The 72,089-nt window shown below is 41.6% G+C and overlaps 1 protein-coding gene across 1 annotated transcript; it reads right to left on the reverse strand.

Moving 5' to 3' along the window:
• Positions 1-27,987: 27,987 nt before the first annotated feature.
• Positions 27,988-49,012, reverse strand: LOC149283370 (fumarate hydratase, mitochondrial-like). The gene is made up of 10 exons (XM_089497606.1): positions 48,905-49,012; positions 45,908-46,042; positions 44,590-44,700; positions 42,911-43,087; positions 41,990-42,172; positions 35,564-35,729; positions 33,179-33,382; positions 30,385-30,512; positions 29,582-29,735; positions 27,988-28,130 (listed from the first exon to the last, which is right to left on the reverse strand). The coding sequence occupies exons 1-10, from the start codon at positions 49,010-49,012 to the stop codon at positions 27,988-27,990; spliced, it is 1,509 nt and encodes a 502-aa protein (XP_089353732.1).
• Positions 49,013-72,089: the final 23,077 nt, after the last annotated feature.

Below are 72,089 nucleotides of genomic sequence, written 5' to 3' on the forward strand. Positions count from 1 at the left end.
TTCCAGCAAGAGAACTTAAGTCACTGTTGCTTGCAGTTACAGAAGGCATTAGAGAAGAACAGCTAATCAGACATTAATGGTCTACATCTTTCAGAGGAGCTTTGGCATATTCAAACCCTACTACCTTAAGATGTCACAACTCCCGTCACACACTGAATTTCATAGTGAGAAATGGCCTGGCTGATACACTTCCAAACATGTGGATAGCATTACGGATTCTTTTAATAATTCCTGTTTCTGTGGCATCAGGAGAACGCAGCTTTTCCAAGTTAAAGCTCATTAAAACATATCTGAGATCATCGATGACTGAAGACAGGCTAACATCTTTATCAGTATTATCCATTGAAAGAGATGTATTGAAGACATTGGATATGAACAACATGATTGATGGGTTTGCAAAAGCACGTAAAGTTGTATTTTGAGTTTCTAATTAATATTTCTTGCCAGAAGGTGTACATTTCTATTACCAGTCTTCCCAGTTATTATTGCACTTGCACATAAACTATTAAAAATTATTTGTTACAAAGATCTTTTTTCCTCTCTTCTTGTGTCAATGTTTATGTGGGGGGCGCCATGGCAGTTGCCCACACAGGGCGCCTGAACACCTAAGGCCGGCTCTGGCTGTGGGTAAGACACGTGGGGTGGTGATACTCCTCAGTAGAAATGTTAATTTTCAGCTGCAGTCCCAGACCTGTGACCCTCAGGGCCATTTCATAATTTTAAAAGGTCACCTGCTCAATCTTTACGCCCTGAATACGGGTCATTTGGTCTTTTTAGATCTAGTTTTTGCTAAATTACATAAAAGGAGGGAGGCCAGAGTGATTGTGTGTGGGGGGGTGATTTTAACCTCATCTCAACTCCTAGTATGATTCATCAGAGAAACTCTTGTCAAAGTACCTGAAAACGATGTCTAGTCAGGGGAACAAGCTGCAACAATTATTTCACCAACACATGTCGTTTTTCAACACATGGAGGATTATGCACCCTTTGGATAAAGATTACTCATTTTACTCTCATGTTACATAGTTACATAGTTCATAAGGTTGAAAAAAGACCTAAGTCCATCAAGTTCAACCCTTCTACCTAACCTTCCCATTCCTGATCCAAAAGAAGGCAAAAAAAAACCCTAATTAAGCTATTCTTCCATCAGGGGGAAAAAATCCTTCTTGACTCCAAGAGGCAATTGGATTTCTCCTTGGATCAAGAAGCTCTCAAATATTAATGTTATTCTATTTATATCCCTGTATGTCATGCCTTTCTAAGAAAATATCGAGGCCCCTTTTTAAAGTATCTAATGTATTGGATAACACCACCTCCCTTGGAAGTGAATTCCATACCTTTATTGTCCTCACGATAAAGAATCCCTTCCTTTGTCATCTATGAAACCTGCGCTCTTCCAGTCTCAGAGGGTGACCTCCTGTTCTTTGTATATATCTGTTAATGAACAGCAGGTCACTGAAGAGCTCTTTATATTGGCCCTGCATATATTTATATAATGTTTTCATATCCCCTCTTAGACGCCGGTTTTTCTAGCGTATATAATTTTTAACTTTTTTAGTCTCTCTTCATAACTAGTATCCCCCAATCCCCTTATTAATTTCATAGCCCTCCTTTGCACTTTTTCTAATTCCATAATGTCCTTTTTAAGGACCGGTGCCCAGAATTGTACCGCATATTCAAGGTGAGGTCTTACCTATGACCTGTAAAGAGGCAAGATAATATCCTCCTCCCTTGAATCAATACCTCTTTTTATGCATGCCAAAACCTTATTGGCCCTCTCAGCTTCTTGCTGGCATTGTGCACTGTTAAATCTGTTGTCAACCGTTATTCCTAAATCCTTCTCATTGGTAGTTTCTCCCAAGGATATTCCATTTAAAGAATAGGTTGCATTTTTATAATTTTTACCATAATGCATAACTTTGCATTTCTCTATATTGAACCTCATCTGCCACTTGCACGCCCAGTCCCCAACTCTGTCTAAATCTTCCTGCAAAGAACATCAAGATTAGTCTGAATTTCCCGGCCTAATTTTGTGTCATCAGCAAAAACATGGCTCTCAATGCAGCTTGGGAGATCATTTATAAATAAATTAAAAAGAAGAGGACCAAGGACAGACCCCTGAGGTACTCCACTTAATACCTGCGTACAGGCTGAGAAACATCCATTCACAACAACCCTTTGCATTCTATCTTTTAGCCAATTTCTGATCCACATACAGACATTTGACCCTAAGCCTATTTCAGTTAATTTATAGAGTAGCCTTTTAATGCGGAACCGTATCAAATGCCTTGGCAAACTCCAGATAAATTACATCTACAGCCACCCCCAGGTCTATATTTTTACTTACTTCTTCATAGAATGCTAATAGGTTGGTTTGACAAGACCGGTCTTTCACAAATCCATGTTAACTTCTACTAATTGGATTATGGATCAAGATATGATGTGGATTCCAGTTATTCCAGAATCGATATGATTCTTGTGGACAAAGCTATATTGCAGGGAGTACATAAGGCGGAGGGCATATTTCCTGGTCGGACCATGCTCCGGTATGGGTCTCTATTGACGGTCCGCCTCTCGGTTCACCGACTAGGTGGCGACTCAATGAATGTTTGCTTCAACAGCCTTCCACCTGCACGGAGATAACTGAGGCTCTTACTGAGGCACTACTTTCAAACTAATGATACCCCGGATGTTTCTCATAAAGCGGTTATCAGGGGGGATTTCATCAAAATCGCTTCTAGACAAAAGAAACAGAGACTGAGCTCATTGACAGATCTAACCAACCGACTTATTTCCTTGGAGCTTTCTGACAAGGCCTCCTAGTCTCCTGACACCCATAAGCAACTTTGTGAAGTCCGGACGGAATTGCATAACCTTCTACTCCAATGCATCCACATATTAATTCATACTCTCACTCATTCACACAATGCATCCACACATTAACTAATTAATTCTCTCACTCATTCAATCTATTTAATATTCAATCTATTTAATATTCTTACTACCCTCCCCCCTTTTCTTACTATCTACCCTTCCCCCTTTTCACTCAGATACTTTAAAAGGAAACGAGAAAACAGCAAAAAGAGACATAATAGTGTAGTATGCAAACTCATTGTATATTTGGAAGAAAAAGATTGCACTCACACAGCTGGTGGCACATCAATCAAATGTGCTGGTCGCGTCTTATACTCCGGGGGTAACTCTTATCCTTCCATGCCGATAATCCACCGATATGCACTGCACGCTGTTCTGTCAGAAAACTCCACAATATATTTAATAAATGAAGGTGAGTAACCATATGTTTTAAAAAATATATTTAATTAAGGGGTAATACCCAACTGAATATAAAAATATAATATGCAAAGATAAAACTATAGTGAAAGTCCGTGTTAAAAGACGGTATTGAGTATCCTCTAGCGTTTCGCCTGGAAAATGGCTTCATCAGGAGGTATCGATGATTGATCCACTCGCTCAAATTGTCTTCTTTTATACTTTCTCAGGTTGCCAAAGGAGATACCGGGTTCACTTCCGCGTGTCCCCCGATGACGTCGTCCGGACGAGTAAGTATCTTCTCTGTGTAAGTCCGTTTCTACCTCGGAACTTCAGACTTAGGACTCTTGTTCTTTTCTTTTCAGCTGTTTCTTTTGGAGGAACATCGGACTGTTTCTTTATCGGTCAGAAGAAAGAAGAAACAAAAAGCTTTCTTAGAATACATAACAATTCGGAAAGGTATCTTCAAGACAATGCATATTTCTATATATACATTATGGTATTGACTACCGATCCATTGATATATTGTATATTGTGTATGAGTTCTATGTTTGTTGTCTATAAGTTAATTTATACGGGAAAAACAACGATATAAATAAATAAAAATTGTCTAATTCTGTGTTGAATCCTCCTTTTTGATCTGTTTAAAAATCCATTCAGTTTCTTTTTTAGAGATATTCTTTACATAATTGCCTGCCCCTCCAATTTGGTGGTGCTACATCTATCCCCACAATATTGAGGGTTTCCATGGAAAATTTTGTGCATGAATTAGTGTCTTGGTACACTATGCTTAACGCTTTTGTTTCTAATATTTCCTAGATGTTCCAGTCCTCTCTCTTTTAGGGGTCTAATTGTTCGTCTGATATATTGCAGTCCACACGGGCACTGTAGGAGGTACACCACATACCTGGTATTACAATTAATTTATTTATTTCATATGTTGTTCCTGTTTGTGTACAGGTGAAATTTGTGGGGTTTTTTCGGTAAGTTGACACACATCTTACACCTTCCACATATATGAAATCCTTTTGGTTTTTCACTAAGGAGGGAATAAGCCCCCACCAGTTTCTTAATTTTGGCAGTACACTAGGTGAGAAATGATGTTTCAGTGTATTGGGGTTTTTTTTTTGTATATGATCTGTGGATTCATCGGTAAAGAGGAACCTAAAATTGCATCACTTTTCAGTATATGCCAGATTAAGATATATACACAAGAGACCTAACACAACAGAACAAGTGCACATTTCCATTATGCTGCCATCTACTTGCAAAACAGACTGCATAATACCCCAATACATAACATATAGTCTATATAGCTGTTGGCATCTGTGTTTTGTGTAATTTCTCGAGCAGATCTTGTGGAACTCTTTGTTGAAGACAACATCTAAAAATTCGATATGGTGTTCTTGTATGTTGGATGTGAATTTTAAATTATATGAATTGTTGTAAATATGGTTAAAAAAACTGATCTAAATCTGCTGTATTTCCTCTCCAAATTACCAATACATCGTCGATGTATCTTCTCCATAGGACCAGGTTCGCTATATGTGGATTGTTATGCCAAATATGCTCTTCTTCCCACTTAGCCACAAATAGATTAGCATACTAGCCTGGTCCCCTTGGCTGTACCGCATTTCTGTAAGTAGAAACTGCCCTCAACCAAAAAATAATTATAGTTTAAAATGAACTCAATACAACTTAAAGTAAAATAATTTTGTGTGTCCACTATATCCTTATCTTGAGTAAGTGTGTGGTCTATGGCTTCAATTCCCTGTTTGTGTCTAATCACTGTATGCTCTATGATACATCCACAGTTACCCATCTCCATCCTTTTTCCCATGTGATAGTATCTAAGATATTTTGTATGTGTGTTGAATCCTTAATATAAGCTGGCGTTTTGGGAACATATTTTTGTAGGAAACAATCAACATATTCGGAGGTGTTGCACGTCACCTCTGAATATGTGCCCTGTTACCTGCACAACCTGAGGGCTGATTTGGATTATTTGGTTTACCAAGAATCCTGGAGCAGGCCAACCGAGAACTCTTTGACTGCGCTGAGCAGCTTGCCCCAGAGGAGGTGGATCCTGTGAGTATTGTGCCCCCGGCAGAAGCACAGACAGCCGGGCAGAGACCAGCTGCGCCCTGCACGGCTATCTGTGCTTCTGGTGGGGTTACAATACTCACAGGATTCTTTCCCTCACCCTAAAAACTTTGCTCTATTCCCCTCAATATGTCCCAGAAACTGACAGAGACCCCCCTGCATGTCCTGGCCAGATCCCCTAACTGAACCGCTGGCATTGGGCCAGAGCACTCCTGGCCTCTGCCTTCCCCTTCTTGTGTCCACCAAACTGGAGCTGAACAGCCCCCACTAGCCAGTCTGGCTACGCCAGCCATCATACCACTGTCCCTTGATTTATTGTGTGAGATTGTTGAACCGGGAGGGGTGGATGGGTCTCCAGACTCAGGCCCTAAGGGGGCTGGATGGTTGGCCCAGATTCCCATACACCAATGAATATTTAACTGGTATGAATCTTCTGTTATTGATTGGAATTTCAGGGTATATTTAACTGGTATGAATCTTCTGTTATACCCTGCATATTGTTTGTTTATTATCGGCACAGATGTGTATGGTTATCTGTTTTCTGCTCTATTCCTTCCTGTGTAGATATTATCTCCCCACCCCTTTAGATCTAATTTGTAAGTGTTAAAACTCCAGCTGATACACTGCCTGTCTCCAGTGCAGTACTAATTGATTACATTCAGTTCCATCTGGGCCACTCAGCTATAAACATCCACAGCCTCGCTCTGTGGGCCCTATTTTTCCAGTGGCCCTGTTTCTAAGTGGCAAGCAGGAGTTAACACCTGGAGGGAGGAACTGCAAACAGATAACAGGTAACACTTACTAATCACACTGATACAACATGTTCATACTGTCGATCTTGCTCATTTTCTTCACCTATCTGCTAAAACTAATCACCATATCCTATTGCACCGAGCCCCGTAATGATCCCCACACAATCCTTATCTCTCCCATGATCTGCTATGTTGCCTTAGAAACCTTTCTCCTTTCACTCCTCCCTCTACCAAATCCACCTGCTCCTTTAAATCCTACTCCCACATTCTCTAACTTACTCCTACTACTGCTTGCTGACGGTGACATTAATCCGAACCCCAGTCCCCTAACAATCCCCACCCTTTCTTGCTCACCTTCCCACAGAAAACACCACAGATCCCGTACTACCAAGTATCTTACTATAATTAAACCACAGCACTGATCCCCATTCTTTTCCTGTGGCCTCTGGAATGCTCGCTCGGTCTCTAACAAACTCACAGCCGAGCATGACCTATTTGTTGCAAACTCTTTCAACCTCCTAGCCATTACTGAAACCTGGCTTTCCTCTTCTGACACCGCTTCCATTGCTGTTCTCACATATGGTGGCCTCCACTTTAGCCACACTCCTAGGCCAGGTGAGATACATGGGGGCGGTGTTGGAATCCTGCTTTCCCCCTCCTGCTCCTATCAATACCTGCCTCCCCTCTCTGTCATTCTCCTCCTTTGAAGTTCACTCCATATGCCTGTTTTCCCCTCTCTCTCTCTTTCTGAGTGGCAGTCATATACTGCCCTCCCGGACCTACCTCACAGTTCCTGGATAACTCTGCTGCCTGGCTGTCCCACTTTCTCTCTCCAAACATCGCAACCATATTCCTCAGTGATTTCAATATCCCCATTGATAACCCACCCTCCCCTGCTGCCTCTAAACTTCTTTCTCTCACATCCTCCTTTTGTCTCCTACAACCTTCTCTATCACCTACTCACTGTGATGGACACTGTATTGACATGGTATTTTCTGTCGCCCTTCCCAATTTCTGATCACCATCTCCTTACCTACAACCTTACATTAATACCAAAACCTACTTCCCCTCCTCCCCGCCTCCGCACCTGTAGAAATCTGCGCAATGTTGATCCTCTCCAATTTTCAAATTCAACTTGGCATTTCCCAGACTTCTACTATAACCTGCCCTGATCTTGCCACCGCACACTATAACAACACTCTATTAACTGCACTTGACACACTTGCTCCCCCTCAACTTCGCAAAGCTCCACGTTGTCAGCTTCGGCCCTGGCACTCAAGGCAGACGCACTATTGACAAAAATGCTGAGCGTGTGTAACGATCTGACGAGAGACGGATCCCATATTCAGAAAGGTGAGCTTCCAGGGCGAATAGCCGTGGGCCATATATAGTGGAACCACAGGTCACAGTCTGAGGTCGATGCAGGCAGCAAAACAGACAAAGTCCAAAAAGTAATCCGAAGTCAATCCAGGCAGCCTTCATAGAGAGTAGTCAGGAACAAAGCAGGAGTCAGGAAACCAGGCGATCACACACTAAGTCAGTGATAAAGTATGTACCACACAAGGGCTCAGATTAGAATGAGGGGGTTTAAATTTGGTGCCAATCAGGTAAAAGGCGTGAGGACCCACCCCCTAGAGTGACGTCACAGTTGCCGTGTATGGGATTCCCAGCCCCCATGACAGCATGCACATGCGCGCACGTCCAGCGCACTGAACGTACAGAGGACAGAAGAAGAGCCCAGGACCCCTGCAGCAGACACCCAGCAGGAGAGACCGATGCCACGATGGCCGAGGATGGAGAGCAGCGCGGGAAGACCCAACGGCAGGCACCATCGAGGGAGCAGGACGCGTGACGGACACACGGCAGCAGCGGACCCTCCAGGACAGACCCGCCGGCGAAAGGTGACAGCTTCGGAGTGTGATTTCCTCCAGACACGCTGACTACAACCACTACAAGTTCATCCTCCACACTTACACATCTGCCCTTCAGCTAGCTAAACAAACATACTTTTCTTCCCTCATTTCATCTCTTTCCTCCACCCCAAACAATTTTTCTCCACCTTCCACTCTCTCCTCACCCACACCACCTCCCTCATCTGCCTTTAGTGCCCAAGATCTTGCAGACTATTTAAAAAAAAAAACACAATCCATCCGCAACAACATTCCAGTGCACAGTCTCCACGTTCCTCCTCCTTCCGCAATCAACCCCTCTGCCTCTCTCCGCTTCTTCCCCCCCAACCACAGTGAACGAAGTTCATGCTTTACTGTCTTCCTCACAGCTCACTACATGCCCTCTCGACCCCATACCATCATACCTAATTCCCTCACTCTCCTCTAGCCTTACTCCTGCCCTCACTCACATCTTCAACTCCTCACTCTCTACTGGTATATTCCCATCCCCATTCAAACATGCACAGGTCACTCCCATCCTCAAGAAATCCTGCCTTGATCCAAATTCCCCGCTAACTACCGCCCCATATCACTACTTCCATTAACATCTAAACTCTTAGAAAAACGAATCTACAACCGTCTACCCCGCTTTCTGTCCTCAAACTCCCTGCTCGATCCCCTGCAATCTGGTTTCTGCCCACAGCACTCAACTGAAATTGCTCTAACCAAGGTCACAAACAACCTTCTATATGCTATAAACAATGGCCACTACTCTATCCTAATCTTACTTGACCTCTCTGCTGCTTTCGACAGTCGACCACCCCCTCCTCCTTCAGACTCCTTCAGCTTTTTTGGTCTCCGTGACACTGCTCTCTCCTGGATTAACTCGTATCTTTCCAACAGATCCTTCTCGGTGTCTTTTGCTGGCGACTCCTCCTCTTCAATGCCTCTGTCTGTTGGAGTACCTCAGGATTCTGGCCTGGGTCCTCTACTATTCTCCATCTACACTTCCTCACTTGGAAAACTTATCGACAGCTTTGGCTTCAAATACCACCTCTATGCAGACAACACACAAATCTATCTCTCTACCCCCCAATCTCTCTGCATCTGTCCTCTCTCAGATCAGCAGCTGCTTGGCATCTCTTCACCACCTCAAGATAAATATGTCTAAGACTAAGCTCCTTCTAATCCCTCCCTCTAACTCTATTCCTCTTTCTGACCACTATCTCTCCTTCACCACAAGTCCTCTGCCTCAGAGTGACCCTATACTATACTCTTTTATCCCTCACATCAAATCACTCTCTAAATCCTGCCACAACCAACTACGCAACATTTCCGAAATTCGTCCATTCCTGACTGCCAGCACCGCAAAACAACTAATCTACTCCCTTGTAATCTCCCATCTAGACTACTGCAACAACCTACTTACCGGCATCCCTCTCTCCCGACTATCCCCCTCCAGTCTGTCCTTACTGCCTCTGCTAATCTATCTCACCCGACGCTCTGCATCTGCCGCACCTCTCTGCGAGTCCCTACACTGGCTCCACATCCATAGCAGGATTAAATTCAAAATACTAACTCTATCCTACAAAGCTCTCACTAACACCACTCCCCTCTACCTATCCTCCCTCATCAGCAAATATACTCCAGCCCGCCCTCTAAGATCCAACAATGACCTGCTCCTTGCATCTTCACTTATCACCTCCTCCCATGCCCGCCTACAGGACTTCTCTCGCGCAGCACCAAGCCTCTGGAACTTTCTTCCCCGTGCTACCTGACTCTCACCAACTCTACCCTCCTTCAAAGGCTCCCTAAAAACTTTTCTCTTCAGGGAAGCCTATCACTGACATAAACATCAAAACTTCTCTCTCACCCACTTACAACACTTATTTTGACCTACATTAACATCATTCACTACCACGCAGTCCTCACCACCTCTTATCCACCTAGATTATAAATTCCTGCGGGAACAGGGCCCTTCATTCCTCTTGTATCTGTATATCAATTGCTGTATTGTACTTGTCCTTATCTGTAACATTTTCATCTTTGTACAGCGCTGTGGAATCTGTTGGCGCTTTATAAATAAATAAAGTATAATAATAATAGGGATACACCGAAATGAAAATTCGGGATTCACTTGGCTGAAACCAAAAATGACCCCCCAACCTTTTAAAATAAAAAAAACACTTATTAAATGCAACACACCAAAATTAGACACAAAAAATTAATAACATTAATATATATATATATATAGATGATTAACAGCAATCACACTCCTATGCGCAGGCAGATTCCAGCATGTACTGGCTAACTTGACATAATAGGAGTGTGATTGCGGTTAATCATATATATATTAACCCCTTAACGACCTTTGCCGGTTCAGGACCGTCATGGAAAAACGGTCGCTTAATGACCTTTAACGGTCCTGAACCGTCAAAAAATAAAATAAGCTTAGAAAGTGATCAACGATCACTTTCTTTGCTTAAACTGCGTTACTGTAATGCCTCGATGTCGAGGCGTTCAGCAAGGCCGAGATCGGCATCGGGGGACATGTCTGGCCCCTCCCCGGGGCGTCAACAGCCGCCATACATTTTAAACTTAAATGGTGTCGCTGGAATGCCTCGATCAGGAGGCATCCAGCGACACCAAACACTTACCTCTGGATGGGCTGTGACCGCTCCGGAGAGCGGTCACAGCCGCAGCTGCCGGTGATCTTCGCCATCAGCAAGATGGCGGCGGCCCAGGAAAAAAAACAATAAAGAAGAAAGAGTTCGCTAGACGGTCTCCTGACCCTCTAGAGAACTCTGGCTCCACTTGCAGGTTGAATACAGGTACTGCACTCAACCATGCAAGTCAATGGAGCCCAGCTTTCAAATCACAATGTGATTAGTAAAATATTTAAAAAATAATAAAAAAAAATAAAAAAATGGGAAAAAAAAAGTGCTAACATTTAAAAATAATTATGCAGTGATGTCACTAGATGAACCATCCAGTACCAGCAAAATGTGTAAAAAAATATAAAAAAAAGTATTAAAAAAATAAAATAAAAAAATAAAGTTTATTATTTTGAGCAAGTGCTAAGATTTCTCAAAAATATCAACAAAGAGTTAAAATAAAAGCACTTCAAATACCCAAGGGGTGTCTAATATAAAAAAAAATGGCTGATGGGGTAAATTGGAGTGGCCGAGCTCAAAGATAGGGCATAGGTACAGACTGACCAAAATGGAGAAAAAAAGCGCACTTCCCAAATGTGGCATTTTAAATCTCAAACAACACGACAAACCCATGCATGTCGGGTATCACTGCACTCAGGAGATGTTCCTGAACATACATTGGGGTGTTGTTTGACAGTGACATATACCAGAACCTGTATATCTATAACTAAAGTACAATTTGTGTGAAAAAAAGAAAAAAAAATTACTATTACAAAGTTTGACAAAGTGTAGTTGTATAATTGGTGCATGGAAAGGGTTAAAGTAACAGCATTTGGAATACCCTGGGGTGTCTAGTTTTCAAAAATATATGGTTTGACAGGGTTAAATTGAGTTAACCGGCTTCAAAGATGTTCCAAAGAGGAGATGGAGGCAAACTGACCAGATTTGTTATAAAAGATTTGGAAATCATAAAACGCTGCTTGTACTTATTGCCCTATAACTTACAAAAAACAGCAAAAAAACATAAAAACATTGGGTATTTCTAAACTCAGGACAAGTAGTAGAATCTATTTAGCTAGTTTTTTTACTTGCTTTTTTAGGTGAGTAAAAGATTTTTCAAATAAAAGTCATAAAATTTGTTTTTTTTCAATTTTTCGATCAAAATAATGGTATCAGAAGAAAGCCCATCTTGTCCTGAAAAAAACAATATAAAACTTATGTGGGTACACTAAATGGGTGAGGAGAAAATTACAGCTGAACACAAGCACCACAAAAGTATTAAAACAGCCTCGGTCCCACAGGGTACAAAAAGAAAAAACGAGCCCGGTCCTTAAGGGGTTAATATTGTTACTGTTTTTTCTGTCCAATTTTGGTGTGTTACTTTTAATAAAAGTGTGGTTAACACACCAAATTTGGACGGACAAGTAAGCGGTCCAGCCCCTGTGGACGATTATTTTCGGCCGTTTTTTTTTTTCCGGCATTTTGAAGATAATACCCTTTTTACCCGATATATTTTGGCCACCGAAATATCGGTGCATCCCTAATAACAATAATTATAGATGTTTACTGGCAAAGTTCAGACTGGTCTGTACATGTGCTTTCTTGACCAGGGGGACCTTGAGGGCACTGCAGGATTTTAGTACTTCAAGGCATAGTGTGTTACCAATTGTTTTCTTGGTGACAATGGTCCCAGCTGCCTTGAGATCATTGACAAGATCCTGTCGTGTAGTTCTGGGCTGATTCCTCACCATTCTCATGATCATTGAAACTATATGAGGTGAGATGTTGCATGGAGCCCCAGACTGAGGGAGGTTGAGAGTAATTTTGTGTTTCTGTCATTTGCAAATACTCGCACCAACTGTTGTCACCTTCTCACCAAGCTGCTTGGTAATGGTCTTGTAGCCCATTCCAGCCTCGTGTAGGTCTACAATCTTGTCCCTGACATCCTTGGACAGCTCTTTGGTCTTGGCCATGGCGGAGAGTTTGGAATCTGATTGCTTCTGTGGACAGGTGTATTTTATACAGGTAACAAACTGAGATTAGGAGCACTCCCTTTAACCCCTTCAATCCCAGGGTTTTTGGTACCTCCCAGAGCAATTTTGCCATTTTTAAGCTATGTCCGTTCAGCGATTATTCTCTTTTCCTGTGAATAGTGTACCCATGTAAACTATATATTGTTTTTTCAAGGAGACATATAGCTTTCTTTTGATACCATAGTTGGATTATTAGCTGAAAATTTAGAATGAGAAATTTAGTAAAAACTAGCGAAAATTAGAAAAAAAACACCTATTTTTTAAAAATGTTCCCTCTGAATCCTCACAAATTTAGGTAAAGTGATGGAAAATCCTCTCCAAGTTTATCAATTCAGGTGTGCCGATTTCAGGACATCAAATACTTATTTCACTGAGTAAAATGCCAATCAATTTATAACTTATTTGAAATGCGTTATACTGGATTTTTTGTTTGTTAGTCTGTCTCTCACTGTTCAAATAAACCTATTATTAAAATTATAGACTGATCATGTCTTTGTAAGCGGGCAAAGGTACAAAAGAAGGGCGTGAAATAATGTTTTCCTTCACTGTATAAATTGGGAAGTTTGTTTAGTACCGCTGTATTTTATAACCAGGGTTATTAGACATACCCATCATGATGCTATACTTTTAATTCAACTTTACAAAAGAAGAGTTCTTAGCAGTTATTTTCAATGAACTAATTAGGAATTTCTGTAGTGTTACCTCCACATTAAGTGGGCAGAGGTTGTGAGCATCTGTTTGCATATTAATATGAAAGCAGAAAAAAAGGCCGTTCTTTTAAAATGTGCAATAATAATTGAAGCCTAAGAACACGTTGGAGAGGCTTAAGATTTCAGAAATTGCTGATTACCATATTTCCCCATGTATAAGATATTTTTTCTAATATGTTGGGGTCTAAAAACTGGGTGCGTCTTATACAGTGGCTGCAGATTGTAGATTGCAGTTACTACTTCCCAGTAACTCCCTGCAGTCACAATGGCAATATCAATACGTGGTCTCACGCCTCAATTTTTCTTGGAAATTAAAAAATAAACCTGCTCCATCTAAAACTAGATTTACAGGAATAAACCTCCTTTAGCTGAACGTGTTAGACCCTCATGTGTCAGACAGACCCCAAGCGCCAGGGCCCAGTGCCCATAGCTTTAGTAGCCGCCGAGGGAAAAGAGGGGGGAATTCCCTATCCCCATTACCCATACCACAACATGTAGAACCCCAATGGTTGCCAGCATGTGGGGCAGAAATGTGAGAACTTCCTGGTGAATCCCATATGGGTCCTGCTGTTGAAGTGTCCTAGCCATGTACCATGGAGTGGTGCAAAAAGTTAAACAGCTTTATGCGCGTGGGCTGCAAGGGAATTGATGTATTCCTGCCACAGAGTTATAAATCTCCCTGCCTGCGACATCTCTTGTATTTCTGTGCTCTCGACGACAAAATCCTGAGCAGATAAAATAATTTGGAGTGGAAGAGGGACAGTGGCGAGGGGGTGTCGTCAAGCCAACGGTGGAGAATGGGAGAGTGGATAGCTGTGCATCTGTCACCAGAAGCCTTGTATATGTGTACATTGCCACAGACAGTAAAGAAGGACTGCTGCTGGCCTTTGGCATTTTGGGCATTTACCCGTAGCTTCCCAACCCATTTGAAGACTTCGAGCAGGTGAAGTGTAAGCCCTATGCAGTATCTCACAAAACATCTCTCTGTACATAGTGGCCAGGATAGACGCCCCCATCCGAATGTAGGCCCCAAGTAAGGCGGAAATTGTCAAATGAGGAAAGTGTCCCATCCAACATTTAATGTGTTGTCATTTGAGAATTACCGAAATGGAGTATCCCACCTCCTGAGCAGTGTCAATCAAGTCATCCAAGGAGTTTGAACAGTCACTATCACCAAATTCACTGATTTGTGTAGATATAAAGTGTCTAATTTTGAGGTAAACACTTTTATTAAAAAGTAACACACCAAAATTGGACAAAAAAACTTAAATATCAATATACACACACATATATACATATATATATATATATATATAATGTATTATTGCAAAACAGTAAGTCAAGTAAAAAATAAACTCTATGCTTAAACATGTTACATAGTTTTTTTTAATGTAAACAATAGGCAAATATCACAGAATGGCAAAGGGCCTCTATTCTGTTTTTGTAAACTTATTCCACTTTAAGTAAAAATTAGGGATTAATCTAGCCTTGGTGCAGCATTAATCTAAATTTTATTAAAGACAGGAGGCTTCATATTTTGCATTATCCTTCTTTACTGAATAACCTCCAGCAGCAAAGGAGTTAACAACCATAATAAAAAGAACCAATCAACACAGACAGGACCCTATATCAGTCCCAACATCCATCAACTCCTCCTCTTTCTTTGAGGTGACGCCGAACAGGAAAGGCAAGCCACCGAAGACTGGAACAGAACCGTCAGAACAGACAGGAAAACCGCAGGTAAACAGGACCCTGGATCCGGAAACACACAGAGTCGTAGAACGGCCTGAAAAACAGAAGCAAAGTGACAATACCAGGCACACAAAATGGATATCCCTGAAACATGACCTCATACCACAACTGAAACAGGGACAACCCAAGACAACCAAATCGGGAGAGAATAGAAGGGAGGGAGGGAAAATACTTGCCTCCTGTCTTTAATAAAATTTAGATTAATGCTGCACCAAGGCTAGATTAATCCCTAATTTTACAGCAAGACGGGAGGCTTCATATTTTGCAATTTTAACGCCGCAACAGAGTGCAGGAAGCATGCGGCTGAGGGCGGAAATAAAAGGTGCGAAAAGTAGACTCCCGGAACCAATCTGCAGCTGAAAGGACGTCTGACAGGGAACTCCCGAGAGACAAAGCCGCCGAGGCAGCAGTGCCTCGAACCGAGTGAGCCCCAAACGAAGGCTCAACTCCAGCCAGGCTAAGGATCCACCTAATTCACCTGGCCAAAGTCGGAGCAGAGACAGGACGAAACGGCCGGACATAGGAAATAAAGAGAGGACCCGAGGTAGAACTACGAAAGTGGCGAGGCGCGCAAAGGTAAGCCTTAACACACTGAGCTACGCAAAGTCTAGGTCTATCAGGGAAGTAAGGGTACGAAACAGAGACCGAATTAGACTTGGTCCGGTGCGAAATAGAGACGGAAACCCCGACCGGCGAAAAGGAGAAAGAATCTACATCAAACGCACGAACGTCCGAAACCCGAGAAAAGGAAACCAGACATAACAGCAGAGCGGTCTTAGGCGAAAGCTGACGGAAAGACAGGCGAATATTATCCGGCCAAGAAAGTCCAGTACCCGCGAGACGTCCCAAAAGGCGGAATAATGCGCAGAAGGGGGACGAGAAATTCGGATCCCCCGGAGAAGGCGACACACCGATGGATCCTTACCGGCGCCTAGACTGGCAACGGGAACGTGGGCGGCAGAGATAGCCGACCGGAACAAATTAATGGACCGGTAAGACTTACCCTGGGAATAAAGGTGCGCAAAAAAGTTAAGCACAGCCACTAAAGGAGCCGTAACGGGATCGAAATCGTGTTCCAAACACCAGCGACACCACACACCCCAGGCCTGGAGATAGGACTTCCGAGTTCCAGGGGCCCAGGAGCCCCAAAGCAACTCCCTAGACGCTGCCGATAGGCCCGATAGGCCAGGATCCCCTGAAACCAGCCAAGCCACTAGCGCCAGATGGTCCTGAAGAATCAGGGGATGAGGGTTCCCCTCCGGGTCTAGGAGTAGGTCCGGAGAGGAGGGAAGGAGAAGTGGGTCCTCGCAGGACAACTCCAGCAGCAGCGGGAACCACGGCTGAGTCCTCCAAAGTGGCGTGACCACGAGAACCGTAACCTCTGCCTGGAGAGGTAGTGGAGCGTGCGCAGAATCATGGAGAATGGAGGGAAGGCATAGGCGCCCTGAGGGGGCCAGGTCTGGAGGAAGGCATCCGCCGCCAGGGAGAGTGGGTCCGGAAGCCAGCTGAAGAAGCCTTCCGTCTGGCGGTTCATCCTGGAGGCAAAGAGGTCCAGGTGAAAAGGACCCCGTGAGTGATCCAGAGCCAGAAACACCCCCCGAAGAAGACGCCAGTCGCTGGCATCCCTCCAGTGGCGAGAAAACCAATCCGCCACTAAACTGTCTTTGCCGGGCAGTCCATACTTGCCCGAATGGACAGGTGATTGTCCAGACAATGCTGGTAGAGGTCTTTGGTGAGCTCCATCAGGAGTCGCGACCTCGTGCCTCCAAGCCGGTTGATGTACCGAACCGCGGACACATTGTCCATGCGGAGGACAAGGGAACAATGAGTGATGGCCTTGGTAAAGCTGCGGACGGCAAAAGAACCCGCTATGAGTTCTAAACAATTTATGTGGAGACCGAACGCCGCGAGCGCGAAGGAACTCCATAACCGGCTTCAGAAGCTACGTGGAGTACCACGGGGCTGAGCTGAGGCCGAATGGAAGACAGGTGAACTGCCATAGAATACCCTTCCAACGAAACTGGAGATACCTCCTGTGTTCCGAGTGGACAGGAACCATCAGGTAAGCGTCTTTCAAATCCAGCCGCGTGAACCAATCGTTCTCGCGGAGGAGATCCCGTAAAAGATGGATACCCTCCATCTTGAAGTGACGGTAGACAACTAGGGAGTTCAGGGAGCGGAGATTGATAACCGGGCGGAACTCCCCGGATTTCTTTGTCACCAGAAAGATATTGCTGATGAAACAAGGAGGGCCGAGGGCCCGCTCTATAGCTCCCTTTACGCGCAGGGAGGCCAGCTCCGCATAGATAAGGTCTCTGGAGCTGCACGGCAAGCGCGGGGAAAAGGGAGGGGCGACCTGACAGGGAGGAGAAACAAACTCTAAGCGAAACCCCGCTACTGTCTCTAGAACCTAAGGGTCAGATGTGAGAGCCGACCATGCGTGGGAAAAGTGCGCTAGCCTGCCCGCTACCGGAATGAGGGGAAAGGGCGTACAAACTCTTACCTGCCGAAGTCTTCCCTCGGTAGGTGGAGGAACCTCTGCCTCTGTAGGAGCCTCGGGAAAATGGGGTGCGGTCTTGAGACCGGTAGGTCGTGGAGGCGTGGGGAAACTGGGGTCTCGAGCCAAAGGCAACTCTCTCTGGAGGAAAAACGTTCTCCTTGACGGAATACCCGCTTCATGGATGAACAAGCCTTATTCAGCGAAGTGAAGACACTCACATGTTGACTGAAATTTTTCATAAACTTTTCCCCGAAGAGAAGGCCATTGGCTTCGGGGCCTAGTTCCTTCAGAGCCAGTTCAGCAAGCATGCGTCCAATTTGAAAAGAGCGGCTTTCCGCCGTTCTGCGGAGATGGCACAGTTGGCGTTCCCGATGAGACAGAGCGCTCTCTGGATCCATTCACGGACCAAGTGGGCATCTAGTGGAGTGCCTGATGTCAAGGCCTCGTCGGCCATCTGGAAAACTTGGGCCAGTGGAGTCCAGCAACTTATCCTGCGCCGCCCGTAAGCCTTCCTCGATGCCCTTTCTGGGGTCGCGTCCGGTGCCAGAAAGGAATGTGATAAACGACTGGTCGAACTCTGGGGTGTTCGACACTTTCACAGGCAAGGTGGGTCTTGGGCACTCTGATCGTAAACGCTGGCGCACCTCCTTATCCAGGGGACGTCTAAGCCAGAAATGCATGAATTCCGCAATTTGGGCGGAAGGAGTCCACTCAGCCGAACGTGGATGACGTAGAGCTCGTGGGTCGAAGAGCGGGAAACCTAGTGCGTCGGATACCTCGAAGGGCTGGTCCGGTCCCGAGGTGGAAGCCTTAGGATGATCAGGAGACGAATCCCGCCCGAGGTCAAGAAGAGGAGGGGAATCAAAACTGGAGGAACCAGCCTGGTATTCATCCAGAACTTCATATTCATATTCCATAGGAGGAGAATCGTCAGGATCGGGCCCCATAGATAATGGAGCAACACAAGTTTTCTTGAGAGGGGCTTTGCCCTTGCCAGATGTTGAGGGGACCTCGCCCCTGGGACGCTTGCGAGTGACCTCTTGGTCCGGAGGAGCTGGAGAGTCCTCACCCCTTGGTAAAGATGACACAGCATGTGTCTGACGGGCTGATTGTGCCTCTGCCAAGGCAGTTGGTAGAGCCGCAGTCAGGGCTGAGCGAAGCCAGGCTTGAAGGGCAGCCGGTAGTGGTGTCTCACAACCATCCGCCATGTTTCCAGGACTGTGTTTCTGGAAAACACAAAGTGAGGAAGGTGAGATAGAGCGGCAGTGATGCAGCAAATAGTGGGGTTCGCCCACAAGGCAGTCACACCATATAATAGCTTAGGGGTTCACCCCAAGGCATGGGCAGAGGCACTATAAGGTGGAGAGGGAATCCCTCAGGAACCACCAACCATGGGGCCCGGGTAGGGCCAATCAATGTAGAGGGGGCTACCCTCAATATATATCCAGAGGGGGCTACCCTCAAATAAAGCAGGGATACACCCTGTGACAGGACTGCAAAAAGTGTAAAGGCTGTGGGGTTTTTTTGTTATATACTTAGTTATAATTTATTTACAATTTATTTCTTATTTGTGGGATAAACTGCAGGGTAATCCGACCTACGGACCCTGCAAACGGTGACAGAACACCGTGCAGGGCCCCAGCAGCAACAAGATGGAGGCCGGGAGCAAATGGAGGCCGGAGCCGACGGCCGCTACACGTGAGCGGTGAACGGCACCGCTTCGTGAGCAGGAGACGCGCCCGTGGGGAAATCCAACGGATCTCTCCGCGGGCCGTCACCTAGCCGAGAACTATTCGCGGGCGGTGCACTGCACCGCGAGAGAAACGAAGCACACGCGGCAGGTTTTCCGAAAGGAAATAGAAAGACCGCGGCAGGAAGGAAAAGCGCGCGAACAGGCAAAGCTCTCTGCAGACGCTGCAGAGAGCTACGCAGGAGAGAAACGACGCCGCGGGGCAGATAAACTGAATTGCCGTAAGGTAAGAGGAGGTAAAAACGAATATATTAAATAAAGAAATAGCAATGATAAGTAAATTAAAGAAAAAAGAAATAAAGAAATACGGGAAAGGCCTAGCCAAATAAAACAGCACTAGATCACACAATATATAACAGATGGTAAACGAAAAGGGTAAATAAATGGGTGAAAAGATAAAAACCCAAAGGAAAACTAGGCCAACCCAAGCAATGTAAAATAGACAACAATTAAATATCTGATAAGATAAAGGACTGTAATTGGAAATTGCTCACCTGGAGGTCAAGCAGCAAAGAAAGAGGAGGACTTGATGGATGTTGGGACTGATATAGGGTCCTGTCTGTGTTGATTGGTTCTTTTTATTATGGTTGTTAACTCCTTTGCTGCTGGAGATTATTCAGTAAAGAAGGATAATGCAAAATATGAAGCCTCCTGTCTTGCTGTAAAATTACAGTGTAAAACAGCAATAATAGAACTAAAATTAACAAGTGTAAACAGATGTAGCCTCAAGAACATGGCTACACAATTTTAATGTAAATTACACATAGCAAATTGGGGCTGCTTTCTATTTAAGTAAAAGTGGTGGGTTTCTCTTCAAGACCAAAAGTTGCTCTCAGGAAGAGAGAAAGTTCCTCTTCTCATCAAGAAGATGAGATGCTGCACTGAACAGTCTGTCACTCTATGTGCTGGTGATTGGGGCAGATAAATACCTGCGTGCAAGCCCTAAAAGCAATGGAAAGTGTTTTGTGCGTGCACCAGTAGTCAAGGGGATTCTCACTTCTGGCGATAGGTAGTTCAGCTAGATAAATCTCCTACTGTTGCGGCACTGCTGTGGATCTCATCAAGCACGTCAAAAAGTGAGGGAGTGTGCGCCTGTACGAGACAGTTTCTCTAGCAAACTTTCCTCTGTGCTGCATGTCTCATGCCTCCTTCACCTCAAACTGTGCCTGTATAATTTGCCGTGCACGCTGCTTCTTCTCTGCATCAAAATAATGTTCTTTAAATTGCAGATCTAGTAATGTTGCAATGAAGTACAGATGGTTAGACTCAGTGTCTTGAAAACATGTGTTAACAGCCTCCAATAGAGGGTATATTTTGGCTGTTTTTACACCATGGTCTGTTTGCTCCTCTCTTTCTAGCAGACGCTTCAGTGCTGCAATCAAAGGACCAAGTTCAGCAACAGACACATAATTTGAGCTTATTTCTTTAGTTAACTGTTCTAATGGAGCAAAAATAGAAACTATTTTCCATCGTCATCCACTGATGTGCATTAAACGTTGCTGCCAGTTCGTGATCAGTCATGTATGCAGCTAAGACTCTTTTTGTTCTATTAAACCAGTACATGCTGGACTCTGGGCATGATAGGAGTGTTCTGTTCATGAACATAAAACTTTATTGTAAGTTCTGGATGGCTTTTGGGATAGGATCACATTCCTATCATGCCCAGGCTGCCAGTAAATGCTGGAATCTGGGATCTGTTACAATCAAACAGCTGTTAGCAATCACGCTGTTTCCAGCATTTATAGTCAGCAATCACACTCCTATCATGGCAAGACACTATGTATATGAAAATATATACTGTATTGGCCCAATTATAGGCCTTATAGTTTTGCGCTATTTTAAAGAAAAGTTTATTTTTAAAAGAAAAAATACACAGTGTAATGGTAAAACAGTATTTTACCTAATGAACAGGAATACATGTATTTTAACATTTTGGTACCTATTATGCAGTTAGTCCTGCTTTTGACAAAATATGTTATATACAAACAGAAATTTGGAAAACCAATAGCAATTTTAAGCCCTTTAATTCATATCTATAATTCACTTATACGCCACTCTGCTCCCCAGATATGCTGCTCTGCTCCCTAGGTATTCAACTCTACTCCCAGATATGCTTTATGCCGCCCCAGACTTACCAATACATCCCCAGATCCCCTGATGTCTAGCACAATGCGCTCAGACAACCTCTGCTGCTGCTCGCTACTTCCTCTTTGAGTGAGTGGGGATATCGTTACACTGCTTTGCCCAATTGGAAAAAAAGATTTAATCACTTGTGTCACTCCAATGAGGATTTTTGAGGATATGCTTGAAGTAGGAGACAGAACTTACCTTACACGCACTTGAGGAAGCTGATACAGAGAAACGTGTCTGCGTGGTATGTGCCGTCGACGTCGGAGACTTGTATCAGGCATTAGCAGGACACTGCTATAAGGACAGATCATATAGTTGCAGTGAATATAAGCAGACAATCCAATGTAAGATAAGATATTTGGTTTTATTATTAAAGAATAGAACATTGGTTCAGGTGTCTGATTCTCCACTGTAACAATGGGGAGCTGGGAGTTTCAGTGGTACTGGTGTGGAAGATATGGCTCTAGGGACTAATCTAACAGCAGGGAATGATCAGAAGTGGCAATGCACAGAGGTATTCCCAGATTCAGATCTTGACCCTGGTGTATGTCACAAATGCTTAAACCTAGAGCAATCATCATAGGAGTTACTCGCCCTGATAACCTACCCAAGGGTTTAGTCCCCATATTGGAGATCATAGTCTTTAATGATAGCAATAGCATGGAGGTTCAGGTAGAGGCCAATACGGTATATCTTTGTTATTGAAGATTAGCAAAGTCAGTGTTGTGGGACAAGATCTTTGTAGATGGGGTGCCACAGGTAATACACAGAACAGGTCAGGTACAGAGGACAGATGTTTAACCAACGCCAGCAACAATATACCTATTGGGTAGTCACATGAAGCTAGGTTCTGCACACAGATAAGGTCAACAGGATACAAAATCACTAGACAGAGAGTAGTCTAAACAGGGTCTTAAACAGTAATAGGAATTAAGATTTGCCAGGAAATAGAGCAGAAACACATCACTTCCAAACAGAGGGTCACACCAGAGTGCCTGAATTCAGCAACTTAGGGCAAATAATTCATGGAACAAGCCTGCGAGTCAAGGGCCCGCCTACTGCTGTGTGTGACAGATGCTTTCCCTGTTATGCGGATGGCCTGAAGTGACTGCAGACATTCTCCTGAATGTGACAGAATTCAGGGTCTGTATTGGGTTTAAGAATGGCAGATATTGTCGCTCAGCAATTCTTACAAAAAACATCCTTGTTTCTCTCTATGCAAAAGGTCTATACAATATAGGTGAAATTAGGGCTTAAATGTCTTCTAAATTGTATCTGATAAAAAGTATGCATTAAAATCTTTAACGATTTAATTTAATTTTGCAAGAAATCCTTTAATCTCTATAAAGGTGCTCTCGTTTTCTAATAAATTATAAAGAGATTTATAATAATCAGCAAAAGCTTTCCCAATAGATAGACACAGATACCTAACTATCTTGATCATCTGATTTTTCTGTCTAAATTCAAGTTTATTTGTGAGACTTTCCTGTCCTATTATCACTTGTGTACCACTGTTTTAATGCTAAAATTGCATTATTTATTTTCTCTTTATGTTTTCATTTCGAATAGTATTCCCTTATTTTGTTCAGTTATTAAGGTTGAAATTGTTTATTTTCATCATTTTCCAAGTTTGCAAGTTGTTATATAGGTCTGACAAAACTTAGCCCTTATTTAGTTTATTTTTGGCACCCAATTTAATTAAAATGCCCCTCATAAAATGTTTATGGTTTCACCATAGAACCATATTTGATATTGTCATTTATTGTATGACATTCTTCAACTTGTTTATATTATTTGCAGGCTATATAAGAATTTTTAAAATTCTTCAAAATTGAAATTTTTAGAATAGGATTTATAAACTTTAGAAAGTTATGTAAAATTACTGTCTTTAGAATGCTGAACTCCATATATCATACAGATTAAATTTGGAAAAGATCTTGTCATGTACCACAAAGAGCGGCAGGGATAAATGAAAATGGAACAAAAACACCCGCCCGGTGCCCTAGACTGCATGTCCCACCTATCACTATACATGGAGCCAGACATTAACAATAATGCATCATAACCCCTATATCACTATATACTAAGCCAAACATTGATGTGGTGTAGGCCTACCACTTCAGTGTCTGGCTTAGTATATAATAGGGATGCACCGAAATTAAAATTCTGGACCGAAACAGAAAATTCAGCATTCACTTGGCCGAAACTGAAAATGACCCACCCACCTTCAAAAACAAAAAAAAACACTTTTAATGAAAGTAACAAAAAATTAGACAAAAAAACCCAATATTATATATATATATATATATATATAATTGTTAACAGCAATCACACTCCTATCATGCCCAGGTACTAGCATGTACTGGTTGCCTGGGCATGATAGGAATGTGATTGCCGTTATATATATATATATATATATATATATATATATATATATTATATATAATGTTGAATTTTTCTGTCCAAGTTTGGGGTGTAACTGACTTTTAATAAAAGTGTGGTTAACACACCAAAATGGGACAAAAAACAACAATATTATATACCGTATTTGCTCGATTATAAGACGACCCTGATTATAAGACGACCCCCCAAAATCTAAATATTAATTTAGGAAAAAACAAAAAGCCTGAATATAAGACTACCCTATAGGAAAAAAGTTTTACTAGTAAATATTAATTAATGCAAAAAAAATTTCATATTTAATAAAAGCTATGATTGAGAAAAAATTTGTATTTCCTTTTATTTGCCAACCTGCCCCCCCAGTTATGCACATCTGCCCCCAGGGTTGCCACCCTGCCCCCAGAAATGCCTTTTAACCCCCTATATGCCAGAGTGGCATATAGGGGGTTAAAAGGCATATCATGGGGCAGAGTGGCATATAGGGGTTAAAAGGCATTTCTGGAGATATATATATAACTGCTAACAGCAATCACAATCCTATCAAGCCAAGGCAGCCAGTACATGCTGGAACCTGGGGATGATAGGAGTGTGAGTACAGCCTCCCTATGCCATGCTACCACCACCACCCCCCTTACACATCCATGCTATCACACACTCATTCACAAACATTTAAATACGCATTCATTCCATTTATCACACATACTTGCCCTCCCCCACCCCCTTACCTGAACTGCAGATCTCTCACTCGAAGACTTCTGCAGGGGCCCGGCTGTGCGAGCAACTTCTCTGGCCCCGCCCCCAGAGGAAGGAGGGGGGAGGCAGAGTTATGTGACACTCTTCTAGCTCCCTGTTCTCCTGCCGCTGGTAGAAGAGAAGCTGCTCTAGACCAAAGCACCGGTAAGCAGCCTGGCCCCAGCCAGCATTTGCTCTGAAAAAAACCTTGTCTTATAATCGAGCAAATACGGTATATATAATTGCTAACAGCAATCACACTCCTATCATGCCCAGGCAGCCAGTACATGCTGGAACCTGGGCATGATAGGAATGTGATTACAGCCTCCCTATGCCATGCTACCCCCCCCCTTACACATCAATGCTATCACACACACACACACTCATTCACAAACATTCAGCATAAACTACAGCATAGCACCCATCACTCTCACACACTTACTAATCCACTCTCACTGAAGGTTTTCCTACCTTTTCTCTGTCACTGTCACTTTTCCTTCTCCTCTTCGTTCTTCTCTTGGCTTTTTTTTCTTCTGTGTCCTGTCCTTCCAGTGCAGTAAGTGCGGAAGGCTTTGGGCTTCAGTGTTGTGCACCGAGATATGACATCAAATCCAGATGCACAGCATAAGTTGCCACACATCACAAGGGAGCAGGATCTGGATTAACAGACCTCCTGCTCCCTTGATTGTCTTTAAGATGGTTAGAGGGAGCCATGCAGGTAAAGTATGTTCTTTATCTCTTCCTTTTTTTTAAATGTAGGGGGGAGGACACCAGACCAAATTACGGGGCTTGGAACTTGGAATAAGCACCCTGAGGTATCTCTGGGATTCGTACCTCATGGGAACACCTTGATGGAATTCCTGAAAATTTTAACCACAAACTCCCCTGCTAACAGAATTTTACCCCTTGAATTTCCAATACCATATATACAGATTGAGAAATCTCAGAACCACCTCCCTGAAGGACAGAGAACTAAAACACCCCTTTTCACTTCAGACAGGGGCATCAGAACCATGACTTTTTTTTCTTGCAAGAACCCTGATCCAGTTTTTAGTTTTGCTGCAGTCAACTAAAGTTATTTAAACAGCTGGCTGTGACATCCTTGGAACGGCGGTGCCTGGATTTAAAATAACAGTTTGTATGCAGATCCTGCACCTTGCAGACTCGTCACTGAAGTTAGCAGTTATACATGTGGTATTGTTTCCTGGTGCACTATGGCCACAGGATGTACTCACCTGATAACTGCCATTACCTCAGCAGTCATTCCCCAGTATCCCCATTGCCATACCTGGGAACTCTCCGTGTTTGCCCGGAGATTGCCGAGCTCCCCGCCCATTTTCCATTTAAATGGGGGTGTTTCCTACTGACATCAGCAGGACCTACCGCCGATGTCAGTGGGAACTCCCCGCCATGTTGCGCAAGAGAAGGCCCAGAAAATTTCCAGGTATGCCCATTGCCATTGTGTGGTATAGCTGCACAAAGCCCTCCATTGTGCTAATCTAACAGAATCTTAGCACCCCCCCCCACACAATCTTGGGAGTAAAACATAGAAAGTGACAGCAGATAAGCCATTCAGCCCATCTAGCCTGCCCAACCTCTGAATGCTTTCCTTAGTCCCTCACCTGATCCTACTGTACTTGGGGCATTTTGACACCTATTTAACCATGTTAGTGCCAGTCTGTCCTAAACATTGCAGTAAAATTTCATTTTTAACAAACCCATTCTATCCGAACCCAGTATTTCAGTATTTTTTTTTCCTGGATACATAAAATTACTGAAACAACTTGTGATTTGTATTTAATAACACCATCCAAGTACAGGAATACCCCATATACATGGGTAGGGTATGTCTCTGGGTTCAAAATTGAAACATGCGCATTTCAGTTTTCAAACATGGAATTTTGACAGATCAGTTTGTTGGGTCCAGGTCTCATCTGATTTTAACCCCCTAAAACTATAGATTTCCTAAAACTAGACAGCTCAGGGAATCTGGTTAGGGGCATATTGGCCTGTCCCATGCAGCTGATTCCACACCGGCACCTTGCAAATTTAGTCTGATAAAAAAAGAAAACATCTTTTACATCCACTTTGCGGTTTCACCATGTTTATTTTTCTGAGTGGATGTGTGAAAGAACAAAATAGGTCTTTGTGTTCAGTAACATCCCCCCCCCCCCGAAGACAGCGATACCAGACGTTGTGGAGTCGAAACTGGAACGTGCACATTTTAATTTTTAAAATATTTTTTTATCAATTACTTGTAAGTGACAAGTGTAGGCCCCTGACATTGATCAGGGAGTTCGATCAATAATCAGCAACTTTAAATATCACTGACAAGTGGTCAGTTAATAATGATGTATTACGGCTTCCAGGCTGACCAGCAGCAGCAGTGCTCCGTACAAAACCGGTATTAACCCCTCAAATGCCGCGTAAATTGAACGCGACATTGAAGGAGTTAACTCTGCACTGACGCTCTTATGGAGCGATCAGGCAGCGGGAGAATGTTGTGTCAGGTCCCTGTGGCAGCTGAAAACGAGATTGCCGGTTTGCCAGCGACTGCATTTGGAGCCGACAAAATCGCTCCGTGGGAGTCATAGAAGGCTCGAGGTGGCTGTGCTGGTCTGCTCACAATTGTGATGACGTGGGGGCATTTTTGGGGGATAATGTACCTGGTACGTCCCGGTCTGCAGCTACCATGTATCAGGTACGTCCCGGTCTTGAAGGGGTTAAAGAGGATATACGATTTTACACATATGTAAATCTTTACAAAAAGGTACTAAGTTCATCTATGGCGAAAAGTATCCGATTAAAGTGAGTTTTCAAAAATGGTGTGCCATTTTCTTTTAAAACAATTGTCTTATCAACTTGACAAAACACCTTTTCTCTATCATGCTGCTTGTGGTAAATAGAATCACACATCCAGACATTATTATTTAGAAAGGGATGTAATTAGCATTGGCACAAAAAACAAAACAGTTCAGAGTGGTGTTGGCTTAGAGCTGGGAAGGCCATGCAAAATATGACAACTTGCAACTATGGCCACTTCCAGGTCAGTAGATAAAGTTTACTGGAGCATAAAAAGAAATCCAGGTTTTGTGAATGTCAACATGACTGTATACAGCACTATAGGTCATGCTCAAGGAGAAAATATTTTTCCCATGGGACTGATGTACACATTTACAGCTCTGAAGAACAGCTAAAAATTGAGGCAGAGATCATTTTAACAGTTTTTGTAGACAACAGACCATCATTAATACCAATTATTTGGTATCTTCTGTCAAGCATTGAAAGTAATTTTTACATATTTTTTCACGTTTATTTGGGTCCGAGCATATCTTCTGGATTAACCCATTTATCAAACTGCTCCGATGTAACTAGCCCGAGTTTGATAGCCGTTTCTTTCAGCGTAGCATCTTCTTTATGTGCCGTTTTTGCAATTTTAGCTGCTTTATCATAACCTATAAAGAAAAGACACATCGCTTTTAAAGTATGTGGTTTTTTTTTTTATTAAACTGCAGATATTATGGCTTAAGTTTTTTCTAAGGAGCTTTACATAAGGAATCACAATGTGATGGAACTGAAATCAGCAATGCCACCATTTATCTAACTGTACAGGAACAGACACTGTATTATCCCAGTGAGCCCTATAAACAATGCATAATCCAAGTACTTTCATTTGCATTATTGAATTTGGGGGGGGGGGTGGTTACCTTAACCCCTTTGTGACAATGCTTGATTTTAATTTTTGTACCCTTCGTGACAATATTTTTTTTTAAAGCACATGACGCCAGAGCAGCTCCCCATCCTGGGGTGGGTGTTTGGTGTGGTTGAACGCCTCGCTATCAAGGCATTTCAGCGACAATTGTTCCCCAGCCCAAAAGCGATCGCCTCAGTGTATGGTGGATGTTGATGGATATTATATACATACACCTTAAATAAAATGAGACAAGGGGATTTATTCACTAAGTTAGGACTTCGCAGGATAGTTTGCATAGTTGTGCCGATACAACAGAATTCACTATGGCAGATGGGCCTGGCCCACTAATTTTCTACTGCAAGGGCTGGGACATACCTACATAATGTATAAATTAATCCCAGAGGTTACTTCTTGAGAAACCTCACTATACATTACCAAACCAGCTCCTTAAATTCATGTTTTACTGTTTGTTATCCTTTTAAAAACAAAACCAAACAAATACTGGATTTTATTGTTGTAATATTAGCTTTATATAAAATAGGGAAGATGTAAGTTTGACTAAAATGTACTGATTTATTTAAGCACACACAGCAAGTATATGAAAGAATGCACCAGATTTTTTAAATTTAGACCAAAATAGATTTGTAGGATGAATTCCATTAACAGGATTGGTCATGGGACACATTGTTTTAGTGGATACATCTACCTAAGTGCTGCATTGCATGATTATTTCTGTTGCTGTGGTTTGGAGAAGTTTTAGCACTTGATGGATAAGAACAACTCTTTCTGGATTGATTTTTTTATCAGATGTTATTTCATTATGGATAATATGGTAAGGTACATATAGGAAAAAAAAAATCCTCAAAACTCCATACTAAGCAAAAAGTTACTAATTGGTAATCACGTAGTACCTATGAATGTTTTGGCTGGCATCTTGCAGTCATCATAACATACACCAAGTTTTAAAGGATCTTTTTGTATGTCCTGATCGCGGCCAAATGCTAGGCAAAACACACAAAGCACTATGTGATTACCAATAAATACATTTATTTTTTGCTTAATGTAGCATGTTTTGAGTATTTTTACTTGATGATCAGATAGGAGAGTAGTAAGTTTAAATACTACCCTTTCCTAGCTTTTATGCCGTGTGAGAGAATGTTTGTTAACTTTTGTTTTGGTATAATAAAAAAATTATGTACGGGATGCTCTTACCTATGTGAGGATTAAGTGCAGTTACAAGCATTAACGACTCATGCATTAATTTGTTGATCCTCTCTGTATTCGCCTGTATTCCCACCACACAGTTATCGGTAAATGAAACAGATGCATCTCCAAGCAACCTTACAGAATGTAAAACATTCCTTATCTGAAAAACATAACGTTAAAGGTTCACCATAGAGAATATATGGATAAAATGTAGTTCATAAAATGGCATAGGCTTATGCCCTGACAAGCCAGGGGAAATACATTTCTGATCACCTGACATGCCTATATATTTTGGGAAATTGAGTCAAACACTAATCACAAGACAGTTATTTGTTTTATAACCACAAATTCCTGGCCATCTGTAATTTTCTTACTGTATCATCTACTTCTTGCTGTATGAACAAGGTAGCAGATTGACCTTGCTACCTGAAACAGAATTCCATACAGTTATCTACTACTTACTATTTTTGTTAGCTACTGACCTCACACTACTTTTTATCTATTGTCTACTCTTAAACATTTATACATATTCAACTAATAGCTCTAAATAACTAAAAAGTCTCCATTTTACAGGCTACATGTTCAAAAGTGACAACAATCCAAGGACTGTCCACTATATAGAATGAGTACTTGAACCTAAGACCTTCTGCACTTTGTATTAGTTGGAATTATTGTATTATACTAATTGCCAATTTACCTGTAGTTAAATAAAAACAATCATTGTTATTTCCAAGTTACCATCATATTCCACATATCACAACCTCGATCTGCTATTTGTTCTAAATTAAAAAAAATTGACGTTAACTTACAATCAAAGGTTTGAAAACATTTAATTCAAAGTGTCCATTGCTGCATCCAATGGTTACAGCAACATGATTTCCCATTACTTGAGCTGCCACCATTGTAATGGCTTCACACTGGGTAGGGTTCACTTTTCCTATAGTTAGAGAGGGGGTGAGGGAAAAAAATAGTTAATGTAAAATTGCTTTACTACATTCTGCTATATAGCTGCAACGAGGCGAGTCACATGAGCCCACTGCTAAAATGCGGCTGCTCATACATACTATGTAAGAAAGAAGCCTCCAGGAAGGTTAAGGGGGAGGGAATTAGCCAGTATGCATGTATGTTACAGTCAGGCCGGACTGGGACAAAAAATAGGCCCGGTAATTTAAGGCAGAGCAGCCCATTTTTATTTAAAACATCAGGTTTTTGGTTTTTTTTTTAACTTTAACATCCTCCATGTTAAATAAAGTTAACAAAAACTTTATTTAACATGGAGGATGTTAAAGTAAAAAAAAAAAAAAAACCCGATGTTTTAATTTAAGCCCTGTGTGGCCGCACACCCGTAAGGCCGGCCCTGGTGGGGGCTTCCAGGCCCCTTAGAGTAGCGGACCCGGTCGCAGTTGCGGTGGGCTTAAGGGGCAGGTGCCCCTTATGCCCTGCGTTAATGAGGCCGCATAGGCCCAGTCAGTCCGGTCCTGACTGGGCCTACTTTAAGGTAGGAGCCTGGAGCTGCAGCTCCATCAGCCCCTAAGTCAATCCGGCCCTGCCGCGGCCCGGCCCACCGAGGGAGGTTATGTAAAATGTGTGCCAGTGTATGGGGTGGCGGGGGTTTCACTTGGCTTTGCCTGCTCTCCTGCATACAACGTTTGTAGACGAGATGGGGAAAAGGGAAACTTGTTCTACTAGACTAAAAACAGGTCATATCTGTATTGTATTTCTGACAACAGCAACATACGGTATCATTTCCTTAGTCACTATTAACGGCACACTATATCTGCTTCTTTTGTCTTGCAAGCATTTTAGAGGGGCTTGAGGTTTTGGGTCAGTTGAACTAGAGTATATATTTTTGTTTCCTAGCTTTGGCACAGATGTTATGGAATTTCTTCACAATCCACTCCTCTATGAAGAGAGTGGTTCAACATACCAACACATCATTTATGGCGTGTCCAAGGGCTTATTTTGCAAGGAGCACTTAGAGATGCCACCAGACTGTTCTCCAATCTTTTGGACATGTGAGTCTAGTGCACATGTCAAACACATTTTCCCATGTTTGCTTTATGTAATGTATTTAGACTTCTTACCAATTCTCTGAAATTATTAAAATTACAAATAGTACATTGAAAATTGGTTCTGTATGATTTTATTTGGAAACACTGGAACTCAAAAGTGATAATGTAAGGCACTAGTGTCCAACTTCACTGGAATAGCTGGATTTTTCTCAACAAGCAGGGGAGCTGGACCTTCACATATTAAACACATCTACACATAAATTAAAATATCCTCTCTTCTATCATACCTCCACAACTCACACACACTTGTGTCACCTGGTGTTTTTTGTCACCGCTGTTTGTGCACTGCAAGCTAATGAGGTGGGGGTGGGAAGGAGACAGAATCTCTTCATGCATTTATTTAAGAGGGACCACTCATCTGTCAAATACATTAAAATACCAGGATGTTTGTAAGAATATAAGTATGTTGCTTGCATAATTATTCATATCCTGTGCTCTTCCCTAGTATACAAACTGAAATAGTCACAATAAGTACGCAAAAACCTTAACACTGGTTCCACCTATGAAAATAACTGACAAAACTTTAGGATATAATCGCACTGTTGAAAGATCATTGCTAATTTTTAGTAGGTCAAAATGTCACCACCTTGTGAATTTATATAAAATTACCGTATTTGCTCGATTATAAGACGAGGTTTTTTCCAGAAAAAAACTTCTGAAAAACCGACCTCGTCTTATAATCGAGGTCGTCTTGTAATCAGGCCTCAGATCATCCCCCACGATACCTCACAATTCCATCGGCAGCCGCCGCCGCATCAGCTGCAGCCACCGCCGCCGCTTCTGTATTCGCGGCAGCTACCGCCGCCGCCGCCGCTTCTGTATTCACGGCAGCCGCCGCCGCTTCTGTATTCGCGGCAGCCGTCGCCGTTTCTGTATTCGCGGGAGCCGCCGACTCCGTATCCGCGGCAGCCGCCGCCTCCGCCTCCGTAATCCGCGGCAGCAGCCGCCGCCTCCGTAATCCGCGGCTTCAGCATCCTCCGATGCGGCCGGATCGGAAGCTGTGACCATAACAGATGCGCGGGTCACGTGGGTCGCGCTGTTCTCACCTGACCCAGCTTCGTTTTTTACGTTTTGTGCCTATGATTCTATGCAAATCAGTCCTACCTGACAGTCTGTGCTCCTGTTCACAATTTGTGAAGAGGAGCATAGACTGTCAGGTAGGAATGATTTGCATAGCTGGTTCAATTAGGGGCACAACCTAGTGAACTACATTTCCCATGATTCCCAGACCCCTTTAAGCGTGACTGAGGAGCATGGGACATGTTGATGGGACAAGTTGATGGGACATGTTGATGGGACATATAGATCTGCTATTCCCACTGACAGGTGAGAAAGAAAAAAGAAAAAAACACAAAAACAGTGGTTTTGATTTTTTTCCCATTAGGGTCGTCTTATATTCAGGCCTTTTCTTTTTTTCCCCAATAAGATCCAAAATTTGAGGGGTCGTCTTATAATCGGGGTCGTCTTATAATCGAGCAAATACGGTATATAAAAGTCTGAAGTGATAACCGTAAAGGTCATGTTGTATTACCTGGCATAATGCTGCTTCCAGGTTCATTTTCTGGCAAGATGAGTTCTCCAAGACCAGACCGTGGTCCAGAAGCGAGAAAACGAATGTCATTTGCAATCTTCATTAAGCTACATGCAACAGTATTTAATGCACCACTCAATTCAACCAATGCATCGTGGGCAGCAAGAGATTCAAATTTGTTTGGTGCAGTGATAAATGGCAACCCTGTAACAAAAATATTAGGACATTAGTCCATTAAACATGACCACGAATTTTGGAGTCTGGAGTATGGTAAAATGCTTTAGAGCACTAAAAAATGTCGTCATGTTTTTAGAATGCTCTTTAGATCAAGAAAACCCCTAGTTTTAGGCCTCACAGTTCTTTAAAAAACTTTGAAGGCTGCTTGAATCATCACAACCATTTTCTCTCTCTAGTCTATGCATGGCTCAAAGGTCACTTTCCACAACATTATACAGTCATAGCTAATAATGTATTGTGACAGGCATGTTAACATTTTGTCAAGATTTGGTATGGCTTGTGCCAGTGTTTCCTGTTGTTGGTCTGTTAAAGTTCTTTCGCATGTAGAAGGAGAAACCCACCACAGTCAAAATCTCAGTGTTCGATCAGAGAATAGTATTAGAATACAAGTGCATCGACTTTACTGGGAGAATACATCACAGCACTTCTCTTCAATGTTAAACCATGCATGGGATACAAGAAACTCCACTTTTCTGTGTGTATTAGGATTGATACTTGTCTCCAACACAACAAAGGGCTGTTTTAACATTTCTCTGGGGCTTCTTCTTTCCCATTTACTGAACCCACACAAGTTATATCTTTTTTTTTCCCCAGAAGTGCTTTCCTTGTATGCCATTATTTTGATTGTATAATAATTTACCATAAAATAAATAAATGCATAAAATATGGTGCAAAAATGAGAAAAAAAAATTGATTCTACCATTTGTCCTTAGAGTTTACAAACACCCAATCTTTTTATATTTTTTGCATGTTATAGGGCAATAATTACAAGTACCGTTTTGCTATTTCAAAACCATTTTTCCCAAATCTGTTTATTCTGCCCCCATGTGCTATTTGGGACATCTTTGAAGCCATCCAATGCAATTTACCCCATCAAACTATTTATTTTTGAAAACTAGACACCCCAGGGTATTTCAGTTCAGGTAAGGGGGTGGGGGAGGGTTTTTGAGCAAGTATGTGTGATTGTGGAATGAATGAGTATTTAAATGTTTGTGAATGAGTGTGTGTATGATAGCATGGATGTGTAAGGTGGGTGGTGGTGGTAGCATGGCATAGGGAGGCTGTACTCCTATCATCCCCAGGTTCCAGCATGTACTGGCTGCCTTGGCTTGATAGGAGTGTGATTGCTGAATGTATATATATATATACATACACATCTCCAGAAATGCCTTTTAACCCCCTATATGCCACTCTGCCCCATGATATGCATTTTAACCCCCTATATGCCACTCTGGCATATAGAGGGTTAAAAGGCACATCATGGGGCAGAGTGGCAAATAGGGGGTATAAGGCATTTCTGGGGGCAGAGTGGCAACCCTGGGGGCAGATGTGCATAACTGGGGGGGGGCAGGTTGGCAAATAAAAGGAAATAAAAAAAATATATATTTTTCCTCAATCATAGCTTTTATTAGATATGAAAAAATTGTTTACATGCATTAATATTTACTAGTAAAACTTGTTTCTATAGGGTAGTCTTCTATTCAGGCTTTGTTTTTTTCCTAAATTAATATTTAGATTTTGGGGGGGGGGGGGGTCGTCTTATAATCGAGCAAATACGGTACCTTTGGTCATGAAAACTAAAGTTCTCTAAATGGAATATAAAACATGGCTAAATACAAGAAAAAAACTAAAAGCGTAATTTTATTAAAACTGAATAAGGAATGCAAGTAATAAATATTTCCACATCTAATTAGGAATATATATAGGAAGTCACAATGCAACCTGAACCACTATAGAAGTAAAACTCTAGTCGATGTGAGTAAGCAAGCCAGTGAGCTCAGCTTGTAGAGAAATACTCAAGAGAACCAAAAATAAGGTTGGCTTGCTGTGCTCCACTCTTGACAAGCTGGGATAAGCCAGGCATTAGCCTTGAGTCAAGCTCAATCAGCTAGAGTGTCCACTTAACTAATTATTTTAACACTATTTTTCCCCAGGAGCAGCTTGCTTTTGTCTACAGAGATACAGTTAAACTGCTGAAGGAATAAAACAGTAATTTTAATCAACATTTTAAGGCCTGTGTTGAAGAATATTACAATTTTTATTAAAACAAAAACAAAAAAAAAAAACTTGGGCTAGGCAAAATTCTCAAAAAGAACATGAATGCACATTTTACATGTCTTTAACAATAATAATAAAAAGAAAACTTACCTGTAAGATCAGCAATTTTCGCAGCAATTTTCTCAGCAAATCCAATCCTAGTATTTAATCCAGTTCCCACTGCTGTTCCACCTGCTGCTAGTTCATAGATTCTTGGCAATGCGGCTTGGATTCTCTGTATACCATATTTAACCTGCTGTACATAGGCACTAAACTCCTATTCAAACGGAAAAAATGGGATATTTAAAACAGCTATATTATAATGCTTAAATATCGATAGTCCTTCTTGGTTTATTAAATATGGCTAATAATATCCCAAGAAATTGTGAAGGAGCACAGACACAATTGAAAATTAGTTTGGGTGACCAATATTTGCAATTCAAGTATTGTTTTTTGTTCTAAACCCCAACAACTGCATTAACAATTACAAACCCACTTTTCTACTGGTGTTTAACGATAGAAACTGTTGCAAAAAAAAGAAAAAAAACTTTAAAAATTAGCAAATTTATGCTGCCTACAATATTGTGTTGTGGTAGTTGCAGCATTTGGCAGTTAGACATAATAGTATCTTGAATAGTATCCATAAAACTAGGTTTCCACCAACAGGAAGTTCTAGTAGTTGACAAGAAACACAAAATACAACCACATGTGTTTGGCTGATATACACTATATGAACAAAAGAATGTGGACACCTGACTATCACACTTGCATGACTTTGTTGGACATCCCATCCAAAACCAAGGGCATTAATATGGAGTTGCCCACTCTTTGCAGCTATATCTCTGCTTTTCCACAAGATTCTGGAGTGTGTCTGTGGGAATTTGTGCCCATTCAGCCCAAAGATCATTTATGAGGTCAGGTACTGATCTTGAGCAAAAAGGCCTGCCTCACCATCAGCGTTCCAATTCATCCCAAAGGTGTTCAAGGTCAAAGCTCTGTGCTGGCTTACTCCTAGGCGCTTCCACTTGACATAGCATAGCAGACCAGGGCAGAAATTTCATAAAATGACTTGTGGCATCCTTTGAGTGCCACATTTAAAGTCACAGATCTGTTCAGTATGTCCCATTCTACTACCAATATTCATCTATGTGTGGAATCTTAGGATGTGGAGAGTGTGGGTAGGAAGAGGTTAACTGTTTTATGCAATTTGGTGATAAGAGTCTGATACACTGGGAGGTAGTATTGTTCTGTTGAGGAACATGATATATGGTAGAGGGCATAGGTCATATTACACAGCTGGTGAGAAACTGGACCATAAGTGTAGACTCAGGGTCAACTTCAGGGCACAGGATGTCTGCTTTAAATAACTGAAACCACACCCATATCATACATATTAATGATATGTAGGTTAGGCTTTTGCCTTTTATGGTAAACCCAGAGATATTACAAGTTTGCCAGCCTTTAGTAGCAGTTTACTTATTTCTTTTGTTATCAATGTATATATAGTGTGTGAAAATGTAAAGCTGGGAGATTTGCCTGCTTTTGTGCAGATCTCCCTGCAGCTGCTTGTATCCGGAATAAACTTTTATGCATTCAAAGAAGTCTGGTGGTCAGCACAACGTTTGATTTCCACAACATATGTAAATGGCATGCCTATATGCCTTTATCGGTTAGCAATGAGTGTGGCTGAAGTATCTACACTCAATTAGGAGCAGTGTCCATATAGTATACTTAAATCATTTTTATAAGAAAAATTATGAAATGTGAATAAAATAAACTGCTTTTAAACTGAATATGCTGTAAGACTAACAATCTGATTAAGCAATAGGCTAAAAAAAACAAAACAAAAAAAAATAGATAAATATGGTATGGGGCCCAGGACAAGGTCCACTTAGATGTGACAAAAGGGTAGCAGCAGAACATAAAAAGGTTGTGGGCAAGAATTAACCCCTTCGTGACAACAGCTAATTGTATTTTTTGTACCTTTCGTGATGATGACTGTTTTAACATTTCTGCGGTGCTTGTGTTTAGCTGTAATTTTCTTCTTTTCCGTTTACTGAACCCACACAAGTTATATATTGTTTTTTTCAGGACAAGGGCTTTAGATGTCATTATTTAGATTGTGTCATATCATTTACAATAAAAACAAAGTATAAAATATGGTGAAAAATTTAGAAAAGACCGACTTTTACTGAAAAAAAAAAAAAAAACAAAAAAAAAAAAACCCCAAAAAAACTGTTAAATAGATTCTACTATTTGTCCCGAGTTTAGAGATACCCAATGTTATGTTGCCTTTTTTTCTACATGTTATGGGGCAGTAAGTACAAGTACCATTTTGCTATTTCAAAACCATTTTTCCAAAACTGTTAATTCTTCCCCCATGTGCCAATTTGGGTATCTTTGAAGCCAGCCAATGCAATTTACCCCATCAAACCATATGTTTTTAAAGACTAGACACCCCAGGGTATTTCAGATGCTAGTATTGTAACTTTCGCCATGCACCAATTCTAACACCAGTCTTTGTCAAACTTTGTGAAATTTATTCCCCCCCCACACACATTTTATATGTCATACAACACCCCAATATGTGTACAGCGATACCACCCATGCATGGGTTTGCCTGGCTGTTTGGTGGCAAAAGGGCACATTTGGGGCATGCATATTTTTCCAATGTTGAACTTGAACATTTGGTCATCCACTGCCCATGCCCTTTATGGTACATCTCTGAGCTTGGCCAATTCAGTGTGCCCCTATAAAACCATATATTTTTGAAAACTAGACACCTTAGGGAAGGGGCATCCACCGTGCGGCACACGGGCCAAATGCGGCCCACCGGACTTCGAGGTGCAGCCCGTGTGAGCTGGACTGGACCCCCCACAAGGGAGGGGGTTGGCTGGGGCATCATATACATCACTACACATGGGTGCGGGGGCATAAATGCACAAAGGGGGCAATACACAAGGTTGTGGGGGAGGCATTAATCAATAGTAAAGGGGGTCTGGCTGGGGCATCAATACACAAGGGGGCAAAAATAGAAAAGAGGCAGTTAATGACAAAGCAGTGTAGAAAATACATTTTTTATGCTTTAGTGTGGCAGAGCCTGACCTTGTGTGTGTGTTTTTGTGTGTCGGTGTGGCAGAGCCTGTCCTGGTGTGTGTGTCTGGGTGTCGGTGTGGCAGAATACCGTATTGGCTCGGATATAAGCCGCTCCCTAAAAGTTTGGTGCTTTTTTAAAGAAAAAGCACCAAAAAAAACATGCTGCCACTGTCCCCCCCCCCCCCCCCCCCCCGAGATATGCTGCCACTGTCCCCCCCCCGAGATATGCTGCCACTGTCCTCCTCCTCCTCCTCCCCCCCCCCCCGAGATATGCTGCCACTCTGCCCCCCGCCCGACTTACCAGAGCAGACTCCCGGGTGTCTTGCGGGGCCAGCGGGGGACATCTACGCAATACGCATATACAACTTCCGGTGCCGGCACTCAGCGGATGTGCCGGCACCGGAAGTTGTATACGCGTATTGCGTAGATGTCCCCCGCCGGCCCCGCAAGACACCCGGGAGTCTGCTCTGGTAAGTCTTGGGGGCAGAGGTAAAACGCATCATGCGGACGGTCACCGGCTGCGGCGATGCGGGTAAACAACCTCCGCAGCCGGTGACCGTCCGCACGATGCGCTTAGACAACCTCCCGTGCCGGCACCCCCCCCATGGAAAGTGCTGGCAGGGGAGGCTGTCTGAGCGTATCGGAGAGTAGGATGCAGGTCCCCTGCACCGCTGCGGGGGATCTGTATCCTAACCCCGCTGCCTGCCCGGCGCTAGACCCCGAATATAGGCCGCACCCCCACTTTAAAGACTTAAAGTGGGGGGGGGGGAAGTGCGGCCTATATTCGAGCCAATACGGTATATTAAGAATAAAATAAGGAGAAAAAAAGCACTTCTATTTGAAAAATCTTTTACTCATCTACAAACTAGAAAAAACCTGCTAAAGAGATTCTAATATTTGTCTAGAAATATCCAATGTTATGTTTTTTTGTACATTTTAAAGGAAAAAAGTACAAGTAACACACTGCTATCTCAAAACCATTTTTTATTCTAAATCTGGCCATACTGCCCACTTATTCTATTTGGGACATCTCTCAAGCTGGCCAATTTAATTTACCCCCATCACAGCATATATTTTTGAAAACTAGACACTGCAGTGTATTTCAAATGTTGGTATTTATTTCTATATATTATAACATACATACATACATACCACCAAAAAATTTCCAGTAGTATTTTGTGGTGCCCCCCCCCCATTCTAATTAGGTATGAATTCACAGCTCCTGGTGTATGTCACTGCCAAACAACTCAATATGTGCTCAGAAACATCTGCTTTAGGGCTAAAACAACTAATCGATAAAATTGATAATAATCGATAATGAAAATCGTCAACGATTTTCATTATCGAATCGATTTTTATTGATTATAAAAAGAGGTTTCTTTCAGAAATGCTCTGAAAAACTCCTCTCCTTATATAATCCGACCTCAAACAGAGATCGGATTATAATACTAGAATCCAGATCCCCGCAATGCTGCAGGGGACCTGGATTCCTCTCACTGTCAGCCAGTGGGTGTCCGTGCCCTCCACTTCCATACACCCCTCTGACTCCTCCCCCCTACCATAAACCGCTCTGCCTCTCTCCCGACTCCCTGGTGTTTTGTGAACCTCCGTTGCTGACAGGCACTTTCACTGCAGCTTCATAGAAGCCTCAACGTAAGTGAAGGGCAGTGACCGAGGCTGTCTGTGCGATGCAGACCCCCACCGGCTGACAGGGAGGATGATCCTCTGCAGGAGACCTCGATTCTCTGTCAGCCGGTGGGGTTTTCACGATGTGCACAGACAGCCTCCGTTACTCACCTTCACTTACACTGAGGCTTCTATGAAGCTGCAGTGAAAGTGCCTGTCAGCAACGGAGGTTCACAAAACACCAAGGAGTCGGGAGAGAGGCAGAGCGGTGTATGGGAGGGGGAGGAGCCAAAGTGGAGTATGGGAGGGGGAGGAGCCAGAGTGGAGTATGGGAGGGGGAGGAGGCAGAGTGGAGTATGGGAGGGGGAGGAGGCAGAGTGGTGTATGGGTGAGTTATAGTGGTGTATGGGGGGGGTATAATGAATTTCAGGGTAGCAGAGTGGTGTATGGGGGTGTAATTAATTTCAGGGAGGCAGAATGGCATATCTGGGGGAGTTAGAGTGGTGTATAGGGAGTATAATGAAGTTCAGAGTGGCATATCTGGGGGAGGCAGAGTGGTGAATCAGGGCGGTGCAGGGCATTTATGGGGAGCGGAGTGGCATATCAGGGTGCACAGTGGCATATAGGGAGGTATAAGGCATAAATGGGGGCGAGTGGCATATTGGAAGTTATAAGGCATATAGGGGGTATAAGGCATATCGATATTAGGCATATCAGGGAGGGCATAAGACATATCTGGGGTTAAAAGGTATATCAGGGGGCTCAGTTGCATATCACTGGCATATAAGGAGTATAAGGCATATCGGGGGCACAGTGGAATCTCTGTCATATAAGAGGTATAAGGCATATATGGGGGCAGAGTGGCAAGCTGGGGGTCAGATGTGCATAACTGGGGGCAGTTTTGTAAATAAAAAAATATAAACAAGGCTTTTTTCTCAGTTTTTATTAAATATGAAAGTTAACATATGAATTAATATATACTAATAACTTTGTATTAAAACCTAGTTTGAGAAACACTGATTGGGTTCTTGTAGCTTTTATTATTATGTCAGTAAAATAAGAAGGTGAATAGAGAAATGCCATTGCAATAAAGAGATGAAAGTGTAAATTATATGTTTTTTATTACATTATTTTAAAATTCAAACAAATTGCATTTTTTATCCGATTAATCGAAAAAATAATCGGCCAACTAATAGATTATTAAAATAATCGTTAGTGGCAGCCCTAATCTGCGTAGTAGAGTGATACCACCCATGCATGGGTTTGTTTGTTTTGTTAAATGCCAGTATTTTAACTCTTTCCATGCAACGATATAGCGCTAATTTTAGGACTTGCTCATAAAACAACCTTTGGTAAAAATAAATACAATTTAAAATCAAATCATTGTGATTAGTAAACTGAACTCCATTGACTTGCATAGTTGAATACAGTACATGTAGGAGGGTCTGAGAAATATCTTGAGAAAGCTTTTAAACAGGTGGCTTCAGATTTTGGTGTTGCTGAATGTCTCAACATTAACGCATTACAGCAACAAGAATTGTAGATTGCTTTCTATACCCGTTTAGACGTGCTAAGCACATCAACTGTGGTCAACTGGATGTCTGGCACAGGTTAAATTGTTGCAAAGAAACGTTGGTGTAATGTAATACACATAAGGATCAGATTCATCTGATTTATTGCGTACCAATACATATTTTATGGACCACTGCATTACAGGGTAATACTATCAAGACGTCAAACACCAATGGTTCCCTTTTAACACTTTTCCAGCAAATAAGTCATTTTTAAGCAAGGGAGGTAAATACACAAACATACCTGTCCGAGACTAAGTGGCACAGCATCCTGTGTGTGTGTACGGCCAATTTTAATAATGCGGTCAAACTCCTTGGATTTGGAGAGCAAGGCATCATAAAGTTTCTGTAAACCTGGCAAAAGCACTTCATGTACCTCTTTTGCAGCAGCAATGTGCATTGCTGTAGGGAAAGTATCATTTGAGCTCTGTGGTAGAAGAAAATAACCAGTTTTAAATTTCATATGAACACAGATACACGTGTGGCTAGTTTATCTGGCATTATTAGGTTTTAAAATTCAGCTGTTATTTTACAGAAGACAAGGTCTCACGCCATACAGGGTAAACTTTCAAATACACTACAAATATGTGGTGCACAAAAAGCAAAAGTGCACAGTCCTCTCTTTTGCCTCCTATTGTTTACTAAGTTTATATGTGTATGGTATCGACCAGTCCTGACCAGGTGGTGCTCAGTTTATTAAAACTGTAATAAGATGCAGATTAATCCCCTTATGCTATTTGAGCAAAAATATGCACTTTTGATAGTAACTGAGGGATTTACCGTATTGGCCCGATTATGGGCTGCACCCCCCCTTCACTTTCAGTCTTTACCGTGGGGGTGCAGCCTATAATCTGTGTTTAGCGCAGGTATGCGCAATTCGTGTTGCCCGGGACATGCAGTCACTCTGCCTCCCAGATAAGCCTTATACCCCCCACTATGCCACTCTGCCCCCCCAGATAAGCCTTATACCCCCACTATGCCACTCTGTCCCCCCCAATATGCCACTCTGCCCCCCAGACTTGTCCCCATGATCCAGACTCCCTGGTGTCTAGTGGGGGCAGCGGGTGGACGTGAAGTAACCACCATATCACATAAATGCACCATGTAGCAGCATATTATAAGTCACGCTTAAAACAAACAAAAAAAACTGTCAAACTGACTTTACCTGGCTTTTATTAACATGATCATTAGGGTGAACTGGATCTTTGCTTCCCAGTTTTCCACCCATCATCTCAATAGCTCTATTGCTAATTACTTCATTTACATTCATGTTTGTCTGCGTTCCAGAACCGGTTTGCCACACAACCAGTGGAAAGTGATCATCCAGTTTGCCAGAGGATACCTATGAAAGCACAATAGAAACCATCATATTTAGTTGCTTGTCTTAGGTTTAAGGGATAATGAAACCCAACATTACAAGAGCTTCACACAAAAAAGATCATGCACAGACACAAACGACATCACACTTAGGAGGGACCGATTGGTGGTGCGAGAAAGAAAACTTTTGGATTCAGATCTGCGCATATAAATGTGCTTCTTGTTATATTGAAAATACTAATGCAATTCAGAAGAAAGGGGCAATACCTGCAGTTTTCAAAGGATATTTTTACTTCTGTGAACAGACAACGAAAGGACTAACCTACTACTCTTTACCATGAACAATCGTAAAGGTTCATAAAAGCAATTTCAAGGGATATCTTAATCAAGGCAGAGCCTGCATAAGGCAACCTACGACCCATGTAGCAACTCCATCTTAAAGAGAGGGTATCCTTTATTGCTGTTGCAGCTCTGGAATTCAATACTTCTTGCTTCTATGGATGGATGCTACATATAGTGTGGATGAATAGATTTGATTCCATCTTGCATTAGGAGTACTTTAAAAATTACCAGATTCACTGGTCTAGTTGTCATATGGGATTCCTCCCATTTGGACAACTGGCTTTATTTTGAAGAGTCAATTTGTTGGCCCTAGTATGATTAAGTGTAATTAGAAATATCTTGGATAGAATTACTTTGGCAGTGTCAGGTTTTTTTCAGGGGGGGTTAATCTTTATAATTAAGAATGTGGAAAGTCAGTCTACCACATCATGATCCTGCTATAAATACATCAGAGAAACATTTTCAAAGGGTATTTGTGCAGCCTGAAACTAATCTTTAATAAGATACTTTACATTTGCTGTGATGGATTGCATTAGGGACAAATTACAATATCAACACTATTCTTAAATAGCTTCTTATTGTCTATAAACATGCAGGATTGAAATAACAACTGAATGAAAGGGAATGTGTCATATACATGTGTATAAAATAAAAGTGCAATTTCATTCCGATGACTGAAATCCATTCGGGAAACTGTTTGTAAAGATCAGTATGATGTTTGAGACACTAAGGGATATTAAAACATGAAGGCCAATGAATCTTACTTGTTTCTAAATTGCTAGTGTGTCATGTGCATTATTACAATTATCATACTATTCCGGATCTAATTTTCATCATGTTTTCAAATAATTGCATTTTTATTAGATTTTTGCGTGGTTTATAGTTTAGTCCTTTCATTGCCTACAAGCCGTCTCTCGCCACCTGTCTCATTGTCCCCTAACTTCCTAATTGATTGTAAGAGTGCAGGATCAGGGTCCTCTCTTTTTCTGTACTTATTGTCAATTACCAATTTTAACCTTTACCATAAATTTTCCACTCTCCCATTATTGTGTGCTACGGAATCCACCAAGGCTCTATAAATGAAATGTATGTAGATGTGCAATACGATAATGGTTTCTACACACACATATATACACATATATATACATATATACATACACACAGATATCTGTAGCCATTCCCTACCTCGTCAGCAGCTTTGATTATAAAATCAGCAATTTTCGGATCAAGGCCATAATCCTGATTGACTTCAGCAGCAGCTCTTTTCAAGATTCCAAAAGCATGTATCACTGGAATCTAAATAATATTTCAGAAAGACAAAAGGGAATATCAATTTTATTGATATTCAAAAAGACATTCTACCACATTCAGAAACAAAAAGAACAGCATGGCAGTGGTATAAGCACCCTGAAAGAGTCTGTACAATATTTTGTAATAAAAAAAAATACTTCCTGACTTTCAATGGCCAGTTTTTTTTTTTTGGTTTTTTTTTTTTAAGTGACCTCTCAGCTATGTTTTTGTTATAGCATTGCAGAGTTCAGCCCCTCTCCTGAGGGTTCAATATGCAATCCCTAGGTTACTCCCTGAACCATCCCCCATGCTTCTATATCACAGTTATGTGCTTAAACACCAAGTGGGTAGACCTTTAATTTGGATTTACTAACAAATGAGGGAACTAGATTTGTATTTCTCTTCCTGCTGCTGCAATTTAGTTTCTCCTACTCTTCCATACTTACTCAGTGGAAAGGATGCCCAGTTGCTTCCATAGCAACTACCGAAGGAGCCTGGGATCTTTTAAATTGTTTTTTTTCTGCATTTGTTATGTGCAGATTGCTCCGCTTGTGATGCATGGAGCAGGCATACCGACATAAATGCAACAGATTAAGCAGGCAGCTTCCCTAGGGGAGGTCTCCCATTAGAAGGGAGGCACAGAACTTCAGATGTCCTCCTAGTATACTACCCAGAGGATAAGCAGGCTATATCTAGCAATGGTGAGGAAGGTGGAATCCCTAGAAACCAACTGACAGATCCTTCTCTGATTTAGCCAAGAGAAAGGATACTTTACTTTTATACCCTACAATTAAGGAGTCTACACACTAACTTTCCAGGGTGATTTGGTAAGACACCAGGCAGGCTGTGGAGGGTTTTCCTCTCCCAAGAGAAGAAGCTTTAGAGGTCTTTTCAGGGGCAGGTCTTCTTCCGTGACATTAGAGAATGTTCAGGGAAAATCTTATTCCTATTGGGGCTGTAGCAAACAATTATGAAGTAGGCCCCACCACAGTCTGTGAAGGTAGGAAACTTTGGGGACATCAGTGTGTCAATGCAGTCAAGCACTCCTAGGTTTTGCTTTTCCTTTTGTTTATCTTTGATACAGTTCTGCTAATACCTGTTCTGTTAAACAAGTTACGTTTTACATTTGGTTTTAGGCCTCTCTTTAAGAGTACAAGATCCTTTAACAAGCCATAGGTGTCACAATAAATACCAACAGTCAGAAAGTACTTACAGGCATTCTTTCAGTCCCACCTCCTATCTTGAAGTTCATTGTGGACCGCACTGTCTGTGCCCCATAATATTTTTCATTTGGAACCTCAAGGTCACCAAAGGTGTCTGATTCAATTCTAAAGGAACCGGTGCTTGCCTGAAGGGCCAAAGAAAAAAAAATGAAACATTAAAAAAATCCCAAACTTTTACAGTGCACATGATGGCTGACATTCGTTTAAGAGGATAAGTCAGAGACAACTTTTTTTTTAGCAGATTAACAGGAATTTACCTTTCTGCTTTAACATACTGTACAAATTATAAAAAGAAACACAAGACACAGAAAGATGAACTCCAATTTCAAAATACAAGACTTTTGAAGTTCCTCTCTTGTTTTGTCTTTGGAGGTTAAGTACAGCTGAACAGGGATGACATTCTGACGCCTCCTTAATGGATTTTTTTTTTTTATAGTGGTAGGTTAAGAAAGGATTAATTGAAAAAGTATGGGGTGGCATAAAGTATAGAACTATGTATATGATCTTCCTGTTTATTTAGCAACCTGGACTGCGAAAATATTCAGTGCAAGAATTTCCTCGCTTTCCTTAACCCAAAATTAATGGGGGTTTTAAGGGTCAAAGTATTGAAGCATAAATATTCTTTACTAGTGTTTGGTAGGTAAGAGTGTATTCAACAAAAACATCAAAACCCGCTTCTTTAGAGAAGCATACACAGCTTCCCTGTCACTAATACAACCCCACACTACCTCTCACCTTTCTCTGTTCCTTATGTTTGTTCTCATCACCCCATTCCCTCAAGATTGTAAACTTGCGAGCAGGGCCCGCTCCACCTAATGTATCAGTTTGTCTTAGTCTGTCAATTATAGTATTGTCATATCCCTTCAATATATGTATAACTATTTTTTGAAGAGCTGCATAAATTGTTGGCAATATATAAATAAAAGTAATATTCAGCATTAAGCCAAAGTCACATGAAGCATACATTCACCAAATAAACTGTGGTTGGAAACATTTTTTCCCCTAAAGCTAATGGTAGAGACCACCAGTGTTATCTAGGCAGATTTGATGACTAGTAAATGTTTGCAATTTGACCATTGCAACAACATAAGCACTAGTTCTGTAAACAAAAACAAGGACTCACATAGAAAAACTAACCAAAGCCATAGTTCACGAACAGGACAAACAAAACTAGCTGGCTTGATTGTGTAGTGTCACAAAGGGTATATGCAAGGGAAGAAGCCCAAACTTTGTCCTACCTTCATCTGTAAACACCTGTCACTGATCAAAGTGCTGTCACGTCAATGTTTCTGGTTTTGTGTTTTGATGCAGTATTTGCGCTTTAAAATTATTACCCAATGTTTAATTTAAGCAAGGCGGAATTTTATGAATTGTTAGTATAGAATTTACATATGTAGCATGAAAATGCATTTTATACCACTCCATGCAAATTCTTCTCACAATGACCTAAGTAATGGCCACCTTAGCTTGTTGGCCAATTTCTCAATAGGGTTTTTTTTTAGTTTAATATGACTTCCAACCTGATAAAGTGAGGTCGACACTCTCATAGGTTTCACCCTAAAATGAAATTGTAGTCTAAAACTAAAAACTTACAATAATGTATTACCATTTTTGTCTTTGAACATATGTAGATACAAATGCAGACACCTATACACATACATACCCAACGAAAACAAATTACGCTTTTTTTTTTTTCTTTTCTATAAGCTATCCCAGCCCATGAATATCCAAGTCCACATGAATAAACTTAGACAGACAAACTTGTAGACCAACTGGTATATAATACCATCAAAATATGCTTACTTAAAAAAAAAAAATTAACTGGTCATGTGTCAATATATTAGAAATCAGCTGATGTATGCTAGAAGAAAGAAAACTTAAAGTATATATATATATATATATAAAAAACATTAGATGTAATTGGACAATTCAGCACCACCAACGAATGCATATTAACCCACTTGCAACTGACCTACCAGGTACCTCATCAGCACAATTTTATACTCAATTTCTATTATAATGTATATTAGGTAGTGTGGTGGGTGTTGGTTAGTGTGGAATTAGATAGGTAGGGTATTAAAAAAAAACATTTAAAAATGAAAAAGTAAAAATGTGTTTGTAAATCCCATTTTTACATTTGTTTTCAGAAACATTTTTTGCAGTTTTTTTTTTTTTATTTGTCCAAAAAACAAAACAAAAAAAACACCTTGCCCACTGTGACAATTTTCCCTAAATTTAGCTCACTATCTTTTTGAGTACTTGTATCGCTTAAAAAAACAAAAAACAAAAAACTTTCACTAACAAATCCTTTCAGTGTTCTGTGCTAAAAGTTGATGAATACACTGGGCCATGATTATTTAGGTGACAATTTATATTTCTTGATACAATGAGCACTCAAATACATAAAGCTTTTACTTTTTGTTTGTTAAGAAGAAAAACAAATATGTATTTGGTATTACGTATGCAGTCAGGGAATAGTATCGTAAATAATTAAAAAGAATTCCGATGGTTTGTGGAGATTTTTTTTTTTTAATAATTTGTGCACTGAGGTTTTTGTTGAGTTATGGCTCCAAAATACACAAAAGGGTTAATATTCGGTATAATGTTATTTATTTGGTCGCAAACATATAAACATAACGGCATGTTTCTCGGTATTTCTCTTGGAGTCAAATCTAAAACAGACAATGATATGCCTTAGAAACACATAAAAAACTCGGTCCCCTGGTTGAAGTTTAGGTCCATTTGCTGTCACGCAGGACCTGTCAGGTATTCCGTCTCTGGCAACACAATACTAAACCAACGGTAAATATCACAAGAGCTATTGACGAGGCATGCTGTTTGCTTTAAATGTCGCGGCATACGAAAATGTAAATTTTTGTTTAATTTACTGCCGTAACAAAAGCTCTTCTTCTACTACTAGGGCACCAAAGGTGACCTTCAACAACATACACGCTTAACTTTCACGTCTTCACACGCATTGCACTCACCATTTTGGACAGTTTCACCGCAAATGTCCGCCCAACCCCTGCTGACAAAAGGTTCCTACTGGAGGGGCTAGAAATTAGAGACTGGATGGAAATTAAAGTGCGATACATGGCGGAAAAGAGAGAGAGGACAGCAAAGCCTGAAAAGAGGAAATAACGAAATAAAAACCCCGCCTAGGAAAGCTTACAGCCAATCAGGACACGAAAGGACGGCTGTAAGCGAGAGCCTGTCATATATGCGCTACTGGCGAGTGCTACGTTGGTGAGGTGTGTGGAGTTATATTCTATATCCAGCAATCAAAAAGCAATAAAAGAAAACGCGGAACTGGATGTTTAGGCACACGTGCAATATGAAGTAAGATGGATAATGCTAATAATAACGCGTTCTACAAAATAATAAAGGAAAGACAGAAGGTTGTGTGGAGAGAGCAAAGTATATTAAGAAAATAAACAATGTCTTCAAAACTGCAATTATGTTTTAGAGTTAAAGGGACGCTCCAGCAATTATATGCTCTTTAATGCATATGCTTAATTAGTGTCCTTGTTCGTTAACTATTCTCTTTCTACTCCTTTTAGATGGGTGGATGACTTCTGCAGTATACCCCCATATGCTTTACTGCTTTCTGTGTGCGAAAAGAAGACCACAGAGGGTCTTATTTTTCTTTTCTCGAGAATGCTCATTAAAGTACTACGTTGTTTAACACCGTAAGGACCAGTATATAGTGCTGGGAGTTATGCTGTACTGTACAGCATAACTTCCACTACCATATACTGAGCCATACATTCGTGTTTGAAAAAAAGGCAAGCAACCACTACAAATCTTGGCAAAGGATTTTGGTAAAATTGTGCACAGAAAGGCTTAAAATATCATTATGTGAAATACCCTGGGGTGTCTAGTTTTCAAATACATATGGTTTGATGGGGGGTAAAATTAATTGACCAGCTTCAATTTTTCCCAAAATAGGACATTGGGGCAGAATTTTTAATATGTAAATATTCAAGTTGAAAAACTGAATTGTGCATGTCTCAAATGTGGCCTTCTAGTCCCAAATAACCTGACATGGGTGGTATCACTGTACTCAGGAGATGTTGCTGAACACGCATCGAGGTGTTGTTTGACAGATACATAAACCAGGAGCTGTAAATTTAATATATTACGTTTATTAAGTTTAATAAAGGCTGGGAGTAGAATGAGTGCATAGAAAGAGTTAAAATACTAGCATTTTAAATATTCTGTGGTGTCTAGTTTTCAAAAATATATGGTTAAAAAATGTCCCAAATAGGACATAAGGGCAGTATGTTTTGTAATAGCAATATGCTAATTATACTTGTTGCCTTATAGCCATACCTGGGAACTCTCCGGGTTTGACCCGGAGATTGCTGGGAGAGCGATGCTCCCTGCCCATTTTTTTCATTTACATGGGGGTATTCCCCCCGACGTCAGCAGGAATGCCCCCGAAGTCAGCGGGACTGTCCACCGACGTCAGCAGGGGCTCCCCTGACGTCAGTGGGACTGCCCGCCGACGTCAGTGTGCAGTCCTGGCCGTGTCCCACGAGGGAAGGCTCTGGGTAGCCGGAGCCGAGAAGTTCCCATGTATGCTTATAGCTTTCAAAAATCATGAAACATTGGGTATTGATAAACTCAGGACAAATAGTAAACTATATTTAGCAGGTTTGTCCATTATTACCTCTTGTAGAAGAGTAAAAACAAATCAAGAAAAAGTCAACAAAAATACCTTTTTTCCCCTCAGTTTTTCACCATATTTTATACTTTTCAAATAGTAAATTATATGAAACAAGTGCATTTGAAGAAAACCCTACGTGTCCTGAAAAAAACAATATATAACTTGAGTGGTTACAGTAAAGAAGAAAATTATAGCTAAACATGAGCACTGTAGAAATGTCACGAGGGTACAAAAATAAAAACCAGTTTGGTCCTTAAGGGATTAATCTTACACCTAACTAGATGCCTACAAAATCCATCACTTAGTGCAAGTGTACCTAGAAGAATTGATGCTGTTTTGAAGGCAAAGGTGGTCATACCAAATATTGATATTAATTTTGATTTTCCTTCCGTTCACTCACTTTGCATTATGTTAAATAATAAAAAATAAATTACTAACATGTCTATTTTTAGAAGCATGTTTTCTTTGTAACAATTTTTTACACATGCCTAAAACTCGCTCATTACTGTATAAAGTAATAAAGCCTGTGGTACCAAGGACACAGTGGACAGTATAATAATCCATATATACTGTTTTACTTACAGGTACCTAAAGCACCTTGACTGCCTTTTAAGGTGTAGCTCTAGAAAAACTGGTATACAAATATCCATGACTAAATACAGGTTGGGACAAATATATTCCATTTCTACTTAAAGCCTGACTCTGACTTTTGTTTATACACATTGCATTACTGGAAATTGCCTCTCTTTCAAAACAAAGGGAAAATCTGAGGGTGCCAAATGCACATGGTATCCACTCTCCTGGTAATAACAGTGTTGTAATGGACGAGATATAGTAACAACCAGACATTTTTTCGGGGGGCAAAATCTCCGGAAGTACATAATAAATTCTCTGTTTATTAAATAATAATAGTCATGCAATGAGACATTGTTTTAGCTTTAATGGATAATCTCAGTATAATGCCAATTGGCTCAAAGACATAAGGGCTCAATTCGATGACATTTTGCATTACATTAGCAAGCCCCTTACTTGCCTCTTCCCACATTAGTTACCCTAGTATGTGTGTTTACATAGAATGGAAAGGTGCAGGTACATAGAATACATACATTCAATAGCATTGGGGGGATACCTCACATAACTCACAGAGTGAATCTGAGTTACATCAGAGTGGCCCCTCTGATGTAACTCAGATTCAGCCTCTGACTTGTTCTTTGGTGTAGTATAACCAGCCCTAACGAGCATAAAACATACATTCTGTAAAACATTCTGATTTATTGATTATCAAAATATGATCACAAATTCTTTAAAAAAACTGGTCATACCATTGACATTGATAAAGACAACACAAATGTAAAACAAAGACAAACATTAGCCAAAACTATGGTGGAAAGGCTGCACTTTTATTAAGGTTAGCGTGTTTTATACAACCTATTTACTGAAACATGTTAGTCACAATAGCACATTGTATATTAGACTTGTGCAAATCGATCAAAAACAATTCAGACAATTTTTTTGATCAATGATCAGTGACGTAAAATGGCAATAATCAGTGGTCGCATAGCATTTTATGAGGTTACAAAGTATTAAATATATATTGCAAAAAATGTTTAAAATTATGAATATAATCACATAAGATCACTTGTACGTGACAAGTTTAGGCCACTGAGATTGATCTGCGAGATCGATCGATAGTCAGTTACTAAAAGTGTCACTAATAACTGATTGGTAGTCATAGTTAACCCCTTAAGGACAATGAGCGGTCCCTAAACCCATTCAAAACAATGCATTTTGAGCCCATACATGTACGGGCGTTGTCATTAAGGGGTTAATTATGTATTAAGAATGTTTTATTTTTTATTAATAATTTCTGTATGTTTTTGAGGGTTTTTTTTTTTTTTTAGTTTATTACATGGATGACCCCTCTCTCTAGAATGATGGGAAATGAAGGGGTTATCAAGTCATATTGATCAGATCACCCATAATGGTCAATAATGATCTTGATTGGCTCTGCAGCAGAGCCTTAACTGACAGCGGCCAACCTGGAAACACCGTTTACTTCCAGGCTAGTGCTGTTGAAGATTTTTTGTGAAATAACTATGAAATTGTTGCAAGGTCTATACAGTTGTGATCAAAATTTGATTACCCTTGGAGAATTGGTAATACCTGTATGTGATAATAAATGGTCATAAATTTTAAAATCAATGCCAACATGTCACAATTTCTGCAAACTTTTGAGCACAATAGCATATTGATGAGACAAAGGCTTCCCTACTGAACTGGAAATCTGAATTCTATATTCAGTTAGCCTTCGATGTTTGGAGGCAGGACACATTAGTTGAACAAAACATCCATTGCATAAACTTACTCGAACTCCACTACAAAATTATATACCATTGGTATTTGGTTCCTATTAGATTATACAAGATAAACAGTTTAAAATTTGACTCAGGGTGTCCTTCTTCAGGGAGTTTGATTTTGGTGGAATTGCGTAAACCTTAACTCACTTAAATATGATCTAATCATTTTGATATGATATTTCCTTTCAAATCTCTCTACAGTTATTTCTGTTCTGCATTGATTTACGTAATAGAATTTCAGAGAAGCCTGCTGATTCAGATCCTCATGGTAATAAACATCTGCTAGAAGCCAGAAAAACATGGACAAATCTCATGCAGGGCCGGCCCGACAACGGAGCCGAGTGGGGCAACCGCTCCAGGCCGCCCAAAGCCCTTTTTTTTTTTTTTAAAGCGAAAGAGGGAGAAAGGGGTGCCGAGTGGGGGGGGGGGGGCGGCATTTTGTCTTGGGCCGGCCCTGATCCCATGGCATGAGATTTTAAACAAAATATCAATATAATATGTAAATCGGCTTCTTCCCTGCTAAAGGGGCTACCCTGGACTACATGCATAAATACGCAATAACCTATATAAAAATTATCAATGGGACTACTGAATGGTCTACTGTATGTCTGATTCTAACTGTTGACAAACCTTTTTTTATATTGTATTTGTTAAATTATTGAAATTTAATGATTATGTTTTTTTATGTTAATACTGCATACTAAAAAAACATCTGTTTAACCCCTTAAGGACGAGGCTATTTTTTTACCCTTCGTGACCAAGGCTGTTTTTTTTTCAAATTTAAATTTTTATTCAGATCTGAATTTACACAATCCTAAATGACATAGAGTTACGGTGCAAACGGTTACATCACGAGAACAAAATTAAAAAGTGGATATGTTAAACTAATGCCACCAATCCCCTTGTATCCAGAATGCAAATAATAAATAAAATAATTAACCGTTCGAAATGTGTTATTTTGTGTAACGTAGCTTAATTGGTTTGATGTTTAGACCTCACTGTGTGTAGAGCATAAGAAGCTCTAAGGATACCAGAGGGGGGGGGGGGGGAGTAGTGTATGCTGTAGGAACATCATGGATTAACATCTTACAAACTCTGTTGGAAAGGGCTATGTGAAGTTCAGATCTTTGATACTTTTTTTTCTTTTCTTTTTACTAACTTAATTGAATGGAGTCTATATATTTTTTGTAATGAAGCAATGAGTCGCAGAATGTGATACACTGTTATACATTGTTAACAAATGTGCACATAAATGTTTTAAAGCAGAAGTACAGGTGCCTGTAACAAGCATTGCAATCACATATTTCCCACATTAGTGAAGCAATTTCCCTGATATAAATGTGGGAATATAGTAGCTGAAAAAGAGACCCATAACACAATGGAATAAAAAGGAAATAAAATCCAAAAAAATAAGGAACAAGCATATGAAGTTGTGAGCATGGGCGTATATTAATCTAATACATATCATCACATCAAGACCTGCAGGACTCAAGGGCAGATCAGCTCCACAGTATGAAAACCATATTGCTGAGGATCTATAATAATGTAGGTTAATTGCACTCAGAAAATCATACATATTTGGCCTATAGGTAAATCAATTCTCAATACACTTTCCGTAGTTGTTGGCCAGGTGCGGCCAACCCAACCACCCCTCATGAACCCCACAACCCGTGACACCAGCACCGCCAACCATAAACTTTAAAATATTGATTTGGGGTGTGAGACATCCAATGAGACATTTTCTCTAAAACCTTGTGTCTTTCCAGAGTTATAGAGGGGGGCGTCAGCCTCCTCCACCCCCTAGCAATGGATGCTTTGAATGCAATGAAGAAGTGAATGATTAGCTTCCTCACGGGATGGGGAAGGGGGTCTGGAAACATATGAAGCAATTTCAGGGAGCACTTCCAGCCAGAGGTGGAAGATTGAAGGGTAGAAAACAACCTGGACCACAGAGACTTCAGCACTGGACAGCTCCACCACATATGAAGCATTGTGCCTTCTTGGCCGCAACCTTTCCAGCATTGATTTGAATGGCCCTTGATTATGAATGATAGCCCAGTGGGGGTTAAGTACCAGCGACAGCTGATTTTTGTCAATGATGTGTCAATTGCAAACTCTTGTTGTAGTTCTCTCTCTCCCAGGCCCGTATGTGAGGGAGCTTGCAAACTGAGAGGTGTGAGATTAGAGTAGAATAGCAAAGTGATATTGCTCCTACGACATTTGGCGCGTGTTTACAAAGTGTTATTATCGGCCAGAGGCTGGGAGAATCTTGTATATATAGGGTAGGGCTGGAGTTAAGCAGGTGGCGTATTTGTAAAAATCCTGGTGTGGAATGTTGTGAGTGTTTGACAAGTATGTAAAAGAAACCAAAACTCCGTCTTGTAGAGGTCACCCAATACTCTTGGGTTAGACTGGATATCAGCAATTCTAAGGATGAGAGTGGAACAATCTTTGTACGTAAATGGGAAGCATCTAGATGCCCTGTACATGTTTCTAAAGTATACTCAGTAGTGGGTGGAAGCTTGGGAAGGCTACATTTTTTCTAAAGAAGTTGGGCAATCGTGTAAGGGGAGAGGAGAGCATTTTCCTGGTCCACTCAGGCAGGGGCATTAATGTGCGCGTGAAACAGTATTGCTTAAGAGAGGAGACACGCGTCTTTCGATGGGGGTTTCCAGGGACATGCTTACCTCAGGTGTAAGCGAGGGCAACTATACCGTCTTAAGGTAGTCATTAATGTCATGATGGTTAGGTTGGTTAACTGTTTGACCATCTCTTAGGTTATATACAGTATTTGCTGGATTATAAAACAAGGTTTTTTTAGAGCTAAAATCCCTCTCGTCCTATATTTGAGGTCGTCTTATAATCAGGTCTAACTATAAGACTAAGATCCAGATCCCCCGCAGCGCTGCAGGGGACCTGCATACTGCTCTCTGGCAGCCGGTGAACGCCTGTGCGATGCACGCAGACAACCTCCGCTGCTACCCGACAATTCTGCCGGGCTTCTCTGACGAAACGTTGGTGTCACATGACCTTCCAGTGGTCCATCATAGAAACCCTGGCGGAAGTTGATACCAGGAAGTCTGGAGCACGGGGGACAAGTCTGGGACTGCATCGGTAAGCCGGGGGGGGGCATATAGGGCGGTGTAAGGCATATCAGGGGGCAGATTGGAAAATGGGGGAAATAAGGCAAATCAGTGAGGCATATTGGGGGTATAAGGCATATCTAGGGGGCAGAGTGGCATATAGGGGTATAAGGCTTATCAGGAGGGCAAAGTGGCATATCAGGGAGGTAGAGTGGCATATAGGGGTTTATAATGGCATATCTGAGGGGCAGCGTAGCAAGCCTGGGGACAGCTGTGCATAATTGGGGGCAGGTTGGCAAATAAAAGGAATTTTTTTTTAAAAAAAAGCATTTTTCTCAATTATAGTTTTTATTAAATATGAAAAAATTGTTTACATGTGAATTCATATTTACTAGTAAAACTTTTTCCTATAGGGTAGTCTTACATTCAGGCTTTTTCTTTTTTTTTCTAAATCAATAATCAAATTTTGGGGGTCGTATTATAATCGAGCAAATATGGTACTTTGGCATTATAGTTAGCAAAGACTTTTGAGATGGATTTCAACAAAGTGTTTTTTTTGATCTTTGATGTGCAGTGGTCTATTGGTCGCTAGAGTATGTTGAAGCTTTTTAGCTAACAATGTGTCTGTCATGTTACCTTTTGCATAATATTTTTGTTTGAGTTTTAAGAAGATGTGTGCTGTGCGCTTTGAGTTAATATCTGCTAACTGAAGTTTAATCCCTTAACGTCCATTGACGGGTCAGGCACGTCACGCAAAAACGACACGTCATTTCATTAAAACAAGCTTAGAAAGTGATCTACGATGTCAAGGCATTCAGCAACACCGAGATCGGCATCAGGGACCATGTCTGGCCCCACGCCCGTTTTAAAATAGTTTAGGAGGTGATCTGTTGGAGAATACGATTTGTGAGGGGCTGAGAAAAAAGTGTAATCTCTCCCCGATGGATTTAGCACCCGGCAGGAGTCAAAGACCTGGTAAGAGTGGAGTAACTTTGTCAGGTCAAGTCCCATTCTATTTACCATTTTATTGTGGGGGCCTAAAGAGGGGGATTTAACTTGACGTTGAGTTCCCCACACAAGATGGTCTGGCCTTTTTTTGCACATGTCTAGTCTACTCAGAAATGATGTGAGAAATTGAGCAGAATTCAGTGTATAAAACAATGACAGAGTGTATGTAACCGAAATGATTGAGCAAACTAAGATCAGGTACCTTCCCTGCGGGTCTGGGTATTTGTGTATCAATGAAAAGGGTACATGCTTGGAGATTAACACAGAGATCCCTGCAGTTTTAGATGTGGCCATAGAGTGGTACTGCCAAGTATAGCCTTAGAATACAGAGAGGGATGACTGGACCTTTCAAGGTAAGTTTCTTGGATCACAAAGAATGTTAGCTTTACTTTTTTTGGCTTTGTCCCATAAAAGTCTCCGTTTGTGTGGTGTATTAAGGCTTTTGGAAGGCTGTTTTAACACTTTTGCGGTGTTCCTGTTTAGCTGTAATTTTCTTCTCTCCCATTTAGTATACTCACACAAGTTATATATTGTATTTTCAGGACAAGAAGGGATCTTGATCATATCATCTAATTTCCCATAAAAAATATTTTGCTTAATTAAAAAAACCTACTAAGTAGATTATAATATTTGTCCTGAGTTTAGAAATACCCAATTTTTTTGCAAGTTATAGGGTGATAAGTACAAGCAGCATTTTGCTATTTCAAAACCAATTTTTCCAAATTTGGTCATTCTGTCCCCATATGCTATTTCAGACATCTTTGAAGCCGGCCAATGCATCTACCCCAGGGTATTTCAAATGCCGGTATTTTAACCCATTCCATGCACTAATTTTACCACAGCCTTTGCCAAAGTTTGTGGTAGTCATTTGTTTTGTATTGTTTTCACACACATTGTATTCAGGTTTAAATTAATTTAATCCCTCTGCTGATTGCAAAACATTTTTAATCTTGGGTTTATTTGAACAGTGAGAGACAGAATAACAACAACAAAATCCAGAAAAACGCATTTTAAATAAGTTATAAATTGATATACGCCTTGGCCGTGTGTTTTGGGTCATTGTCATGCTGGAATACCCATCCACGACCTATTTTCTATGCCCTGGGTGAGGGACACCTCCATGTTTGACGGTGGGGATGGTGTGCTTGGGGTCATAGGCAGCATTCTTCCTCCTCCAAACACCACGAGTTGAGTTGATGCCAAATAGCTACATTTTGGTCTCATCTGACCACAACACTTTCACCCAATTCTCCTTTGAATCATTCAGATGTTCAATGGCAAACTTCAGACGGGCCTGTACATGTGGTATTTTGAGCAGGGGAACCTTGCGGGCACTGAAGGATCTCAGTCCTTCACGGCGTAGTGTGTTACCAATTGTTTTCTTGGTGACTATGGTCCCATCTGCCTTAAGATCATTGACAAGATCCTCCCGTGTAGTTCTGGGCTGATTCCTCACTGTTCTCATGATCACTGAAACGCCACAAGGTGAGATCTTGCATGGAGCCCCAGACTGAGGGATATTGACAGTTATTGGTATCCTGACCTCGGGTTGTTATCCATTGATCCTGTCTCCTGGTATGCTGACCTTGGCTTGTTTGACCACATTACTGCTACCCTTGGGTTCTACCTGACTCTGGTGTCTCCAACCTTGCTGTGCGTGACAGGTTTAAAAATATTTTGTGCTGATCACACAGCTATCAGAAGGCAGGGCTCAAATTACATCATGGGTGGGTAATGAGAGACCATCTGTGGTCTCTATTAGACTTGTGCATTCAGATTTATACAAATTTTAATTTAAACAAAATTAGCAAATTTGTATAATTTGTATGAATCTCCAAATAGCAAGATGGATTTGCAGTAAAAGAGAAGTGTTCCTCTGCCTCTTTCTCCATGGATCTGTCTGCAATATTGTGGCTTCTTGGAGTACTGTTGCAAAAGAGCAGAGCCACAGTGTGCACAAAGAAAACAGCCTCTCCCCTGTTTCTCTAGTTGTGGGAGAGGGTGTGCACAGAGGCTCTGTTCTTTTGCAGAAGTATTTGGATAATGAAGCTGATACAGTGGAGAAGTGTACAAAAGATAAAGATAGAATAAAAAAACACAGGCAAGAGAAGAAGTGGAAAAGGAAAGACATACAAGCAGTGGTTGGAGTAGGTAGGGAAACATTGAGAGAGTGTAAGAGAGAATGAGAGCTTGTGGAGAGCATTAGTGAGTTTCATTTGAACCCAAACGAAATTCATTGTCCGAAAACTAATTGACCAAAAACAAACCGAAAAAAACTTTTGGTCCATTTGCACAAGTCTAGTTTCTATTAGACTTGCACGTGCATTCGGGTTCGTATGAACTTTAATTTTAACAACATTTTGTTTGTTCATATGAATCTCAGATAACAATGAGGGCCCCCCAAAAAACAAATTAAAACTAATGGCAAAGCCTGAGAATGGCACCTCAGACACCAAAACCGAACAGACTAAATCTTTTAAGTACGACATGCAATAAACCTACAGTATATTGCTTTTTACTTTCTTATCTCTCTGCATGAATGTATGTGCTGTTTGGCTGGAAAGTGTCTGCAGATCAAGTCCCTGCTGAAGATCCAGATCAACGTTCACTTTGCCTGACACTGATTTATAACATTGGATTGTTTATGCAGGGCTGGATTAACGTAGCATTGGATATATAAGCGTGCTGATACAGTTCTAACATGTCAGTAGAGCCTACAGAGTTACCCTAGGTAAAACCTCTAGTTTGTGGACAACGCAAAACAATTAATAATTAAAAATATTGGTGACAAAATAAGTCATTGGACTGTGAGTAGGGTTATACATTTTATTTATTTTTCATTTTTACCCGCGAGTACAAGATGAAAAAAATTTAATGAATATCCTCACTCTAATTTTGCTAAAACCTTTACCCATCTAACAAAGTAAAGCGCAAATTTAGTTACTACCCAGAATTCCCAGAGGGGTTGTGTGCTGGTGACTTGGTGGCATCCAGGGAGAAGATTACTTGTAAGCACATAATAAAACCAGTGCCACCACACCTGCCACTGGAGCTGCAACTACAGCGAGTACTGTCAGCACTCCCCAGTCTCACCAGAGAAAAGATGGGCAGACATAGCAGAAGATTTATTTTTGGTCCAAAAGAAAGTGAGGAAGAAGAGGGAAGGTCTACTTTTGCAGCAGGAGTGGGCCTTACTCCACCTTGTGCCCAAGTGGAAAAAGATATGGTCATCATCAATGTTGATGACGACGATGACCTGTATTTGTATTATGGGTCAGAGGAGGAAGAGTCAGTCCTAAAATCCATTGGGTTGTCCAAGGCAGCTGGACAAACCATCCACTTCACCTCCGACATATGGAGCACCACTAGTGCACAGCCTGCCTTTCTTGACAGCAGACTGGTGGCTGGCCAAATATTTGGAGGACAACACCACTGTAGCTGTTGTAGGCACACAGAGTGACAGGAGGGGCAGAACTGGGGTGGAAGGATAGCAGGCTTATAGGTCTTTTCTACTCTATCCTGAGGTAAGGGATGAGCAGCACACATCAGCTCATATTTTGAAACCAGGAAGATGCTGGTTTACTGGATTGGACCACAGGCATGCACTGCAGTATAAATAGAACTGATGGTGAATGACGGGGCAACAAACATGGTGAAAGCAGTTCACGATGGGGACTTTCTAGGTTGTCGTTGCACAGCACATATACTACACCTGGTGGTAGGGGCAGCTGTGACGGGAATGACCTGTTGCCCGACAGGGTATACCCGCCACACGATCCTTCCTCCTCCCCATGGCCACCGGGAACACGAAACTTCCACCGTCAGGCAGGACTAGTGTCGAAGACAGCAGGAATTATAGCTCTTTGGAAACCTCGCCGGCACTTTAGTATACGAAAGCATAGCAATACAGTGCTTTACTGTCCTGATAAGGACAGCACAGAGGCTTACCCTAATATTTGTTTTTGAAGCCCCGAGGTTCGTGCTTCGATGTGAAGAAAAATCAAAAAAGTGCCATAAGGGCACAGTGGACACCAGGTCCCCTTCTTCATTTTCTTGGTCAGGCTAGCAGGAGGAAGGGGGAAACTGGGATCTAGAGAGCTCTGCCTCTCTCACTGTTGCCACCCTGTACCCCTAGTCAGGTACAGGGTGACTTAAACATAAATCCAAGCAAGGGAACCAGATTTTGCACTGCAGTTAGTGTCAGTGTTAGTTACTGTCGCCTGCTGGAAGTATGTAATGCAATCCAGGGGTCCACTGTCTACAACGGGAACATCCAGGCGCCCCCCCAAGTCACTTGACAGCAGCTATTCCAAATGCTGGACTGTGTGGGTGTCAAAATTGATTACAAATGTGCCTTGCACTTTTAATATGGGGGGGAAATCAATCCAGCACCAAGGGGCTGCACATCTCTATCATCTGCCAGTGCGTGCCCAGGCCCAGTACTTTGCTGATACTGCTCCTCTGTCTTCTTCCTTACTCTGGGGGAATCAGTTCTTGTAATTGTTCAAATATTGTAGAAATTCAATCCCGAACCAAGTGGCTGTCTGCCAGTGCATGCTTGGGCCCAGTGGCCTACTACTGCTGCTGCTGCTGCTGCTCCGCTGTCTCTTTCCTTACTCTGGAAAGGGATCAGTTCTTCTAATTATTTTGTATTGTGCTATCGGTCTTACTATATATTGATAGGAGTTATGCTGTACCACCTTCAGGCTCCGGATATCGTGATGGGAGTTATACTGTACAACCCTCAGTGTCTCACTATTTAGTGATGGGATTTATGCTATACCATGTCTAGCTAACTATATTCTGATGAAGGTTGTGTTATAACACCTGCACATGCATAATGGGGTTATGGTACACAACCCGAAGAGTGAAAAATTTACTTTACTGTCCCATTGTCCCCAATATCCCATATCTTGCAAACCTTGCAATCTCCAAGAATAATACTGCTCAGCTCAATAATAAATCATATATTAAATGATCACACTTCTACTTATGTGGAAATGTTGTGTATAGGAAGCATTATGTCATGATGGTCAACCCCTTATTGCCAGTCCATTCCTGAATATGGACACAGGATTCCTGTCACGTTCTCAAAAATGGCCAAACTGCAATTTCAGCTCTCCTTCCTTGTGCTTACACTTAAAATAAGTGTCAAAATCAATTCAAAGCCATAAAAAGAAACAAAAAAGTATTAAGTGAGAATGTGTGAACTGCCATTTCTTGCCCCTGCCAATAAAAAACATGCTCCATCCACCAGCCATATGATAGGGCATTTTAAGTGAGTTACAAAAAAAATGGTGCACTGACACATCCTACGTGCTATACATTGCTCTTACCAGCATAGCATATGGTGACAATGCCCTGCAACCACAACCCCACCGTGCTAGCGTCCTGGCAGACCAAACCAGGGGGTTCCGTAAGTACCTCTGGTTTCAAAGATCCCACTCGACCTTATTGTCAAAGGATCAAGCTTTCTCTCTCTCTTGAGGCTACTTGCTTGATCTAAGCCAAAAGAAGTGATTACCATCCCAGGAAGCCTTCCTTCAGTGAAAAAATGAAAAGACATTTAAGGGGGAGGGGTACAAACATGGCACTTATACTGTTATCAAGAGACATTTGATTTAATTATGGTGACCATGTATGTAACTATTGAGACTTTGGGAACTTGGCCACGTGGAAACCATTTCCTAGTTTTGCTCTTTTTTTTTAAATGTTGCATAAAATGTAATGTGTTTCTTATTTTCTGAAAAATGCTACTTGAGAGATTGAGTGCATTAGAGAAGATGCAGAATCTCTGTACAGTTTACATTGCAAGAAATGGTGGCCACAAATTGAAACAGAAGTGGACTTTTGGGCAGTGGCTTTGTGCAAGCTTACTATACAAAGTGTGTGTAGCTTACTCTAATTAACTATTTGCTCGATTATAAGACGACCCCCCAAAATTTGAATATTAATTAATGAAAAAAAGCCTGAATATAAGACTATGCTATAGGAAAAATGTTTTACTAGTAAATATTAATTCAAATTCATAACTATTTTCCCCCAGAAATACCTTTTAACCCCTATATTGCCTACAGGAATGCATCGCGCAGACAGGCTGCCAGGGAGAAGGATCCACGTCCCTGCAATGCTGCAAGGGATCCTCCTCTCTGGCAGCCGGTGAATGTCTGCGTGATGCAACCTCCACTGCTGCCAACTTCTATGATGGAGCACCGGAAGGTCATGCCTTGCTGGCGCTCTGTCATAGAAGCCCCCAGAGGAAGTGCCGGCAGCAGCAGAGGTTACCAAAGAGGAGGATCCAGGTCCCCTACAGCGCTATGGGGGATGTGGATCTTAGTCTTGTAGTCAGACCTCTATTTGCCCTGAGAAAAACCTTGTCTTATAATCAAGCAAATACTGTAATGACATTTTATGCACTATAACATGTTTTTTCCTTCCTACCCTGAATGACTATTGCTAGACTGGGGGCAACATGATGTCACCCACTTACCCATGTAAGAATGTGAACCATAGGGGAGATTCAGTGAAATCAACATCAGGACTAATGAGTGAGGCAGTGTTTCTAATAACCTAAATGTAGGAAGGAGAGACTGAATTAAAAGGCTAAAATGACCAAATTGGCTCCACAAGAGGCCTTCATATCTGCAGCTTTTTGTACATGTTTTTAAGTAGAATTTTAAGTGCACTTTGATTTTAAAACTGATAATGTATACCGGGTTATAATGACTGGTGTAAGAAAATGTTTAAATGTTTGATATTGGGAAATCATTATCATGCAGCTTTATATACTCAACATTAGGTGGCGGTACAGCATTATTTTAAATTATGTATTGTATTGAAAGCATTGTAAAATCAAATTATTATTATTCAATTTCAATTCAATTTATTCAATAATAATTGCAGCGGAACTTGTGTACGCGAATCGCGTAGAGCTCTACACGCTGCCCGGACTAAGCACCGGGGACTCAGAAGCACCGGTAAGTTTGGAGGAGGGAGGGGGGGGTGTTAAACAGGGGGCATAAGGCATTTCTGGAGGCAGAGTGCTCTGTGAAATGCCTTTTAACCCCCTTAATGCCACTCTGCCTCCAGAAATGCCTTTTAACCCTCTATACGCCACTCTGCCTCCTGAAATGCCAGAGTGGCATTTAGGGGAATAAGGCAATTCTGGAGGCAGAGTGGCACATATGGGGTCAAAAGGCATATCATGGGGCACAGTGGCATATAGAGGGTTAAAGGCATATCATGGGGCACAGTGGCATTTAGAGGGTTAAAAGGCATATCATGGGGCTCAGTGGCATATAGGGGTATAAGGCATTTCTGGGGCAGAGTGGCAAGCCTGGGGCAGATGTGCATAACTGGTGGGGGGCAGGTTGTAAAAAAAGGAAATAAAAACAAAATATTTTTCTCAATCATAGCTTTTATTAACAAACAATTGTTCACATAGTTTACATGAATTAACATTTACTGGTAAAACTATTTTCCTATAGGGTCGTCTTATATCGAGGCTTTTTCTTTTTTTCCTAAATTAATATTCACATTTTGGGGGGTCATCTTATAATCAGGGTCGTCTTATAATCGAGCAAATACGGTACATATTCAGCAGCATCTGTATGCACATTGGAAAGAAAAACAGAGGGGGGTTAAATTTAAAAAAAAACACCTCTAAACACACATATCCCAGCGCTAGCATCGCACCGCCAATGAGTCATAGCACAGTGCCACACAGAAGTCCAATCTAGGAACATTTGTTACCCACCAATTGTTCCAGTGTCCCCAATTGTCAAAGTCTTCAAGGTCCAATTTTAAATCCATAATCTGTGTTTGTTGCTGAAGGCAAGCACTGTCAACCATTTTTTATAGCCTCCTTGAAGGTTTGTCTCTCTTCCTCCAAAGCCACGGCACAGTCTCCGAACTGTTGGATAGGCAATTCTTCACAAAGAAATTGACGGATCAGTATTATCCTTCTTCTTTACCGTCTTCCGAAGCTGTAGTTGCTAATAGTCTTGTGAGGGTCTGTAGTAGAGGGTCATGAGGGCCTGGGAGGCCAAAAGAAGCTCTGAGACAGTCACTGAGGTCTGACTGGTACCTTTCTGGGTGTTCCCTGGGGTCTGTGTTGTATCCAGTTATCTTATGTAGCCTAATGGCTGCAGGTTGGGAGAGCATCTACTCTATATGCCATCTTAGATAGAGCAAAGCAATGCCCCAGTATATATTATTATATATAATATTCACAACACAGCATCATGGGTGCTTTATAGGCACATCATGCTATATGCATAATTTATCTGATTTTGCCATTTGTTTTTATGCCGATTAATTATTTTTTGTAGAAAATAATTGTCACAACCCTGGGTTGCAAAGATCTGTTTATTTTGTTTACTGTTATGTGGTTCCTGTGCTCCCCTTATACCAACAGCATAATCGCCACTTTCTTACACTGGAGCCCAGTTTGCACATACCCTTTTGCCTGACCGGGTCCTGGCCATAATCCTCTGGAACTGTTTCTCGGCTGGGACCCAAGCACTTGCCCGCTGACCTTAACCCCTAATAACCCGGACACCATTGACCCCACCAGAGCGCTCTTTTGTAGAGTTAACCCACAGGTGGTGGGGTACAGGAAAGGGGTGGTTCGGAGAGGGAGCCTCCCATGGAACACCAGTTTCTACGACTACGACCAGAAGAACAGGGTTCAGCCAGCTTGGTCATGGAGCACACGCTGGGCTGTATTGCGGTCTGTCCCGGAGAAACTTTAAACTGCTACCACTCTGGGTCCCAACAGCGGATCGTGTTGCTTTTTGGACAGAATACTCTAGCTGGATCGCCGCCGCTCCCTTAGGATCACCCCGAAAACAGCTGTTTGGGGTTATACGGACATTGCTGGGCTTGGTGGCCTGAGTATGGTGCCAGGCTGTCTGGGCAGGGTATAGTTGTGTTAATGTGATTTTGTCATTTCATTGTTAGAGTGGGTTATAAAAGTCTTTTTCTCAATAAACTGTTGTTGTTGTTCACCTTGACATTAGTTTTGTCTAATGATTGACGAACCGGTTATATCCCTCATTGTCCTTTTCAGGACAATTACAGCACCGTATTTGGCTACGTCTCGGCGGGCCAGTGGCGTCACTAGGGTTGGTGTCACCCGATGCTATGACACATGGTGTCTCCCCCTCGACGTGCATTGGTGCCGTAATTCCTCCTCCGCAGTCTAGTGATGATCTGCCAGTGCCAGGTCTGCTTCCTCTGCTCCGGTTGCACCGCCACGGCCGGGCTATGGTAGGGTGATACCAGGCGGATTACGCTCTCATAGAGTTCCCTGTCTGGTGTGGTGTCACCTCCTGTAAGGTATCACCCGGGTGCGGTCCACACCCCCCGCACCCGGGTTGTGACGCCACTGCGGCGGGCTACAGTGTTACTACAGCGAGGATACAAAGTCGGTTCCCGATCCCTTCCTTGCAGTACCGTCTAGAGCTGGAAGCGGTTAACCCTGGCGGTTCCGAGAGGAAGCAACGAACAACTGACGTGTGTACCCAGTCGGGGTACAGGGAGTCCCGTCACAATGATTAAAATCATTGATTGGCTACCATACATTCATTAATTCATTATTTATTAATTGTTTTTGAGCTGTGTAAACTCCTCCCAAGTTGCATACACATTTTGTTGATTTCCGGGTTAGTTACCGTATTTCCCCATGTATTAGAAAAATTTGTGGTCTAAAAACTCAGTGCGTCTTATACATGGGTAAATACGGTATATGTGTCTAGTGGATCAGACAACTAAGGTTCAGCATGTTTTGCCAAAAACGTTAAGCGAGTCTGGCTCTTGTCTTTTAAAATTTGACATGGAATAAAGAGATTTATATTATTTCAATGGAGTCCATGTAATACCTTCTATGAAATCTGAGTGCCGCCTACTCTTTGTGGATTGTTTTAATAGATTTGTGAGCTTGTGTCCAGCCCCGTGGTTCACAGAGCACCTAGTGGTCTTTTGTGGGAGTTTTGATTGGAGCTGAGATGGTTAGCCATCGTAGGTATAGGGTATGTCCAAGAAAATACCAATCGGTGCAGCATATGGCTTGTTCTTGCCACAAGGGACTTGCGTTATATAAAAAAAAATTAAAAAAAGCACACCAAATTATAACAATTTTCACCCCCTGTTATTAACAGGTCTAGATATTTGGATCTTCTAAGATTCCTCTATTTTAATAGTAATGCCTGATGCCATTCTAGAGGTAACCCACAATTTGACAGATTGCTTAGATAAGGAGTTCCTTGTCCTTTTTAAGAGCAGACTGCATTTTAGTACAGTATAGCCCGTCAAAGTACACGTTGTACACAGATATACTGTAAGGGAAGAAGGGCAGTCTCCTAGAACCCCCTGGCTGCCCAGACTCAGTTAGCACAAGTAGGAAATAGTGTAGGATGCTTTTTGAACAAAAGCTACCTCCTCAATGTGAATAATTATTATAGTAGCCCATTTCATTTTTTTTTTATTTCTTTTTGACACCCAAGCCTGTGGCACTGTAAAGGATGTAAAGGTTCCCCAAGGTAATTAGGTCAAATATACTGGCATGTTCCAACTTGTGCCCTGTACTGTCCAGAAAAAAACCCCAAAAAAACACATATGGGGTATTTCCTTAATATAGAGAACAATTTTGGTTCCCGGCCATAATATGTGACCTGTCCAAAAACTCCTAAGTAAACCAAAAGTGTTGGTGAAAAAAGCAAAGGAAATTATTGCTGCATGAGAAGTGTCCAGAAGCTCCTAGTTGCATACTTGCTGTTCCCTGCAAGTATATTAATACTGTGGTGATTGAGGTGGATCCACACGTCTGCTTCCGCCAGTGCCTCTGTGATGATGAAGATAATGCCATGTACTATGTGGGTCACTACATTCTAGTGTGCATTTTTCAGGTTTTTTTTTTTAATTCTAATTTCTTCACGCCATAAAAATTTTATTTGTTGATCTGTGAAGAATCAATGTTCATATTCTTAATAGTACATTATAGGCCAACCTTATAAATATGCTTCTGCATTCATGGCGTAACTGGTCCTTTTATATATTTATATTGGCCCATGTATAATTATTGTACACATATTTTAACTATGACTATTTGGTGTAAAAACTAGGAAAACTTGCATCAATGGCCCAGCTCACATAATTAAAAAATAATATTAACCCCTTCATGACCACTGATGTACCAATTCATGCCAAAGTGTGCTCATAGGACCAGTGACATACCTGGTACGTCATGCCTAAAAAATGCCCCCATGTCCCCACAATCACTGGGGTATTGTTGGTGTCTTTCTGTTCTTTTTGGTCAACATTGCTTTTCACTTTGCAACTCTCTCATGGATGCCATTTTGCACATCCTCTTTCTTATTATATAATTGTGAACATTGACCTTAACTGAGGTAAGTACAGTCTGGGTTCTTTTGTGACCTCCTGGATGAGTAACCAATGTGTTCTTTGACGAATTTTGGGAGGCTGGCCATTCCTGGGAAGGTTCACCACTGTTCCATGTTTTCTCCGTTTGTAGATAATTGCTCTCATTGTGGTTTGTTGGAGTCCCAGAGCCTTGGAAATTACTTTGTAAGTCTGACATCTATCAGACTGATAGATGTCAATGACTTTGATTCTCATCTGTTTTGCAATTGATGTTGAGATTCAACAGGGCTGGCAGAAATCATGCCTGGGTCTGCTTAGTGAAATTTGGCCCAATTATTAATTAAATATGGTTAATTGGTTGATTTAGTAACTAAGGTGGCATTTCATTTTTAATATAGGGCCAGATAGGATTGGATCACAGTTTCGCTTCTATACATGAAATTTTGTTTACTCTGGTTATCTTTTTCTAATATTAAAATTAGTTTGATGATCTGAAACATTTAAGTGTGACTTACATAGAAAACATAGAAAAAGACTGGACTAGATGGGCTTGATAGTTTCACTTCTCTGTAAAGTTGGGATTTAGTTAGTGTTTAAATAGGAGAGTGTTTTGTTATAATAGAGATGCAGACTGGAAAAAACAACAGACTGGAAAGTATTTGAAGATTAAAGCATGGGGTGTGCAGGGTTGTTAAAGGCACTGTAGGTCATGGTCAGTCGTTTATATTTAATTCTGTGGGGGTATAAAGAGTCGGTGGAAGGACTGGTGCAATGGAGCAGCAGGTAAAGAACACTTGGATAGGGAACTTAGTATGGCAGGAGGTATTCAGGATCCATGGGTGTGATGAAAGACAGGGAAGGTGGAGGCTGGTTAGAATGAAATTGCAATAATCCAGATGGAATATTGCAAAGGAATGGATATATCACTTGTGTGTGAAACGGATGATTTTGAGAGATGTTTCTCAGTTGAAGGAGGCATGGTTTGGTTAGTGACTTGATCGGAGGAATGCAGCTGAGAGCTGAGCAAACTGTTGGATGATTGAGGAATTCTCAATAGGAATTCTCAATGGTGATATCAGGAATTGTGGATAGTAGAGACGACCGAAAAGCCAGAAGTTCAGTTCGAATTAATAAGGTCACACGAAAGAGTCTCAAAGGAACACTTATTTGGAAAAACAATCACAGGGGTAGCAAAAAATATGCATCACAGAAAGTGTACCCAGAGCCGGCCTTAAGTGTTCTGGCGCTCTGTGTGGACTACTCCTGTGGCGCCCTCCATCCCAAAAAAGGAAAGGAAAAAAATATTGTCACAAAACTCCCCTTTCTCACTATCTACCACCTCTGCCCCTTCTCACTGCCTTCCTCCCCCTCTGCCCCATCTCACTGCCCCCCCTCTGCCCCATCTCACTGCCTCCCCCCTACCCCATCTCACTGCCCCCCCTCCCTCTGCCCCTTCTCACTGCCTTCCCCTCACCCCCTCTCCCTACTTCTCATTATCCTCACTTACCTAGAGGAGTCCTGGGGTGGGAGCGGGAGGCGTCCGTCTTCTCGCTCTGCCACGGTGCACACTTCACCCCTTACGAAAAAATTACTGCAGTTTTTCTGAAGTAATACTGCAGTTTTTTGGACATGAAAAAACTGCAATACTGCACTTTTACTGCAGTATTACTGCACTTGTACTTCACTGTACTGCAGTTTTACTGCAGTTATTTTTGTACGGAAGTACAAATGCAATAAATCTGCAGTACATTGAAGTACAACTGTAGGTTTGCAATAAAAAAAAAAAAGCGCAGTAAATGTGCAGTAAAACTGCAGTAAAAGTGCAGTATTGCATTTTTTTCATGTCCAAAAAACTGCAGTATTACTTCAGAAAAACTGCAGTAATTTTTTCGTAAGGGACAGCTGAGTGCCGGAATATGACATAATTTTTCGGTGCTCAGCATGAAACACCAGCACCGAGACGGAGTCACGGAGAGTGAGGGGCGCCGAGCGGTTGCTGAAAACTTCACAAGCAACCGCTGGGCGCCCCTGCCCGGGACTTAAATTAAAGCACCGGGGGTTTTTTTTGTTGTTTTAACTTTATTTAACATCCTCCATGTTAATGAAAGTTAAAAAAAACTTTATTTAACATGGAGGATTAAAATAAAGTTAAAAAAACTAAACAAAAAAACCCCGATGTTTTCATTTAAGTCCCGGGCAGGCGCCCCTGTTGCCATGGTGCCCTGTGCGGCCGCACACCCCTAAGGCCGGCCCTGAGTGTACCACTAAAAACACTAAAAGATATTTGCATATCACTCCGCTGAACCACTGGACAGATGAAGTAATATATATCTGTGACTACAATTTTTATTTGCTCAACAAACAGCAATAAATGTTCAGGATAAGGCATGCAGCCTTTAAATGTGTGTTAGATAGTACAGTACCAAACAGTACTCATTCACACTGTAAAGGAGATGATTTCCAATTCAGCAGCCTGGACTGTCTTAGTAGAGTGGGTGGAAGGAAACTGGATTGTAGAGGGTTAAGCAGAGAGTTAAAGCAAAGAAAATGAGTTTGGCGATTGTAGGATAAATGTTGTAAGAGCTTACAAGCCAATGAGAAAATAGTGACAGAACAGCAGAATGGAATGTGTTATCTAGGGAAGGCTTCTTTAAAAGATTCTGCTTATACATGGATACTGTTTTTGGTCAGTACATGATACATGTAAACGCTGACCATGTGTTTAACGTGACTGGCATAGATCATATACATAAAGTATATCTATGTTTATTTGTGCTTTCTAAAAGGGAGTTTATTTGTACTTGTAGCAGCATGTGAAAAATCCTTTCCTTGAACCATGCATTTATGACCACTGGTCACCCAGGGGGGGCTTAAGCTTTAGCCTTGATCTCCAGGAACCTTTGGTTGTCTACTTTCTGAAAAGACATGTCTTTTCAAAAACTACCGTATTTGCTCGATTATAAGACGAGGTTTTTTTCAGAGCAAATGCTCTGAAAAATACCCCTCGTCTTCTAATCGGGGTCGTCTTCTAATCAGACCTCAAATAGAGTCTGATTAGGAGACTAAGATCCAGATCCCCCGCACCGCTGCAGGGGACCTGGATCCTCCTGTCTCACCCCCCCCCAATCATACACACTTACCGGTGCTTCCTGCTGTATTGCCGGGGCAGCGGGTTGACGTCTACGCGATCCGCGTAGACAACGTCCGCTGCAGCCGGAAGGAGGTGTGGCTAGCAGCGGGGGTTGTCTGCGTCCGTCGCGTAGACCTTCCCCAACTGTCAGAGATCTCTGATCTCTGACAGCCGGGGAAAGTATACGCGACGGACGCATACAAACCCCCGCTGCCAACTCCACCTCCTTCCGGCTGCAGCAGAAGGCGACGTCAACCCGCTGCCCCGGCTGGAAGCACCGGTAAGAGAGGGCTGAGAGGGGAGAGAGGAGAGAGGGGAGGGGGGGGAGAGAGTGTGTGTGTGTGTGTTAGTTAAATGGGGGCATAGGGCATTTCTGGAGTGGCGTTAAGGGGGCATTTAATAGAGCACTCTGCCTCCTGAAATGCCTTATACCTCCCTATATGCCACTCTGCCCCATAATATGCCTTTTAACCCCCTAAATGCCAGAGTGGCATATAGGGGTATAAGGCATTTCTGGAGGCAGAGTGCTCTATACAATGCCTT

Source organism: Sceloporus occidentalis, unplaced genomic scaffold (assembly GCF_023333645.1).
Source record: "Sceloporus occidentalis isolate IW3139 unplaced genomic scaffold, rSceOcc1.0.p SCAF_105, whole genome shotgun sequence".
NCBI lineage: Eukaryota > Metazoa > Chordata > Lepidosauria > Squamata > Phrynosomatidae > Sceloporus > Sceloporus occidentalis.

Bases quoted from the DNA above. Each gene is read 5' to 3' on its own strand.
- LOC149283370 (XM_089497606.1), bottom strand. From the start codon at position 49,012: ATGTATCGCACTTTAATTTCCATCCAGTCTCTAATTTCTAGCCCCTCC. The intron at 44,701-45,907 runs GTAAGTACTTTC...AATATTATTTAG, and splicing joins GTGGGACTGAAAGAATGCCT to ATTCCAGTGATACATGCTTT. The intron at 33,383-35,563 runs GTAAGTTTTCTT...TTTTTGTTACAG, and splicing joins GAAAATTGCTGATCTTACAG to GGTTGCCATTTATCACTGCA.